Genomic DNA, 72,089 nt, shown 5'->3' with positions numbered 1-72,089 from the left:
AAAGACGGAAGGAAAATGGCTGAGATTGGGAGAGGGGGGGCACATTTTCTTAGAGGGGGCTCTGCACAATTTCTGGGTTATGGGGGGTCTCACTGTTGCTATGGAGATAAAGGGTCTCGCTATGTAATTGGTGTCTCCACAGAGAATCCGTACAAGCCCTGAGGACCCCCGCCACCAACAAACCTGTCCAGGGGATTGGAAGGAAACCTGCAGGTATCGGCAATGGAGAATAGGAGTCTGCAGAGACAATCCAACAGGTAGGCCATGTGATAATGATCAGTCAGTACAGGAGACATTGCAGCTGTGCTCAGTCATCTATTTCCATCCTGTATATTGTACAGTCACACCAGTCCCTGCCCCCAAGGAGCTTGCAATCTAAGCTCCCTAACTCACATTCATACACATACTAGGGCCAATGTACCTCCCAGGATGTCTTTGTAGTGTGGGAGAAAACCAGAGTCCCCGGAGGAAACCCACACAGGCACAGGAAGAAAATGCAAACTCCAGGTAGGTGACGCTGTGGTTGGGAATTGAAGCGATGACCCCGGTGCTGCCCAGCAGAAGAGCTAACCACTTAATTCCTCTAACTTCTGGTGGGACTGCAGCTTCTTGTTGTATGTTTCTGTACAATGTAACAGCTCCTATGCTGCACTGCATGTGGATTAATCTGGACTCGTAGGAACATCTTAGTCTGCCAAAGACAAGCAGTTACTCATTGGGCCATTTTATATTTAAATGTCATTTTATTAAAAAGCTAAAAGAGAGAAATGAGAGTGAAAAGAGAATAGTTTGTATAGAGAGGGAAGATGGTGGGAGGAACGGCGGTGCTGGGGGAACTACTTGGAGGATATTAATGGATAGAAATCTGCTGATGGAACTGGTGCTGGTCTGGGCACTGGAATGTGCAAGCATATAGATTGTGGGAGGAGCTTCTAAAGGGTATTTATTAATAAAAGCGCGTTGTACGGTGACCTTGTCATTTCCTTTTTAGGTGATTGGTGGAAATCCATTGAGGGGTGAATATATATTTATTGGATGAAGAAACGACGATTTGGTGATTTTTGGTGATAGAATAACGTATGATTGGCCCAGAGGTCCTCAGGGTTCTGGGGGGAGGGGCATTAGTACCATCACTGGCAGAGGAACACTTTTTGTGTTGAATTTTAAGGATAAAAGCACGGGGGATGGGACGAAGTTTGATAAATACGATAACACAGAATTTTGTGGATGAACATTTTCAAGGACTTTTTTTTTGGGGGGGGGTTCACATTTTTCACAAATCTGGATATTGATTTCATGATGTAATGCATGGTGTTGTATCCCGTGTTTTATTTTCATATGTCTTTCACAAATGTGGATATTTAGGATTTATTGTATGGTGTGAATGATATAGAAATGACACAACTAGATATTGTTTGTAATATAGATCAGCAGTTAGTAGTGAGGAGGATCAGCGCTGACTTTATTTTGCTTTTTTATGCATATATTTATGCCGTCTATTTTACAACTCAGGTTTATAAACAAGTAAACAAACTGGTTGCTATGGCAACTGTGTTTACCTTTCTAGCTGATATCTCATGTACAGGGCCTTTATGTTTCCTTCTAAATCTAAACATCCTTGTTGTTATAGCAACTGGTTTGTTTACTTGTTTACAAACCTGAAAAGGTTTGTCAGCTAAAAGGTAAACAACCTTTTTGCCATAGCAACCGGTTTGTTTACAAATCTGAACTGTAAAACAGACAGCAGGAGGATGTGTTTTTTTTACAGCTCAGGTTTGTAAACAAGTAAACAAAATGGTTGCTATGACAACAAGGTTGTTTACCTTTTTAGTTGACATCTTATGTATAGGGCCCTATGTTACAACAAGGGATGGGAGGGGTGCGAGGGCCGCTGTCACAACAGGGGTTGGGAGGGGTGTGGGGGCCACTGTCACAACAAGGGATAGGAGGGGTGCGGGGGCCACTGTCACAACAGGGGGTGAGAGGGGTGCGGGGGCCACTGTCACAACAGGGGAGGGGTGCGGGGGCTGCTGTCACAACAGGGGATGAGAGGGGTGCAGGGGCCACTGTCACAACAGGGGATGGGAGGGGTGCGGGGGCCACTGTCACAACAGGGGATGGGAGGGGTGCGGGGGATGGAATCTGTAACATCTTACACCCTGAATATGGATGGAACACTATGAAAAGGTGAAGTTCTCCTTTAAGAAGTTTGCAGAGGAAGGATCCTTCTTTGCAGGAGAGATGTAGATTGTCACTTCTGTATAACCAGTCCAAAGAGTCCCCCTTTAATCCCAAGCTGATGGCTGCAGTAGCAGATTTTGTTTAGTCGGCGACCGACTTCAAAGTGAAAGTGATGGGTTGGCTCCATATCTGCCAATCATTCCACAGAGCCGACAGCGCGGTGCCCCTTCCCACCTCCTCCTGTGGTTCCCAGGTTCTCTTGCTCTTAATGGAACCCGGGAACACAATAGCCGTTTAGGGGAGGGAGAGTGCTGTGAGACCGAGGCAAATCCACGCCTTCACCTCACAAGTAAACAATGAACCCGGGAGTGATGTCACTACCGGGTTCAGATGCACCATTTCCTGCTCAGTACAACCAGGAGACACATCTAACCAGCCGATCTGTGATTGGTTAGATGGGGTGAAGGGCAGGGAAGACATTGAGGTCTAATGTCTCCATAAAGAGTTCCCTGTCACCTGTGGTTTATTAACCCCTTGTGATAGCAATCATTCAAAAATTAAAATTATATTGATTTTAAAAAAATGAAATTGCTGTAACCCCCGCACTCCTGTGCAAACACAAGCCCAGGGTTCTCACGCATGTAAACCGCGGTTGCACCACACACATGTGGAATATCGCCGCATCAGAGTGAGAAGAATAATTCGAGCACAAATGCTCCTCGTTATCTCCAGCTGTCACATGACCCGGCTCTCTCCCATATCCAGCTGTCACATGACCCAGGTCTCTCCCATATGCAGCTGTCACATGACCCGGCTCTCTCCCATATCCAGCTGTCACATGACCCAGCTCTCTCCCATATCCAGCTGTCACATGACCTGGCTCTCTCCCATATACAGCTGTCACATGTCCCGGCTCTCTTCCATATACAGCTATCACATGACCCAGCTCCAACAGACTGTCAGAGACTACAGACATGATACAAGAGACATGATACAGGAGACGGTCAGAGACTGCAGACATGCTCCAAGAGACTTCAGAGACTGCAGACATACTCCAAGAGACTGTCAGAAACGGCAGACATGCTCCAAGAGACTATCAGAGTTTGCAGACATGTTCCAAGAGACTGTCGGAGACTGCAGACATGCTCCAAGAGATGGTCAGTGACTGCAGACATGCTCCAAGAGACTGTCAGAGACTGCAGTCATGATACAAGAGGTGATCAGAGACTGCAGACATGATATAGAAAATGGTCAGAGATGGCAGACATGATACAGAAAATGGTCAGAGACTGCAGACATGCTCCAAGAGACTTCAGAGACTGCAGACATGCTCCAAGAGACTGTCAGAAACGGCAGACATGCTCCAAGAGACTATCAGAGTTTGCAGACATGTTCCAAGAGACTGTCGGAGACTGCAGACATGCTGCAAGAGATGGTCAGTGACTGCAGACATGCTCCAAGAGACTGTCAGAGACTGCAGATATGCTCCAAGAGATGGTCAGAGCCTGCAGACATGCTACAGGAGACTGTCGGAGACTGCAGACATGCCCCAAGAGATTGTCAGTGACTGCAGACATGCTCCAAAAGACTGTCAGAGACTGCAGACATGATACAAGAGGTGATCAGAGACTGCAGACATGATGCAGAAAATGCTCAGAGACTGCAGAGATGATATATGAGATGGTCAGAGACTGCAGACATGATACAGAAAATGCTCAGAGACTGCAGACATGATACAGAAAATGGTCAGAGACTATGAACATGCTACAGGGGTTGTTGGAGACTGGGGGCATGCTTCAGTAGTCAATCGACTGGAGACATAGTACATGACACATTACAGATAAGTGTCTGCAGGGGACCAATGAGCCACACAAAGTGGCAATGGGCTACATGTGGCCCCGGGCACTAAGCACTACATTGTACATTTGGAGGGAAGTGCACATTCTTTTTCCAAAATCCCAGGAGCTAGCTCTCATCTCCAGCTCTGGCAACACTGCCAGGATGCTTGCTATGAGAAATGAAATACAATCTATTGCCGAGATCGGGAACAGCAAGGGCCAGTCTTCACTAGGGTGACCACATTTCCAAACTGCCATTCAGGGACACCCCCCTGCCCCTTCCCAAAAAAAGATGGGGGGTTGGGGGAATGTAGTCTCGGGGTTGATGGGGAATTCGGCGGCAGGGGTGATTTGAATGGCTGGTGTTGTACTGCATTGTATTATATAATAAAATTGTTCAACTCACCATAATGCAGAATCAGTGGGGACCCTGAGCTTGTCACTTGCCACCTCATGCAGTGTGGCACTTGCCTCCGTTGCCTGCCACTAGATGCAGCTTGTTACTTGCCACTGTCGTCTGCCCCCAGATGCAGCTTGTCACTTGCCACCGTTGCTTGCCGACAGATGCAACGTGTCACTTGCCACCAGATGCAGCGTGTCACTTGCCACCAGATGCAGTGTGCCACTTGCCACCCATTGCCTGCCACCAGATGCAGCGTTTCAATTGCCATCGTTGCCTGATGCCAGATGCAGTCTGCCACTTTCTACCCATAGCCTGCCACCAGATGCAGTGTGCCACTTGTCACCTATAGTCTGCTACTAGGGATGAGCTAAACACCCCCTGGTTCGGTTCGCACCAGAACCTGCGAACGGACCTAAAGTTCGCGCAAACTTTAGAACCCAGTTAAAGTCTATGGGACTCGAATGTTTGAAAAGTGCTAATTTTAAAGGCTAATATGCAAGCTATTGTCCTAAAAAGGGTTTGGGGACCCGTGTCCTGCCCCAGGGGACATGTATCAATGCAAAAAAAAGTTTTAAAAAGGGACGTTTTTTCAGGAGCAGTGATTTAATGATGCTTAAAGTGAAATATTCCTTTAAATATCGTACCTGGGGGGTGTCTATAGTATGCCTGTAAAGTGGTGTGTGTTTCCCGTGCTTAGAACAGTCCCTGCAAAAAATGACATGTAAAGTAATAAAAGTCATTTAAAACTGCTTGCGGCTTTAATGTAATGTCGGGTCCCGGCAATATGGATGAAAATCAGTGAGACAAACGGCAAGGGTAACCCCCCCCCCCCCCAGTCCATTACCAGGCCCTTTGTATGGATATTAAGGGGAACCCCGTACCCAAATTAAAAAAAAGGAAAGGCGTGGTGCCCCCAGGCCCTATATACTCTGAACAGAAGTATACAGGCGGTGCAAACAAGACAAGGACTGTAGGTTTGTTGTTAAATAGAATCTGTTTGTAATTTGAACTGGTACATTTTTAGAGTGTCTATTTTCAAGCTTTTTGGAAAACATAGGGAAGGATTATCACCCCTGTAACATTTGTTTTGCTGTTTGTGCTCCTCTTCAGAAGATTTCACCTCACTTTCTGTCCCAATGACAAATGTTTTTTGAAAATTTGGGGTTTTTAGTGAAACAATGATTGGTGATAAAGCATCAGTGGAGAGGAGACACGTTTTTCCCATATTAACTCTTACAGGAGAGAATTTCCCTTCCTAGGGGTAGATTTCATCTCACTTCCTGTTGTGTCCTTCCGTTTGCACGCAGGAGTCGTTTATAATTTGGATGTTTGAAAGTAGGGGCCTGCCCTATATACTCTGCAGAAATTGGGTCCTTAGGTGTTGGTGTTGCCACAACACTGTAAACCCTCACAGTTACTCTTGGTGGGCGCAGGAACGGGCCCTGCTGTGAAATATTAGATCAAGAATTGTAATTACGTACCATTGTTGAACAGTGGTAGAAAAATTGGAAAATGTGGACAAAGAAAGATTACTCCTGCGCTTGTGAGGGTGTCTTAGGTTTGGAATGGTAGTATTGTAAGCTGTAGAGGAACTGAAAGAGATGGTGTTGCGTGTCCCGCTGCCCAAACTGACCCTGGGGTGGTCAGAGTAAGACTATATGGAGAAGGGTGGATGGAGGGTGCGTGATCAATTGCTCACATCAAAATGTGTATAATTTATTCATATGTATTGAAATAAAAACAAATAGATAATACCAATACTACGTATCATGCAAACAGCTAACAAAATATGCAAGACATAAAAATTAAAAATAGGTTAAAAGTAACACAAGCCCATGTTAAGGTGAGTGTTTAAAATCGGCTGACGCGTTTCGAGGATAGCCTCTTCATCAGAGCCTTGAGAACCAGGGCACAGTCTGTATAGCCCGGTAGGCCAACATGTGTATATAAAGAGGAGTGGCTAGTTGGGAGATGTAGCCTGTGGTGGATAGTTAGTTTTTCTGAGTTCCATACCAGTCCACGTTCAGACGTTCTAGGTGGAACAGAGATCAAAAAAATACATATGTGTATATAGTATAATATATAAAAATATAATAGAATTATAATTATAAATATAGTATGGAGCACATGGCAAGTATATGCAACACAAGAGACATATGATGAATTCAGATAAATATGATAGATGGAAATCACATATATGTACATAAAATTGATGAAAGATAGTCCGCGAAACAAGCGGACTATCAACAATTCCATCAGATTTAGTACACAATACAATACCAAAGCTTTTGACATACAGAGAGTCATCCAGAAGAACTGGAACATTCTCAAGCAAGACCCCATCCTCAATTCAGTCCTACCATCTAAACCTGAAGTTGTATTCCGGAAAGCAAAAGACCTTAGAAGTCTAATAGCACCAAGCAGAGTACACAAACCCCCGAACCAAACTAAGACCCCTACTGGCCGTTGGACATCCTTTTTTGATCAGAAAGGTAACTTCAAATGTGGAATTAAAAACTGTGTAGCTTGTCCTTTCATGGCACACCGAAAAAAAGAAGTTATGGGATCTGACGACCGAAACCACAAAATCGGTCAGTTCATTAATTGTGGTACCTCCCACTTGATCTACGGTCTAATTTGCCCATGCGGTTTACCGCATGTCGGACAGACAACACGTCCTTTGAGGACAAGATTTAGCGAGCACAAATGCAGCATCAATAGTAATACACACCATCAGCCCATGAATAATAAGAAAAACCATAACTACTCAGTACCCAGGCATTTCAGAGAACACCACAATGGAAACCCAATAGGTCTTAAAGTGTTTGACATTGAAGCCATCAAAAAAGACGATGATATGGGGAGGAGATTCAAGAAACTCTGTAGACAAGAATCCTTCTGGATTTTCTCTCTCGGGTCAATGGTTCCTGATGGAATGAATGAGGACTTGGAAATCCACGGAATAATCTAGATACGAAACCAGTACCAGCATGCATCATCATCATTCCCCGCTCTGAGCACTCCCCACTTGCCCCTGTCCCATTTGCTTATTTATTCTAATCTCATTATTTCTATTTTTATCATCATTCATATTTATTTTTATTTTTATCTATTTAACATCCCTTATTATTTTTATCATTTTTAATTTTATTTTTATTTTTATTTTCATTTTTTTTTATTTATTTATTTTTTTATCTATTTAACATCCCTTATTATTTTTATTATCATTTTTTAATTTTATTTTTATTTTCATTTTTTTTTTTTTATCCTTATTTCCATTATTATTTTTCATTTTCATCTGTGTATACATATGTTGTGTGTGTGTGTATACACACATATATGCATATATCATTAACAATAATTTTTGGGGTTTTTGTTTTTTGGCACATTTTCCCTGCTTTTTGTATGTCACCCAGATGGGCAGGGACGTTTTTTGTTTCACTGTGCTCCACTCTCACTCGAGCCCCTCTGCTGCCACACACCCCCTGTGTGCTCGCAGACTAGAGCCGCCTGTGTGTTTTTTCCGTCCCACACGGCACACAACAGACCGGCTCATTCACTGCTAGGACTCCGCCGGTGCATCCCTTGTCTTCGGGAGCTGACAGGAGTCCGGTCATGTGTTCGCCTTTGGAGCGCACAACTACGCCCACTCCTCAGACGGCGTGCGTTCCAGTGCCAGCCACACCCCCCTCCTTTCCAGCTCACCACATGCACATGCAGCCCGCGCTCAGCCCCACCCCCAACCGGCTTATAACTCACAAGCAGTCCTCCTCATCCTGACATTCACCTATGTCTGAGGCGGAGAGACAGCTTCAGACACACACGGCTCCAGCATTGTACAAAGAGATATCTTCCCTCTTCCATCCTCCGAGAGCACAGGACTGCTTTCTCCCCTTAGAACATACACAGGCTGCAACCTCTCCTCCATCCAGCCCGTGAGACAGGTCAGGTATCCAGTCTCTTCACTAACTTTGCATCATGCTATGAAGTTTCATTTGTCTGCCTATCAGTGTTCTGAGGGATCCCTCCCAGGTCACCTCTCTGGTTTCCCCCTGATTTTTTCAATACTGTGCCTTCCCCCCCTTTCAGGTCCACTCCACCCCACAGTCTCACATCAACAATTTAAATGAGAACACACATACTGTTGCTTCAAGGTTCACCATCGATTAATCATTTATGGTTTTTCTAGACACTGTATCTTCTATCAATTTTTTTTAGACACTGTATCTTTCATCAATTTTATGTACATATATGTGATTTCCATCTATCATATTTATCTGAATTCATCATATGTCTCTTGTGTTGCATATACTTGCCATGTGCTCCATACTATATTTATAATTATAATTCTATTTATATTTTTTTATATTATACTATATACACATATATATTTTTTTGATCTCTGTTCCACCTAGAACGTCTGAACGTGGACTGGTATGGAACTCAGAAAAACTAACTATCCACCACAGGCTACATCTCCCAACTAGCCATTCCTCTTTATATACACATGTTGGCCTACCGGCTTATACAGACTGTGCCCTGGTTCTCAAGGCTCTGATGAAGAGGCTATCCTCGAAACGCGTCAGCCGATTTTAAACACTCACCTTAACATGGGCTTGTGTTACCTTTAACCTATTTTTAATTTTTATGTCTTGCATATTTTGTTACCTGTTTGCATGATACGTAGTATTGGTATTATCTATTTGTTTTTATTTCATTACATATGAATAAATTATACACATTTTGATGTGAGCAATTGATCACGCTCCCTCCATCCACCCTTCTCCACGTAGAAAAATTGGGCCTTTGGTGGTGGTAGTGGTGGTGCTGGTGCCACACCACTGTAAGTCCTCACAGTTACTCTTGGTGGGCACTGGAACGGGCCCTGCTGTGAAATATTATATCAAGAATTGTAATCACATGCACCTGTTGAACAGGGGCAGAAAAATTCGGCCTTTGGTGGTGATGGTGGTGGTGGTGTTGCCACAACACTGTAAGCCCTCACAGTTACTCTTGGTGGGCGCAGGAATGGGCCCTGCTGTGAAATATTAGATCAAGAATTGTAATTACATGTCCCTGTTGAACAGGGGCAGAAAAATTGGGCCTTAGGCACTGGTGCCACAACACTGCAACCCCTCACAGATGCTATAGTTGGAGTGCAGGAATGAGCCCTACTGCAAAGTATTGCATCAAAAATTGTAATTATATGCCCCTGTTAAATAGGGGCTGAAAAATTGGGCCTTGGGCACTGGTGCTGGTGCCACAACACTGTAACCCCTCACAGATACTCTAGTTGGAGTGCAGATATGAGCCCTGCTGCAAAGTATTGCATGAAAAATTTTAATTACACGCCCCTGTTAAACAGGGGCAGAAAAATTGGGCCTTAGCCACTGGTGGCGGTGCCCAGAACCAAAAATGTTCTTACAAGCTATCAGCATGAAAACTGAGGAGGAAGAAGATTGTCACTCAGCATAACAGAATAGTCACTCAGCATCAGCATAGGCAGTCTTGAAGGGATCCCACATTAAAAAAAAAAATGATTTGGTTACATCAGCATCAGGTGCTTGGTAGCTGGTGATCCAAGACTGATTCATTTTTATGAAGGTCAGCCGATCGACCAATTCGGTGGACAGGCGCACCCTGTGATCGGTTACAAAGCCTCCAGCAGCACTGAATGTGCGTTCCGAAAGAACGCTGGATGCAGGACAGGCCAGTAGCTCAATTGCATACTGTGCAAGCTCTGGCCAGTGATCCATCCTCAAGACCCAGTAACCCAGAGGATTTTCGGTGGGAAAGGTGTCCAAGTCTGATCTTTCCCCTAGGTAATCATGCTCCATGTGAATCAGACGCTGGCGATGGTTGCTGGAACCGATCATACCTTGGGGCTGCAGACTAAAAAATTGTCTGAACGCATCGGTCAGACAGCCACCTTCTCCACCGCTCCTTCTGTGACTGACCAAAGCCTCAGCAATGTTGTCCAGGAGGACCAGGAAATTGTAACCTCCCAGGCTCTGGAAACGCGTTGCACAAACCTTTCTGCAAGGCCTCCCGAAGATGTTTCATCCTCTGCTCCCTCTGCGACGGCAAGATAAGGTCCACAACCTTACCCTTGTAACGTGGATCAAGAAGGGTTGCCAGCCAGTAATGATCCCTCCCCTTGATACTACGAATACGAGGATCCTTCCGCAGGCTTTGCAGGATCAGGGAGGCCATGCAGCGTAGCTTTGCTGAGGCATTCAGTCCAGAGTCCTCTGGGTCATTAAGGACGACATGATCCGCAGCCACCTCCTCCCAGCCATGTACCAGTCCATGGGTTTCTTCAGACTGTAAATTATCCTTTGAAGACTGCTGCTGACGCTGAGTGCCAGGCTCCACCTCCATGCTGACACAATCCTCCTCCTCCTCACCCCCTTCCTGTGTGATCGGCGGGCACGCTGGAACACTGTCTCGATAAAGGGGGCCTTGAGAGGTAAGGAAGTCCTCCTCTTCCTTCCTCTGTTCTGCCTCAAGTGCCCTGTCCATTATTCCACGCAGCGTGTGCTCCAACAGGTGGACAAGAGGGACATTCTCACTGATGCATGCACTGTCACTGCTCACCATCCTCGTGGCCTCCTCAAATGGTGACAGGACAGTGCATGCATCCCTGATCATAGCCCACTGGCGTGGGGATAAAAAACCAAGCTCCCTTGACCCTGTCCTGTACCATAGTCACATAGGTACTCACTGATGGCCCTCTGCTGCGTGTGCAGCCGCTGCAGCATGGCCACTGTTGAGTTCCACCTGGTGGGCATGTCACAAATTAGGTGGTTCTTGGGCAGGTTAAATTCCTTTTGGAGGTCTTTGGAGGTCAGCCAGCCAAGCACTGGCATTATATGACCTGCAGAAATGCACACAGACTTTCCTGGCCTGCCTCAGGACATCCTGTAAGCCCGGGTACCTGCCCAAGAACTGCTGCACCACCAAGTTAAGGATGTGAGCCAAACAGGGCACATGGGTCAGTTGTCCCTGTCAGAGAGAAGGTTGGTGCCATTGTCGCAAGCCACCATTCCTGGCTTAAGCTGGTGTGGCATCAACCACCTCTGAACCTGTCCCTGCAGAGCTGACAGAATCTCTGCCCCAGTGTGGCTCCTGTCCCCCAAGCACACCAGCTCATGCACCGCATGGCATCTTTTTGCCTGCGTGCTTGCGTAGCCCCTTGAACGCCTACGGAGCACCGCTGGTTCCGAGGACAAATCAGCACAGGAAGAGGCCATGGAGGAAGAAGAAGAGGAGGGGGTGGAGGAGAGAGGTGTGGCAGAATCACTACTAGTAGAATTTTTGGAGGCGTGGTGGTGGAACAACCTCCAACACTACTGCACCCTGTCTTGCATCCTTCCCAGCTGCCAGAAGAGTCACCCAGTGCACGGTGAAAGATAGGTAATGTCCCTGTCCATGCCTGCTGGATCATGAGTCAGCAGTAATATGCACCTTACCACTGACTGCCCTGTCCAGCAAGGCCAAGACATTGCCTTCCACATGCCGTTAGAGAGCCGGAATCGCCTTCCGTGAGAAAAAGTGGCGTTTGGGAACTGCCACTGAGGAACCGCACATTCCACAAACTCACGGAAGGGGGCAGAGTCTACCAACTAAAAAGGCAGTGGTTGAAGTGCTAGCAATTTAACCAAGCTAGCATTCAGCCGCTGGGCATGTGGATGGCTGGGAGCGAACTTCTTGCAGCAGCTGGGGCAGGGAAATTTGCCTGGTACAATATGACATTGGTGTGCCGATAGCAGATTGCCCGCAAGTACTTGGCTGTGACACACCTAATTCTACACCTTCATTCCTCTCAGTGCAGGTTTCAGAGAGGATTGAAGTTATAGTTGGGTTGGAGATCCCAGCAGATGAGGAGCAAGGAGAGGTCCGCTTTGTTCTCTGGTGTGGATCTTTTAGGTACGCTTGCCAACGAACTGCATTTCAGGTCGACATATGTCTAGTCAAGCATGTGGTGCCCAAGCGGGAGATGTTTTGGCCACACAAGATACGCTTGAGACATATGTTGCAAATAGTAGCAGCAGTGTGATCTGATGCACTTGTCTCAAAAAAGGCCCACACCAAAGAACTTTTGGAATAATACGCAGAGACAGCAGAGCCCTGCACATACGGAGCTCTGCAGTGTGATGCAGTCAGTGTGCTGCCCTTAAGCTGGCCCCTGGAGGGCATCTGCCTCGTTGAAGATGTGCCTCCTCCTCCTCCTCTCTCCTATTAGGCACCCACGTGGAGTCAGTGACTTCCTCATCATCCCCTCCCTCCTTATCACTGGAGCAAAGCTGACAGTATGCTGCAGCTGGGGGAACATGACTGCCAGATTGCTGTCCTTCTTGGGCACCCCCTCTCTCTGGGCTCACGTTACTGCCTTCCTCTAGCTGGGTACCATCATCGGAGCCCTAAAAATGCCTGGCATCCTCCTGGAGCATGTACCCAGCACTGTTGTCAAACAGTTCGGGGGACTCCTCAAGAGGACATGGTGGGGCTAGGGAAGGAGTGACTGATGCCACTGAGCCGAGGGAAGAGGTCACCAGACAAAAAGTACCCTGAGCCTGGGTAAGAGAGGATGAGGAGGATGAGGACGGCTTGGTCATCCACTCACAAGTGCACAATGTGCAGAGGACACAGTACACTAACTGTAAATACTGCAGCTGCCTGCCTGTGGTATTAATAGGATCAGAACACCAGCAATTGTCTTCAGGTAGCTTTAGGTGCACACTGTGCAGAGGACACAGTACACTAACTGTAAATACTGCAGCTGCCTGTCTGTGGTATTAATAGGACCAGAACACCAGCAATTGTCTTCAGGTAGCTTTAGGTGCACACTGTGCAGAGGACACAGCACACTAACTGTAAAAACTGCAGCTGCCTGCCTGTGGTATTATTAGGATCAGAACACCAGCAATTGTCTTCAGGTAGCTTTAGGTGCACACTGTGCAGAGGACACAGCACACTAACTGTAAATACTGCAGCTGCCTGCCTGTGGTACTAATAGGATCAGAAGAACACCAGCAATTTTCTTCAGGTAGCTTTAGGTGCACACTGTGCAGAGGACACAGTGCCGCAGTGAATTATGGGCCGTGATGCACCACTCGAATGGCCCATAATGTTTGCAAGTCGACGAACAATTGAACAGGCGATGTTCGACTCGAACTCAAAGCTCATCCCTACCTGCCACCAGTCTGACACACCAGAGCCCCAGAAAAGTGAACGCCCCTCCCGCCCGAGGGGTGTCACATCTTCAGCTCTAAAGGGGTTCATGCTGGGACCTATAGTCCTTCACTTTTGGGGGGGCACATTCCCTAAAAGTGAAGGACTACAAGTCCCAGCATGAAACCCTGATATCTAAGGATGTGATGCCCTCCCAAATTGAAGGACTACAGGTCCCAGCATGGACCCTTGAGAATTAAGGGTGTGGCCACATAGATTTCACATGCTAATCCTGGGACCTGTAGTTCTTCACTGATTGGGGGGGGGGGCATCACATCTTCAGTTCTGAGGGGTTCATGCTGGGACCTGTAGTCCTTCACTTTTGGGGGGGGTCACATCCCAGCCTGAACTCTGCCCTGATATCTAAGGATGAGTCCTCCTTCCATCCCTCCTAGGGTGTAATCTCATCTGTCAGTGTCCTCTCTTCTGCAGAGCCCTTACCTGCCTACCATCCTCTTATCAGTGCTAGCTTCAGGCTGACACACACTCCTGACAGTTCAGCACAGAACTGCTGGGGGAGAACTGACTGAGGATTTTAACCCCGATCTGTCCATGGTAAGTGCTTTGGATTCACTTTCCTTTCTACAAAACTTATCTCTCCTTTGTGCACTTTTGCATGCTGCTGGCTGAACAATGCAGGGAGGAGGTGGGTGGAGCTATTCAGTAGACGCAGAGGAGGAAGTTAAATCTTCCCCGCTGTGAATGCTGGGTCTCTACCTCTCTCCTCCTCGTGCTGTCACTGGTTGCTAGGTGCGAGGCGGGCGGCAGCTAGCAACCATTTGGGCACTGAGCCAGCGGCTCATGTAAAAGGGGTCTCATCAGGCAGGGGTCCACCACAGGCTGTCAGTGAGTGACAGCAGCGATGTGAGGGATATTTTAGAGGGCATCAGATCGATCCAGGGCCAGGGGGCAATTCCGGGACATTGTATTGTCCCAAAATGAGGGTGCCCGGACCCGGGACAGAGGTACCAATTGCAGAAATGCCCTGCCGAAACAGGGACAGCTGGGAGGTATGACAATACTACTTACAGTGGGACAAAAATGTATTTTGTAGGATGATGCAGTACCTCCACTCAGCCAGAGACAAAAGAGAGACAAAATGTGGAAACAAATCCAGACAATTACATTGTCTGATTTTTGAAAGAATTTATTTGAAAATTATGGTGGAAAAGAAGTATTTGGTAACCTACAAACAAGCAAGATTTCTGGCTCTCACAGACCTGTATCTTCTTCTTTAAGAGGCTCCTCTGTCCTCCACTCATTACCTGTATTAATGGCACCTGTTTGAACTTGTTATCAGTATAAAAGACACCTGTCCACAACCTCAAACAGTCACACTCCAAACTCCACTATGGTGAAGACCAAAGAGCTGTCGAAGGACACCAGAAACAAAATTGTAGACCTGCACCAGGCTGGGAAGACTGAATCTGCAATAGGCAAGCAGCTTGGTGTGAAGAAATCAACTGTGGGAGCAATAATTTGAAAATGGAAGACATACAAGACCACTGATAATCTCCCTTGATCTGGGGCTTCACGCAAGATCTCACCCCGTGAGGTCAAAATGATCACAAGAACGGTGAGCAAAAATCCCAGAACCACACCGGGGACCTAGTGAATGACCTGCAGAGAGCTGGGACCAACGTAACAAAGGCTACCATCAGTAACACACTACGCCGCCAGGGACTCAGATCCCGCAGTGCCAGACATGTCCCCCTGCTTAAGCCAGTACATGTCCGGGCCCATCTGAGGTTTACTAGAGAGCATTTGGATGATCCAGAAGAGGATTGAGAGAATGTCATATGGTCAGATGAAACCAAAGTAGAACTGTTTGGTAGAAACACAACTCGTCGTGTTTGGAGGAGAGAGAGTGCTGAGTTGCAACCAAAGAACACCATACCCACTGTGAAGCATGGGGGTGGCAACATCATGCTTTGGGGCTGTTTCTCTGCAAAGGTAACAGGACGACTGATCCGTGTACATGAAAGAATGAATGGGACCATGTATCGTGAGATTTTGAGTGCAAACCTCCTCCCATCAGCAAGGGCATTAAAGGTGAAACGTGGCTGGGTCTTTCAGCATGACAATGATCCCAAACACACCGCCCGGGCAATGAAGGAGTGGCTTCGTAAGAAGCATTTTAAGGTCTGTGTTGCCCAGCGACAGCCCCAAAACATCACTGCTCTAGAGGAGATCTGCATGGAGGAATGGGCCAACATACCAGCAACAGTGTGTGACAACCTTGTGAAGACTTACAGAAAAGGTTTGACCTCTGTCATTGCCAACAAAGGATATATAACAAAGTATTTAGATGAACTTTTGATATTGACAAAATACTTATTTTCCACCATAATTTGCAAATAAATTCTTTCCAAATCAGACAATGTGATTGTCTGGATTTGTTTCCACATTTTGACTCTCATAGTTGAGGTATACCTATGATGACAATTACAGGCCTCTCTTATCTTTTTAAGTGGGCGAACTTGCACAATTGGTGGCTGACTAAATACTTTTTTGCCCCACTGTATATGGTGTCATATGGGACATCAAGTCAGTTTAATTTTCAATAATGCAAAAGATCTTGTTTCACAGATGTTTGCGAAGGGAATCAAGACCTTCACTACCCTCACGGGCTAACTATGGAAAACTGCAATCTGACCACAGAAAAACTCTTTGACATTCAGTGCAGCCTTTTCAAAATCAAAAAGGTTGGACAAATGAAGGAAAGGGAACATATAGTGTAATACTGCAAAATTTATTAAAAGGTTTAAAATCATTACACTTACATCAGAATCTTTAAAAACATGCAAACTTGCCGCCTTGGCATCCAACCAGCCTTCACAGATTATCCTTAGCTTGACGTGTTTCGCCCCTCCCACTGGGCGTCATCAGAAGCTCCCTTTCCTTCATTTGTCCAAACTTTACTATCCTGACCATCCTTGACTGAGTAAAGTATGTAGGACTTACATCATGTAGTGGAGAAGAGAAGATCCCATTCTCTGAGGCACGACCAACCAACCTATTCGTTGGATGGGAGGCACCATCTTGATATATAACACAGGTGCATTTGCTATCTTTATCTGGTGAGTGGGGACCCAGGAGGGGAGCACAGGAAGTCACCAAGATTATATCAACGTGTCACCAACCCCGTACCCCACACTTGATGAACTTTATTGATTGCACTTTACTTTGCACATCTGTTGAACTTTATTGATTGCACTTTATTTGCACTATATTGACACTAAGCACTTTATTATACATGTTGTTATATGACACATATTTGATGTGTGTATATGTATATTAGTGGTTCATAGAGGCAGCGCTGAGTATAAATTCTTACTGTTAAAATGGTAAGTAACCTTTCCTTCTCGATCCAGCTATGTGGTTGTTGGGCCTTGTGGAGGGCATAGTGCCCACTAAACATGAAAGACTCTTTCTGTTCTACTCCACCTTCTACACAAGAAGGGAAATTCTCCTGCGGTGGAAATTTCCTGCCCTCCCTACATTGAGTGAGTGACTGGAAAACTGCTATTAACAATACACTCCCCTATGCTAGTATTATTTGTAATATTAGTATTAATATTAATTATTGTCCCCATACATTTGATAAAATCTGGAGTGGTTGATGCACAGGGTATTACCGTTTATCTACTGTGTATGCTGTGAGCTTAGAGGACCTCCTTTGGTTGTTTCTTGGTCATTACCCTTACCCTTAACTTATTTCCCTTAATGTTCTTCCTTCTTCTGGCAGGTTACTGTGAATTTCCTTTTTTCATATGTGTGTAGCACCTTGATGTTTAGGCAGGGTTGCTAATAAATGTATTTGCCAAGTGATAGTTGCCTTGGCTAGTTAGGAGGTCAATTGATTTCACCCTAGGCCTATCCCGGGGACATCTGGCTGCTAGGCTATCTGAGAGCCTATCCAGAAGTAGCTGTCAGGAAAGGTCTCCTCCGCTGGTAATATTGATCATTTGGCGTGTAGTACTGAGGTCCACCAGCAGGTGTCTCCTGGCAGTTTGGAGCTGTCAGAAGAGCTTTTTCCTGCTGATATTCTGTCACCTTTGGGCCGCAGTACTGGCATCCACCAGCGGAGGAATCCTGGCAGTGTGGAGCAGGTATTCCCCTCTGCAGACAGGTGTCACCTGACCTTAATTAGCAGCTGCAGTATAAATACCCGGCAAGTGCACACTCATGTTGCCCTGGTATTGTCCTTGAGCCCTAACCTGCAGCCTACATCCTGTTACCCTGATCCTGAAACCTGATTCCTGAACCTGAAGCCTGATTCCTGGAACCTGTTGATCCTGTTACCTGAACCCTGGACCCTGAGCCTTGTACCGGACCCGTCCCTCCTGTGATCCATCCATCCTCTCTTGTCCTGTTGTTTCCATTCCCAGCTACTGATCTCCTGTTTATGACCCTGGCCTGGCTTGACTACGATTCTGGTACTCCCTTTTGCTACATATGCTGGTTGTGTATTATCACTGTTTGGTTGTTTGGCTTGTTCACTCTGTATTGGTGGTGTGTTCACAAGTATATGCATTTACCTTAATAAACTTACTTTCACCTATTTATGTCTGGTTCAATCTGTTGCAGTCCACACAGTTCTGGTCTTATCTGGTATATGACAGTAGTGCAGGGTTGGGACTGCGGGCTTGCAGTCCAACCAGAAGTAATGGTTCTGCTGGACGGGGAACCAGTCGTGGTCGGAGATAGAGGGGAAGCTGTTGCTACAAAGGGACCATTCACCTTGCTACTGGAGACCACTGTAAGTAAGCTGAGGCCAGTACCAGAGCAGACTTCTCGCCAACCGGGGACGGTGAAGAAATGGGAAACCATCAGCAAGTGTCAAGTCAGGGGCCCAGCGGGACAGCAGAGGTGACGCTTGTGGAGTGCCAAGCCAGGAACCTAACATATCCAAAGGGGTGAAGCATGACGAGTATTTGTGAGTGCCAAGCCAGGGACTCAGCAGTGAAGCGGGGGTGACACTTAAGGAAGATACTGAGTGCTACAGTGAAAGAGCTCGGGGGATCCAGTGGCTATTGGATCTGAAGTCTAGTGAGAGAGACTGAGAGCTTGTTGAGTGAAGACCCACAGTGAGTGAGTATGGGGTACAGAGAACTGTTCGTGTTGCAGACCAGATAGTTGAATACCTGTACTGTTAGTAACCGCTACAAGATCGTTGCCAAAGGGGACAGTGATCCTGCCTATACATAGGCCTTCACCTGTATAGCTGTCTACCTATAGAAGTCTCAGAGTCTACCAATTAACATTGCATCTACCTAAGGGTGTCCTGGCCCTAATCCTCTCTCCCATAGTTCTGTTTAAGAGAGAATAGATCTCTTTGCATTCAAAAAGTGTCTGGCGCCCACCTCTTCATCTTGCATTACACCTACCATGCCTTGTAACCCACTCTACACTGAAGGATGTCAGCTGTCATTAACTCTTGAGGTCACCATTGGGCTTCAGGAGCCCCGGGACTTTGCTACATGTGTGTGTTCTGAAGTGTGCATGGTATGGCACTATATTTGTTCTCCACAATTCTACTGCTGTATATATATATAATCAGGTCCATAAATATTGGGACATCGACACAATTCTAATCTTTTTGGCTCTATACACCACCACAATAGATTTGAAATGAAACAAACAAGATGTGCTTTAACTGTAGACTTTCAGCTTTAATTTGAGGTTATTTACATCTAAATCTGGTGAACGGTGTAGGAATTACAACAGTTTGTATATGTGCCTCACACTTTTCAAGGGATCAAAAGTAATGGAACAGATTAACAATCATCCATCAAACTTTCACTTTTTAATACTTGGTTGCATATCCTTTGCAGTCAATTACAGCCTGAAGTCTGGAACGCATAGACATCACCAGACGCTAGGTTTCATTCCTGGTGATGCTCTGCCAGGCCTCTACTGCAACTGCCTTCAGTTCCTGCTTCTTGGGGCATTTTCCCTTCAGTTTTGTCTTCAGCAAGTGAAATGCATGCTCGATCGGATTCAGGTCAGGTGATTGACTTGGCCATTGCATAACATTCCACTTCTTTCCCTTAAAAAACTCTTTGGTTGCTTTCGCAGTATGCTTTGGGTCATTGTCCATCTGCACTGTAAAGCGCCGTCCAATGAGTTCTGAAGCAGTTTGCTGAATATGAGCAGAAAATATTGCCCTAAACACTTCAGAATTCATCCTGCCGCTTATGTCAGCAGTCACATCATCAATAAATACAAGAGAATCAGTTCCATTGGCAGCCATACATGCCCACGCCATGACACTACCACCACCATGCTTCACTGATGAGGTGGTATGCTTTGGATCATGAGCAGTTCCTTTCCTTCTCCATACTCTTTTCGTTGATCTTGGTCTCATCTGTCCATAGAATGTTGTTCCTGTGAAGGCTTTTTTAGATGTTGTTTGGTAAACTCTAATCTGGCCTTCCTGTTTTTGAGGCTTACCAATGGTTTACATCTTGTGGTGAACCCTCTGTATTCACTCTGGTGAAGTCTTCTCTTGATTGTTGACTTTGACACACATACACCTACCTCCTGGAGAGTGTTCTTGATCTGGCCAACTGTTGTGAAGGGTGTTTTCTTCACCAGGGAAAGAATTCTTCAGTTATCCACCACAGTTGTTTTCTGTGGTCTTCTGGATCTTTTGGTGTTGCTGAGCTCACCGGTGCGTTCTTTCTTTTTAAGGATATTCCAAACAGTTGATTTGGCCACACCTAATATTTTCGCTATCTCTCTGATGGGTTTGTTTTGTTTTTTTTTCAGCCTAATGATGGCTTGCTTCACTGATAGTGACAGCTCTTTGGATCTCATATTGAGAGTTGACAGCAACAGATTCCAAATGCAAATAGCACACTTGAAATTAACTCTGGACCTTTTATCTACTCCTTGTAAATGGGATAATGAGGGAAAAACACACACCTGGCCATGGAACAGCTGAGCAGCCAATTGTCCCATTACTTTTGGTCCCTTAAAAAGTTTTAGGCACATATACAAACTGTTGTAATTCCTACACCGTTCACCCGATTTGGATGTAAATACCCTCAGATTAAAGCTGAAAGTCTGCAGTTAAAGAACATCTTGTTCGTTTCATTTCAAATCCATTGTGGTGGTGTATAGAGCCAAAAAGATTAGAATTGTGTTGATGTGTGTATACCATGTATGTCATTACAACTTTGTGATGCTCTGAGACCGACTATTATTGTCAAATCAGTGGGGGGGGTGTTTGTCTGTGTTTTTTATATGTGTCTGTACACTCTGCAGAATTGAATAAAAACGTTTACTGGTAAACAAAAAAAAAAAGTACACTGAATTGTGGATTTACTTATTGCACAAGAAAGAATTTTGATGGACATTTTGTTTACAAGTTTATATGCAAAAAATCACCAACACAGTTATATGTATTTTCAAGTTTTATTTATTTACTAAGTATTATATAGATTTAAACACAGTGATTTTGAATATTTTGATTGATTTATTGAATATTGCACCAAACACTTTATTGGTCCCCGGGTTTAAGAACTTTTGAAGTTGATATATTTTTTCCACCAGATTTCTGAAAATTACCTAGGAGCGCTGTCACTTCTTTTTGATTTGTAATGCAGGGAAAAAATGCCCTGCTACCTGTAAATCCACCCCCCTCCCTAAACACTTACCTTCTTTCACTGCTCCAGCAGGGTCCCAGCTGCAGCACAGTTACTTTCTCTTCCTGGTCTCACAGGAGACACTGAGCATAGTGGGAGCCATGGGCTCCTGCTGCTGTCAAACTTCTGTAAGTACGGAGGGGTGTGTGGCTTACCGGCACTGTGTGCATCTATGGATGCACAAAGCCCAGCTCGGGAGATGGGCCTGCAAAGGTGCGTCCATAGCACTGGGCTTTCTAAGGAGGTGCCTGGACGAAAGAGGAGCAGACATCACAGATGGGGTCTGCTAAAGATGAGGAAAGGTGGCCACCCTGTGCAATATCCTTGAAAGGTAAGTATAACATCTTTCTTATTATAAAAAAGTATCCTTTACTATCAATTAGAGGTCCGCCGATATATCGGCCGGCCGATATATCGGCCGATATTTGGCTTTTTTTACTTAATCGGCATCGGACGATTGTGCTGATAAAAAAAGCCGATTATAACTTCAGCGGGACTTGCAAATTACTTCTGTAATAGAAGTCAATGCAAGTTGTCTGAAGTTTTCTTCTCTCCTCCCTGGGCAGCCTGCCAAGTCTGATAAGAAGAAACATTGTATCTCTTCAGGTTCTTTTATCAATAGACTGAACTCTGTGTGGAGGAGTTCTCAGTTTAACCATATTTTAAAGACTAAATCTTTTCTGACATTTGTTGCTTACAAGTAAAAATCCTGTATTTTCTGCTAGAAAATCACTTAGAACCCCCAAACATTATATATATTTTTTTTAGCAGAGACCCTAGGGAATAAAATAGCGGTTGTTGCAATATTTTATGTCACACGGTATTTGCGCAGCGGTCTTTCAAACGCAATTTTTTTTAAAAAAATACACTAATGAAATAAAAAAAAAAAAATAAGCAGTAAAGTTAGCCCATTTTTTTTCGTCCAAAAGTTTTGATTACCTGTTTTTGTGTATTTAATATTTAAGATATAGTTTTTTCTTTTTTAATCTAAATTATACATACAAGTGAACTGATTGGAGGTTTGTTTTGTTTAATAAATGTTTAAATGTAAAAAAATTTCTGTATCACTTATTACTTAAGGCAGCTTTCACACTGGAGCAGGCATGCGTTGACGGTAAAACGCTGTTAGTTTTAGCGGCGCTTTACCGTTATTTTAGCGGCGCTATTCGGCTGCTAGTGGGGCGCTTATAACCCAGCTATCAGCCAAGGAAGGGGTTAAATGCGCCCCTGAAGCGCTGCTGCCGAAACGCTTTGCAGGCGCTTCGGCAGCGGTGCGCATTCATTTCAATGGGCAGGAGTGGTGGAGGAGCGGTATACACCGCTCCAAAGATGCTGCTTGCAGGACTTTTTTTTAACATCCTGCCAGCGCATCGCCTCAGTGTGAAAGCACTCGAGCTTTCACACAGACTGCAGGGGAGCCGTTTTACAGGCACTTTACAGGCGCTATTTTTAGCCCAAAAGCGCCTGAAAAACGCCCCAGTGTGAAAGGGGTCTAACTGTTAGATTTTATGAGATGAAGGGAAAAAAAAAAAAGAAAAAGAAAAAAATCGGCCTAATATATCGGCCCAAAAAAATCGGCATCATATATCGGCCATCGGCCACCGCGATTTCTAAATATCGGCATCGGCCAGAGAAAAAACCCATATCGGTCGACCTCTACTATCAATCACCACATGTCTGTTTACATGTGATCAGCTAAAGGACTGCTGTGATTGGCCCTTTATCTTAATCTGTGATCAGCTTTGTCCCAAAGCACACAGGGATCACAGAGTGAGCCCGATGCGCGCCCACAGCATGTTCTGGGAGGACATTAATGGATTCCCTCACAGAACGAGAGAGCTGCTCTGTAGCCATCTTTCGGTAATGGTACGGTATTGACAAATTTCTGAATTGGCATAGTTGCCAACAGTCCCGATTTTCCCGGGGACAATCCCGATTTTGGGACCCTCGTCCCGATTGGAGAGTGTCCCGAATTCGGGATTTCCCATAAGGAAAATCGGGAATGTTGTTTTTTTTTGTTTTTTTGGAGCAGCGGGCTCCAGCAAAATGGCGGCCGGCGCCACCGCTCTCTCTTCCTCTAGTGTTCAGTGGAGAGGGGAAGGGGGCTCGTTCCATGCAGCCAATGAAGCGCCTTCTTTAGCTGCACGGCCCCTCCCCTCTCCACTGAAGCGAGCAGAAGACACGGCGTCGTCGCCGTGTCTTGCTGAAAGCTCCCAGCCCCGTACTGCGCAAGCGCTGCGCCCTGCGCAGTACAGGGGGTCCTCCATTGCCGAGTGGAACGTTGTCGGCAGAACACCGGCCGCTCCTGCACTGAGCGGGGGCCAGGGCTGCATTGAGGGGGGGGCTGCACTAACAGGGGGGGCTGCACTAACTGAGAGGGGGCTGCACTGAGGGGGGGGCTGCACTAACTGAGGGGTGGCTGCACTAACTGAGGGGGGGGCTGCACTAACTGAGGGGGGGGCTGCACTGCACTGAGGGGGGCTGCACTGCCTGAGGGGGGCTGCACTAACTGAGGGGGGGCTGCACTAACTGAGGGGGGCTGCACTAACTGAGGGGGGCTGCACTAACTGAGGGGGGGCTGCACTGCACTGAGGGGGGGGCTGCACTGCACTAAGAGGGGGCTGCACTAACTGAGGGGGGCTGCACTGCACTGAGGGGGGGCTGCACTGCACTGAGGGGGGGCTGCACTGCACTGAGAAGGAGCCTGCACTGAGGGGGGGCTGCACTAACTGAGGGGGGCTGCACTGAGAGGGGGGCTGCACTGAGGGGGGGGGGCTGCACTGAGGGGGGGCTGCACTAACTGAGGGGGGGCTGCACTAACTGAGGGGGGCTGCACTGAGCGGGGGGCTGCACTAACTGAGGGGGGGTGCACTGAGGGGGGGGGTCTGCACTAATAAAGGGGGGGTCTGCACTAATAGAGGGGGGGTCTGCACTAATAGAGGGGGGCCTGCACTGAGGGGGGGTTGCACTAATCGAGGGGGGGCTGCACTGAGGGGGGGCTGCAATAATAGAGGGGGGGTCTGCACTGATGGAGGGGATCTGCACTGATGGAGGGGGTCTGCACTGAGGGGGGTCTATACAGACTCTGACGGGGGGTACCTGATGCAAGGACAGACTCTGGCGGGGGGCACCTGATGCAAGGACGGACTCTGGTGGGGGCACCTGATGCAAGGACAGACTCTGGTGGGGGCACCTGATGCAAGGACAGACTCTGCTGGTGGCAGGCGACGTGGCTAGTGACACGCTCAGGGATCCCACTGATTCGGCATTATGGTGAGTTGAATGATTTAATTTTATATTACAATGTAATAATAGAAATAATGCGCTTCAACAATCATCCTGACACCATAACAACCATGGTGCCAGGCTGATTGAAGCGTTAACACCAGGCGTTTGGAGTATCTTTATCTGCTGATTGTTAAACTTTCTAGAATACACATTTCTATTGTGTAGGATCTGGGCCTGCTGTCCCGTCATTCCCCTCTCCCCCTTTCCCTCTCCATCCCTCATTCATCTCAGACTCTAACCACACCCTCTTGAGCCACGCCCATTTAAGCCACGTCCACTTTTCACACAAGCCACGTCCACTTTTCACACAAGCCACGTCCACTTTTCACACAAGCCACGCCCACTTTCACGCAAGACATGCCCATTTTCATATAAGCCACGCCCATTTTCGCATAAGCCACGCCCATTTTTCGCCGCACACTTATAATTTTTTCTGAGCCGCGCCTACAAACGAATGCCCCGCCCCCTAATTATTGTACGACTCCGCCTACAGCCAAAAAAGTGTCCCACATATTTTTTTTTCAATGTTGGCAACTATGAATTGGTAACGAGGACTTATTAGCAAAAGTGTGCAGGCATAGGACACACCCCTGCCCTGCCTCCTTAAAGGAGAATTATATAAAAAAAAAAAAAGATTGGTTAAACCCACAAGTGTTTCCTTTATATTGGCTTTTAAAATGTACAAATGCAGCCATTTAGAATTTGGATGAAAGAGTTAGTACTGTGAAATCCTTTTTGAAAGATAAATAGTAGATTTTATATACAACTTTATAGATCAGACCAAAATTACAAATGAGGAGGAATGAGGGACAAAGGGACTTTGTTCCAAATGAAGGAGAGTCCCTCAGAACCAGGGACAGTTGGGAGCTATGTACTGAGGTGGTTACAGCAGTAGTAAACCGCAGCAGAGTTAAAAAAAAAAAAAAAAACATCTGTAAGGCAAATGCAAAATATGCTAGTATGTATCCCATACTAGCATACCTCCTAACCGTCCCGGATTCTGTGGGACCGTCCCGTGATTTAAAGTAAATCCCGGGGTCCTGCGAATCTAGGCTGGAGTCCCAGAAACCAGAGCCAGGTGCTGGAACACCTTCCAGTACTGGGCTCCATTCAGTGGTGGTATCCTCAAAGTGAGGATTCCTGTGAGCAGAGAATGCCAGCAATCTCTGCTTCTCCCCTGCCCACCCCCCCCTTAATCTTCAATTCTGTCATTAGTTGCAAGGACCGCTGGCGTCCTAGCACCCGATGACACACTTTACAGGCCACCTCCCAGCTCCGCCCAATGCCTCCACCTTCCTGCCTCTCAGCGGCTCCTGCCTTTGAAGAGGAGCTGCCAAAGTGCTTGAAGTAGCTTCAAAAAGTGGCAGGTGAAGTAGCTTCAAAAAATGTCAGGACACAGACGGCACAGTGAGAGAAGCACAGCCCAGCCAGCGATCTTGTCTGTAGCATTACTTTCTCAAGCCATCCACCACCCTTCCTATTCCATCTCCCACCAACCAACCAACCAACCAACCAAGCCCCCCCTCCTGTTCCAACTTGAGCATCAGCCGGCTGGTCTGCTGATCCCTCTCCCACCAGTTGTTCCATACAGATTTACTTCCCCTGCATTCTGTGCATTACAGACTCCTGGACCGTGCTCTCTGTATGTCATGTATTCCTAAACCCAGTACTGACAACAGCCCTCGTTACATACTCCTGATCCTTGAACACACCCTGGACCCCTGCAGTCTGTGTTATGTATCCTAAACCCAACACTGCCTGCAGCACTCTCCAACCTCTGTGCTCTGCCTTACACTCCTGTATGTACACAATACACCAACAGTTGCTGGTCGCTATGCAATCCCTGATTATTTCAATGAAGTTCTTCTTAAGGCTGGGTTCACATATGAGCACTCAGTGGCTCACAGCAGGAGTCCGGTGCGTCCTAGTTTCACAGTTTCAGGTCCGATTCCAGACCAAATTTTTGGCTGAATTCAAACCTGCAATGGACCAAAAGACACACAGCGTTCCTGAGCCGCTGCACACAGTATGCTGGATATTCAGAGCGCATGCGCCAGTGATGTCACCAGCTGCATCCAGGATGAATATTTCCTAAACGGTGCTCGTTTAGGAGATATAAATTTAATAAGGCTTACCTGTAGGTAAAAATCACAAAGTGGGCTTTATTACCGCTTTAAAGCAGACCTTCAGTCATTTTTTCATCTTTCCATGTATTCAATCTTCTGCCTTTATTGTTTTAACTTTGGATAGTAAACATTTTTTTTTTCTGCCAGTAAATACCTTACACAGCCCACTTCCTGTTTCTTGTCTGGTAAAAAGCCTAGGCTTATGACATCATGCACAGCTTTCTCTCTCTCTCACTCTCTAGCCACTTCAGCCCCGGACCATTTGGCTGGCCAAAGACCAGAGGACTTTTTACAATTTGGCACTGCGCTGCTTTAACTAGTAATTGCGCGGTCATGCAATGTTGTACCCAAAGGAAATTTGCGGCCTTTTTTTCCCACAAATAGAGCTTTCTTTTGATGGTATTTGATTGCCTCTGCGATTTTTATTTTTTGGGATATAAACAGAAAAAGACCCCAAATTTTGAAAAAAAATGATATTTTCTACTTTTTGTTATAAGAAAAATCCAATAAACTCAATTTTAGTCATACATTTAGGCCAAAATATATTCAGCCACATGTCTTTGGTAAAAAAAAATGTCAATAAGCGTATATTTATTGGTTTGCACAAACGTTATAGCGTCTACAAACTAGGGTTTTTAGCTTTTAGTTTATGACTGCCTCATTTCTTGAGATGCTAAAATGGCAGGGCAGTACAAACCCCCCCCAAATGACCCCATTTTGGAAAGTAGACACCCTAAGGAAATTGCTAAGAGGCATGTTGAGCCCATTGAGTATTTAATTTTTTTGTCCGAAGTGATTGAATAATGACCAAAAAAAAAAAATTACAAAAAGTTGTCACTAAATGATATATTGCTCACACATGCCATGGTTATATGAGGAATTGCACCCCAAAATACATTTTGCTGCGTCTCCTGAGTACGGGGATACCACATGTGTGGGGCTTTTTGGGAGCCTAGTATTTTGCAGCTCTCATTTGTTTTTGAAAATGAAGAAAGAAAAGAAAAATGTTTTCTTTTTTTTTTCTTTTTTCAATTTTCAAAACTTTGTGACAAAAAGTGAGATCTGCAAAATACTCACCATGCCTCTGTCCTTCAAAACTGTGATAGGTAGTGAGGCGTGAGCCTAGCCGCGCACGGGGCCCCGAAAACCAATCACCGCCTTCAGGATTTCTAAGGGCGTAAATTTTTGATTTCACGCTTCACTACCTATCACAGTTTTGAAGGTCGTAAAATGCCAAGATGGCACAACCCCCCCCCCCCCCAGATTACCCCATTTTGGAAAGTAGACACCCCAAGCTATTTGCTGAGAGGCATGGTGCGTATTTTGCAGATCTCGATTTTTGTCACAAAGTTTTGAAAATTGAAAAAAGAAAAAAAAAGAAAACATTTTTCTTTTCTTTCTTCATTTTCAAAAACAAATGAGAGCTGCAAAATACTAGGCTCCCAAAAAGTCTCACACATGTGGTATCCCCGTACTCAGGAGAAGCAACAGAATGTATTTTGGGGTGTAATTTCACATATGCCCATGGCATGTCTGAACAATATATCATTTAGTGACAACTTTGTGAGAAAAAAAAATTGTCTTTTTCCTGCAACTTGTGTCAAAATATAAAATATTCCATGGACTCAACATCCCTCTCAGCAAATAGCTTGGGGTGTCTACTTTCCAAAACGGGGTCATTTGGGGGGGTTTTTGAACTGTCCTGGCATTTTATTCACAACATTTAGAAGCTTATGTCACACATCACCAACTCTTCTAACCACTTGAAGACAAAGCCCTTTCTGACACTTTTTGTTTACATAAAAAAAATATTTTGTTTTTTGCAAGAAAATTACTTTGAACCCCCAAACATTATATATTTTTTTAAAGCAAAGGACCTACAGATTAAAATGGTGGGTGTTTCATTTTTTTTTTCACACAGTATTTGCGCAGCGATTTTTCAAACACATTTTTTTTTTCAAAAACACACTTTTTTTTAATTCTAACGCACTAAAACACACTATATTGCCCAAATGTTTGATGAAATAAAAAAGATGATCTTAGGCTGAGCACATGGATACCAAACACGGCATGCTTTAACCACTTCAGCCCCGGAAGGATTTACCCCCTTTCTGACCAGAGCACTTTTTACAATTTGGCACTGCGTCGCTTTAACTGCTAATTGTGCGGTCATGCAATGCTGTACCCTAACGAAATTTGCGTCCTTTTCTTCTCACAAATAGAGCTTTCTTTTGATGGTATTTGATCACCTCTACGGTTTTTATTTTTTGCGCTATAAACAGAAAAAGACCAAAAATTTTGAAAAAAATGATGTTTTCTACTTTTTGTTATGAAAAAAATCCAATAAACTCAATTTTAGCCATACATTTAGGCCAAAATGTAGTCGGCCACATGTCTTTGGTAAAAAAAATGTCAATAAGCGTATATTTATTGGTTTGCGCAAAATTTATAGCGTCTACAAACTAGGGTACATTTTCTGGAATTTACACAGCTTTTAGTTTATGACTGCCTATGTCATTTCTTGAGGTGCTAAAATGACAGGGCAGTACAAACCCCCCCAAATGACCCCATTTTGGAAAGTAGACACCCCGAGGAAATTGCTGAGAGGCATGTTGAGCCCATAAAATATTACATTTTTTTGTCCCAAGTGATTAAATAATGATTAAAAAAAAAAAAAAGTTACTAAAAGATGCCATGGTTATATGTGAAATTGCACCCCAAAATACATTTAGCTGCTTCTCCTGAGTATGGGGATACCACATGTGTGGGACTTTTTGGGAGCCTAGCTGCGTACGGGGCCTCGAAAACCAATCACCGCCTTCAGGATTTCATAGGGCGTAAATTTTTTATTTTACTCCTCACTACCTATCACAGTTTTGAAGGCCATAAAATGCCAAGATGGCACAAAACCCTCCAAAACCCCATTTTGGAAAGTAGACACCCCAAGCTATTTGCTGAGAGGCATGTTGAGTCCATGGAATATTTTATATTTTGACACAAGTTGCGGGAAAATTACAAACCTTTTTTTTTTTTTTTTTGCACAAAGTTGTCACTAAATGATATATTCATAGTTGCCAACAGTCCCGATTTTCCCAGGACAATCCCGATTGTTTTCATGGGATTTTGGGTTTGTCCCGAGAAAATCCGGAATGTTTTTGTCAAAAAACGTCAACGGCTCCACAAAAATGGCCGCCGTCGCCTCCACGAGTGTTGTTTCCCCTTGTGTTCAGTGCAGGGGAGAGGGGCAGCCAATCGGCTTCTCTCTTCAGTGTACAAATAGAAAATTCTATTGTACACTGAAGCCTATTGGCTACAGGGATTGGCGACCCCTCCCCCCTCTCCACTGAACACAAGGAAATGTTCAGTCGCCGCTGCTGCCAACCCTCCGCTCTGCCCCGTGTGTGTCAGTGTCCGAGAGCGCCACTGATGGAAGGAGCAGGGCTCGCTGGCTGGGGACAGTGCAACCATGGTCCTGGCTCCCCCCTTGCGATGAGTAGGGGCACAGTCACCGACACACTGATGGAAGGACTGGGGCTCCACTGGCTGGGGACAGTGCACTGAGGGTCTTGGCTCCCCCCTGTGTCTCAGGTGTCCCCAGCGGAGTGCCACTTACGTCAGGTGTCCCCAGCGGAGTGCCTCTTACGTCAGATGTCCCCAGGGGAGTGCCTCTTACGTCAGGTGTCCCCAGCGGATCAATAATCAACTTCCATTTTGTTTTTTATCCTGTACTCTATATTACAGACAGCTGCATGTACTGTTCATTATTCTTCTTATCTTTCCTTACTTTCCATTTCTTGTAAAGCACGTGATTTCCCAGAAATTATGCGTTTGTTTGGTTTCACTTTTGTCATAAAATGTTTCTGTATTTGATTGGATAATTTGTATGATGCAGTCAAGGGGTGGTAGTTTCTGAAAGCCCCCTTTAAATATTCACACCAAAGAATAAAGATTAGATTTGCTCGGTGAGACTTTGTCAGTTTTTTATCATTGAGAAAAAAAAGGGGGGGAAAATAAAGGGGAGGAGGGGCAATTGGGACTTTATATGAAACACACACTAGGGCAGGCTGAGTCATCAAGTGTAGAAAAATTATTGGATTTATTGATACCTCATGAAGGCAAAGCGCAATAAATGACATTCACATAAAATCAATGGATGTGGTACAGAGTCAATAAAATATGATAATAAAACATATAATAATAACATGGTAATATGTTAGACACTGTAGCACAAGGTAAATGGCAATATCGTCAACATTACACCCAACATGTGTATACATAATCAATATAGTATTAACATCAAGTTGATGACTACAACACTAAAATGCCCATGGTAGATGCATCATTGCTGTGACATGTCATCTGTTGTAAATGCTCAATTGTAAATGCTCGACGCGTTTCGTGGAAGTTTGTCCACTCATCAGGAGCAGCTAACTGGAAGTATCTGGAGTATAATATAAAGTAGTAATTAATGGTAATTACTTACAACAGGAAGAGGGGGAGCAAAAATGCTGGTCCTAACACTCTTACCTGTGGGTGTATGGTATAATGAAGGTAGAACGTATATGATGATGTTAATGGTGGTAGGAGGTCATCAGGGGTGAATATAGCATCCCCACGGGAGCTAAGAAGGTAACCAAGCGGCGGCAAGGCTGGGCAATACAGGACACACATGGAGGAATAATTTGCAAGAAGATCCCCCTAGGTTTCCAAATTAGTGGTGTAGAATGGAACATAGACCCGAAGGTAACTGTAATATAATAGTAAAATTAAGTGTATAGTAGTAAACAGAAATGGGTAGTGTATCAGATAAACATAAGGAGGATATGATGTATGATGTGGGTGAAGTAACGGTGTTGGATGGGCCTAAGGAGACCAGACAAATGATGGCAGGGGAGCAGTGTGACAAGAGAAGAAAAGGAAGAAGGGAGGGTGCCCGCCAAGAACACAAAGTAAACAGGGGTGATAAAGGAGTGCCTGATAGTGAAAGTGAAGGAAAATAAAATGGGGATATAGATAGCATGGTGCATGAAGGAAGAGGTCCATGGTTACCTGAGATGGCAAATTGCCCGCCAGCCAGCCAGTAAGGTACCGCCAATGTCACGCTGGGTCGTGCTGTGAGGGAGGAGGGGGAAAAGCCTCATACAGGCGACTAGCGCCTATATAGGTAACCTCCGCCTCCGTCAATTTGCACGCTAGGTGGAACCAGCGTCACGTCAGCACATGGCGTCAAAGGGACGTCAGACGTGCCGGCGTGCGGGGCGTAGCGTCGACGCACAGCGGAGACAAGCCCCCAGTCCCTTGACCAATGGATCAAGGGGATCGGGGGATAGTACCGGTGCGCATCGCAGCTCCCGGGGATGGATAAAATCCACCCCCCGGGTACAAGCCTAACAAATTATACTAGGATAAAACGTGGATATTCCAAAATAGCAAGTAACATATAATGGCACTAGATGCAGGACAGCAGCAATAATATAGTAGGAAAAAATATCTAGTGTGTGTTTCCATCCCTAAATCATTTGAAACACGAGAATTGTGTTGGGAGTTTTTTATCATTGTCTCAATGGGCTAATCTCACAGGCCTGTGGGGATTGTAAGGTACACCTTATGCATAGTTATCGAGGGTCTAAAAATATCCCTAGACAATCTAGATTTGCCAACACCATTTAAGCCATGCCCATTATTTCACGTAAACCACGCCCATTTTTTTGCGCACCGCGTTTTTCTTTTTCCTATGCCACACGCATGCCCCGCCCCCCAATTATAGTGTGACTCCACCTACAGCCAAAAAAGTGTCCCGGAAATTTTTTTTACAGTGTTGGCAACTATGTATATTGCTCAAACATGCCATGAGCATATGTGGAATTACACCCCAAAATACATTCTGCTGATTCTCCTGAGTACGGGGATACCACATGTGTGGGACTTTTTGGGAGCCTAGCCGTGTACGGGGCCCCAAAAACCAAGCACCGCTTTCAGGATTTCTAAGGGCGTAAATTTTTTATTTCACTCTTCACTGCCTGTCACAGTTTCGGAGGCCATGGAATGCCCAGGTGGCACAAAACCCCCACAAATGACCCCATTTTGGAAAGTAGACACCCCAAGCTATTTGCAGAGAGTTCATGGTGAGTATTTTGCAGCTCTCATTTGTTTTTGAAAATGAAGAATGACAAGAAATTTTTTTTTTCTTTTTTCAATTTTCAAAACTTTGTGACAAAAAGTGAGGTCTGCAAAATACTCCCCATACCTCTCAGCAAATAGCTTGGGTGTCTACTTTCCACAATGGGGTCATTTGGAGGGGTTTGTGCCACCTGGGCATTCCATGGCCTCCGAAACTGTGATATGCAGTGAAGAGTGAAATCAAAAATTTACACCCTTAGAAAGCCTGAAGGCGGTGCTTGGATTTCGGGGTCCCGTAGGCTCCCAAAAAGTCTCACACATGTGGTATCCCCGTACTCAGGAGAAGCAACAGAATGTATTTTGGGGTGTAATTTCACATATTCCCATGGCATGTTTGAGCAATATATCATTTAGTGACAACTTTGTGCAAAAAAAAAAAAAAAAAAAAAGGCTTTTTCCCGCAACTTGTGTCACAATATAAAATATTCCATGGACTCGACATGCCTCTCAGGAATTAGCTTGAGGTGTCTACTTACCAAAATGGGGTCACCCACTCTTCTAACCACTTGAAGACAAAGCCCTTTCTGACACTTTTTGTTTACATGAAAAAAATTTTTTTTTTTTTGCAAGAAAATGCCTTTGAACCCCCAAATGTTATATATTTTTTTAAAGCAAAGGCCCTACAGATTAAAATGGTGGGTGTTTCATTTTTTTTTTCACACTGTATTTGCGCAGCGATTTTTCAAACGCTTTTTTTTGGGAAAAAACACACTTTTTTAATTTTAATGCAATAAAACACACTATATTTCCCAAATGTTTGATGAAATAAAAAAGATGATCTTATGCCGCGTACACACGAGCGGACTTTACGGCAGACTTTGCCCGGCGGACGGGATTTTGTCGGACAATTCGATCGTGTGTGGGCTCCGGCGGACTTTGTTTGCTCAAAAGTTGGACGGACTGAGATTTGAAACATGTTTTAAATCTATCCGACGGACTCGAGTCCGGTCGAAAAGTTCGCTCGTCTGTATGCTAGTTCGCCGGACAAAAAGCCACGCTAGGGCAGCTATTGGCTACTGGCTATGAACTTCCTTGTTTTAGTCCAGTCGTACGTCATCACGTACGAATTCGACGGACTTTGGTGGATTGTGTGTAGGCAAGTCCGTTCATTCAGAAAGTCCGCCGTAAAGTACGTTGACAAGTCCGCCGGGCAAAGTCTGCCGTAAAGTCCGCTTGTGTGTACACGGCATTAGGCCGAGTACATGGATACCAAACACGACATGCTTTAAAATTGTGCACAAACGTGCAGTGGGGACAAACTACATATATTTTTAAAAGCCTTGAAAAGCCTTTACAGGTTACCACTTTAGATTTACAGAGGTGGTCTACTGCTAAAATTACTTCCCTCGATCTGACCTTTGCGGTGATAACTCACATGCATGGTGCAATTGCTGTTTACATTTGATGCCAGACCGACGCTTGCGTTCACCTTTGCACAAGAGCAGGTGCTGCAGAAGTGGTGGGCTCCCAATTAGGATTGGCAAATTCTGTAGGAAGGACACTATGGGCCTGTGTTTGTCTTCTTCTTGGTGGCAGCGGGAGATTATTAGTGCTTGCCACCTCACCAGCTTAATCTGCACTTATGGGACTCGCCATGTCACCAAGTGTTACTGCAGTGCTGGATGTATGACCAGGGCGTACTAGGCCGCTGGTGCTTGCCAGGTCACCAGAAGAAGTAGCGGCGCTAGTACTTCTGTGCTCCATACGAGAGCCCTGCGGTTCTTGCACCTCAACAGCAGAAGAAGATCGGGGTCTGGTATGCCTGACCTTGGCAGAGACCACAACTCCGTCGTCAGAGCTATCTGCCATGGAGCCACTGCTGTCTACAGGATTGTATTCTGAGCCTGAATCTGACAGATGAGTGACTTCCTCTTCACTATCTGTCAAGCTCAGAAACATGTAGGCCTCTTCACTAGTGCATAGTTGCCAACATTGAAAAAAAAATATGTGGGACACTTTTTTGGCTGTAGGCAGAGCCGTACAATAATTAGGGGGCGGGGCATTCATTTGTAGGCGTGGCCTAGAAAAAACCATAAGTGCAGCGAAAAATGGGCGTGGCTTACGGGAAAAGTGGGTGTGGCTTATGTGGGAAAGTGGGCGTGGCTTACGCGAAAGTGGGCGTGGCTTGAATGGGCGTGGCTCAAGAGGGTGTGGTTAGAGTCTGAGATGAATGAGGGATGGAGAGGGAAAGGGGGAGAAGGAAAGGGGGAGAGGGAAATGACGGGACAGCAGCCCCAGATCCTACACAATAGAAATATGTGTATTCTAGAAAGTTTAACAATCAGCAGATAAAGATACTCCAAACGCCGGGTGTTAACGCTTCAATCATCCCGGCACCATGGTTGTTATGGTGTCAGGATGATTGAAGCGCATTATTTCTATTATTACATTGTAATATAAAAATTAAATCATTCAACTCACCATAATGCCGAATCAGTGGGATCCCTGAGCATGTCACTAGCCACGTCGCCTGCCACCAGCAGAGTCTGTCCTTGCATCAGGTGCCCCCGCCAGAGTCTGTCCTTGCATCAGGTGCCCCCGGCAGAGTCTGTCCTTGCATCAGGTGCCCCCGGCAGAGTCTGTCCTTGCATCAGGTGCCCCCGCCAGAGTCTGTCCTTGCATCAGGTGCCCCCGCCAGAGTCTGTCCTTGCATCAGGTGCCACCAGCAGAGTCCATCCTTGCATCAGGTGCCCCCGCCAGAGTCCGTCCTTGCATCAGGTGCCCCCGCCAGAGTCCGTCCTTGCATCAGGTGCCCCCGCCAAAGTCTGTCCTTGCATCAGGTGCCCCCGCCAGAGTCTGTATAGACCCCCTCAGTGCAGACCCCCTCCATCAGTGCAGATCCCCTCCATCAGTGCAGACCCCCCCTCAGTGCAGCCCCCCTCTATTATTGCAGCCCCCCCTCTATTATTGCAGCCCCCCTCAGTGCAGCCCCCCCTCTATTAGTGCAGCCCCCCTCAGTGCAGCCCCCCTCTATTAGTGCAGCTCCCCCCTATTAGTGCAGCCCCCCCTCAATCAGTGCAGACCCCCTCTATTCATGCAGACCCCCCCTCAGTGCAGCCCCCCCTCTGTTAGTGCAGCCCCCCCCTCAGTGCAGCCCCCCCCTCAGTTAGTGCAGTCCCCCCCTCAGTGCAGCCCCCCCTCAGTGCAGCCCCCCCCAGTTAGTGCAGCCCCCCCCCTCAGTTAGTGCAGTCCCCCCCTCAGTGCAGCCCCCCTCAGTTAGTGCAGCCCCCCCCTCAGTGCAGCCCCCCCTCAGTTAGTGCAGCCCCCCCTCAGTTAGTGCAGCCCCCCCTCAATGCAGCCTGGCCCCCGCTCAGTGCAGGAGCGGCCGGTGTTCTGCCGAGAAAGTTCCACTCGACAATGGAGGACCCCCTGTACTGCGCAGGCGCAGCGCTTGCGCAGTACGGGGCTGGGAGCTTTCAGCAAGACACGGCCACGACGCCGTGTCTTCTGTTCGCTTCAGTGGAGAGGGGAGGGGCCATGCAGCTAAAGAAGGCACTTCATTGGCTGCACGGATCGAGCCCCCTTCCCCTCTACACTGAACACTAGAGGAAGAGAGAGCGGCGGCGCCGGCCGCCATTTTGCTTGAGCCCGCTGCTCCAAAAAAAAAAAAAAAAAAAACAACATTTCCGATTTTCCTTATGGAAAATCCCGATTCGGGACACTCTCCAATCGGGACGAGGGTCCCAAAATCGGGATTGTCCCGGGAAAATCGGGACTGTTGGCAACTATGCTAGTGTACCTTCGATTTGCCATTTTGGGCTCTAAATCTACTGGTACACTAGTGAAAATCACAGGTAAAAAAGCTCCTAGACTGTCAGCAAATGTAACAATTGTTACCAAAAAAACTGTTAGGCTCGGTTCACACTGGGGCGACTTGGGATCCGACTTGTACACCCTCAAGTCGCCCCAAGTCGCCCCAGAAATAGTTTCAATGGGAGTGAACGCTAGCGTCTTAATAGACGCTACTGAAGTCGCTCCGACTTCAGAGCGTACTCCCTGTACTACTTTGATCCGACTTGGTAGGCGACCTGTACCATAGAAATCAATGGAAGTCGCCTCCAAGTTGGATCTCTCTGTAAAGTCAAGCGACTTTGCAGGGAAAACCCCTCCCTCCCCCCCTCCCTCCCAGAGAGCTGATTGGCCACAGGCGAAGTCGCCTGTCATGGAGGCGACTTCAAGTCGCCTTGTAATTTGCTGAAGTCGCGCTGAAGTCGCGCTGAAGCCGCGTTGAAGTCGCGGTACAAAGTCGCGCTGAAGTCGTGTTGCCCCAGTGTGAACCGACCCGCGATCGCAGGGATCAGGCCTGACTCTGTGAACGCTGCAGTTATGTGTGTTTAGTGTTTTGTGACAGTGATCGATTGATACTGCACTTGGGTGGGCTGGGCTGGGCGGAGGGGCAAAACGCAGGTGCTAGCAGGTATCTGGACTGATCCCGCTAACTCTGCATTTTTGGGAACCCTAAACTGCTGGGGATGCTAGTATAGATCTGATCAGATCAGATATCGATCCGTTCAGATACTATACCACTAAGGAAGGTGTATGCTGCGTGCGTGGGTGTTAGCGGTACTGGCACTAACCTGACGCTGCCTGGGGCGACGCAGACCCTATCTGACACGAAAACCTAACTTATATAACCCTCTGGGCGATTAGGGGGTTAAACTTTTATTGGGTAATAAACGGCAGGTATAAAAAACAAACTAACTAACCAGTGTCACAAGTAACAGTTATACGGTGATCACTGGTGAAAGGGTTAACTAGGGGGCAATCAGGGGGTTAAAACCTTTATTAGGTAGTATATGGGGGTACCTGACACTATAAAAAGCTGACGGTGAACCTAAATATTTACCTGGCTAACTAGCATCACCTGTGACACTAATACGTCGATCAGAAAAAAGATCGCTTAGTGACACTGGCGACAAGGGGGGGATCAAGGGGTTAAACCTTTATTAGGGGGGATTAGGGAGGTACCCTAAAGGGGCCTACCACTAACTGCCCTAACACTTATAACAGTCACAAATGACACCAATGCAGTAATCAGTATAAAGAAATAAAAAAAAATGCTATTGGTGTCACTGTGACAGGGGGTGCAGGGGGTGATTTGTGTGCCTCCGTGTTCTACTGCAGTGTTTGTCAACTCAAGTCCTCAAGGCACCCCAACAGGTCATGTTTTCAGGATTTCCCTCAGATGAAACAGATGTAGTAATTACTAAGGCAGTAAAACTGATCAAATCACCTGTGCAAAATAATGGAGAGCCTGAAAACATGACCTGTTGGGGCGCCTTGAGGACTGGAGTTGAGAAACACTGTTCTACTGTATGTGTAGTGTTGGTGCACTTACTTGGATGCCTTCTCTCCTCGGCGCTGGAAGACAGACACGAGGAGAGATGACATCACTTCCTCTGCTTCTGTTTACATTACAGGAGCAGAGGAAGCTTTTAATTCGGCCGGAGCGATCGCTGGGGTGGCCATGAATCGGTGGCATCCCCCTCAGCACCGATCGCTCCTGTAACGAATCCGTTGGGAGGCAGGAACATACAGGTAAGTCCTTATGCCTGCCCGTGCCATTCTGCCGACGTACATCGGCGTGCAGCGGTCGGCAACTGGCTAGAGAGAGTTTGCCAGGAAGGGAGGGGGAGTCATAAGAGGGCCAATGAGAGCTGCAGCTCTGGATGTGTGTCTCTGTGTAAATCCAGGAAGTGAACAGGCAGCAATTTCAGCTGCCCACAGTTAAAATGGATAAAGCCAGACTCAGTGGAGGGAGATTTCTGCAGCATATTTGGCAAGTACAGAATCACAGTATATATAAAATAATATGCAAAGTGGTTGGAGGGAAGCTTCGGAATGGCAAAGATGTGTATATTACAAATTATGTGAGCAGACTGCAGTTCCTCTTTACCATCCCTGCTGAGCCATGCCCACTAAATAAGCCACACTTCCTGCACCACAATGCCCCTCCACCTCCAGTGTTTTTAGTGGAAAACTGATATAAAGCAATAATTTTAAGGAAAAGAAAAAAAAAAAAAACTATACACCTAAAAAAAAGTATAACTAACTACCATACAGCCAACCCTTTCCTTTATAATTGCGATAAACATTGGCGGCAAATGTTCCTAGTCAGCTGTAAGTTAGATAATAGGAACGTTTGGGCGAGGTGCAGGTTCCCCGGCCGGAACTGGTAATGTTGCACAAGGCGGAACTTCCTGTCGGATAGGTAGGCTGCTTGTGGTGGGTGTAGAGTGTGTGTAGATCACAGAGCGCTAGTTTCGAATCGGTATCTCAGTGAGGACGGCGGGTTGTGGCGATGTACAGACCGAATTATCGCTCTCCTAACTCCTGTGGAGGCGGCGGTGGTGTTGATGGAAGCCCGGGGCCCTTCCGCAGTCCGGGGCCTTTTCCAGGCTCCGGGAGCCCCATGCTTCCTCCGCCATTGCCGCCCTGGGGCTACGGGAGTCCGCACACGCCGAATTACGGGCAGAGGCCTTCTAGGCCGTACGGGAGCGGGGGAGGGCAGTCTCCGCGGTCTTCACCTTCTCAGGGGGGCTGGTATGGCGCTCAGTCACCAGGTAATACTTCACCCCGAAGAGGCAGCCCTCGATTTAACGTGTCACCGTACAACAAGTCTCCGGGAGGAGGAGGTAACCACCACTACCAGCAGCACAACGCCCGAGGATACTCTTCACCCAGACACACCGCCAACTACCAGGTAATAGAGATAGGCCTGCCAAGGGCTCCGCTATCAGCCATACTTCGTTTATTTCTTAGGTCCTGTAACTGTAAGATGAGCGCTATTAACCCTATCTGGCCTGTACTCCGCCATCTGACTCACCGCTTCAAAACGTAGGCCCCATTCACTTGTGTGACATGCTGCGCTTTTTTCCTTTTAGCGTGTTTGTCGTCATTTGAATGGGCTTCCCTACATGCAACAAATGTGCCAAAGTAGCGAGAGTATCCTATTTTGGCACCAGGCAATTTTTTCACATGACAAAATGCAGGGATGCTACCCGTGCTTGGCTTCCCTTTAGGAAAAAAGATACAAAAAAACTGGTGGTTTTTTTTGCAAACCACCAGGGTGTGAATGCAGCCTTACACCTCGTACAGACGATCAGCAAATCGGATGATAAAAATCGCTTTCGGATTGATCGCACGATAGTCTTATCATTAGTACACAGCTTTTGACAGCCGATCACGAGAGTCCGTCCAACAATATCCGAAGGGACAGACACGAAAACTTTGCTCGCACAATAGCCCAGCGAACGACAATAGTTTAATCAGTACATGCGAACGACAAGTCATACGATTTTCTGATAGACCCCTTTCACACTGGAGCGTTTTGCAGGCGCTATATCGTTAAAAATGGTGCCTGCAAACCGCCCCAAAACAGCTGCTCCATTCACTCCAGTGTGAAAGTCGGAGTGCTTTCACACTGGAGCGGTGCGCTGGCAGGGCGTCGGAAAAAGTCCTGCCAGCAGCTTCTTTGGAGTGGTGAACTCACTACTCCTCCAGCTCTGCGATACCGCCGGCAAAACGCCGCTCCGGCGGCGTTTTGAGGGCGGATTTAACCCCTTTTTGGTCGCTAGTGGCCGAATAGCGACGGTAAAACAGCACTAAAAATAGTGCCGCTTTACCGCTGACGCCCTAGGCGACTCGTTGTGAAAGGGGTCATAGTATGTATGAGGCATTAGGCTCCATGCACACTGGGCTTAAAAAATCTGTTCTCTTGGCAGTAAAAAAAACGCTCATATAGAGTATTTTTTTTGTACAAAGTTTAGTAGAGTTTTATGCTCTTTCTGTAGTAAGCTCCAATCAGAAACGCGAGCCAGAAAGATTTTTTTTTTTTTTTTCCTGCCTCTAAACGTTGAGCTCAAAATATGCTTGTAATCATCCCAATGTACATGGACACATAGGATAGAATTAAGGCTGGGTTCACACTATTGCGAATTGGATGAATTCGCAATAGCAGGAGATTTTGACCTGCTCTCTATGGAGCCGGTTCACATATATCCACTGCGGCTCAGGTGTGAATTTGCATAGGAGCCCTGTGTGTCTTTTTGGTCCGTTTTCAGGTTTGAATTCAGCCAAAAATTCGGGCTGAAATCTCGGACCTGAAACAATGGTGAATGGGGACGCACCATACACTGGCTGTGAGCCGCATGAGAACATAGTGTGAACACAGCCTGAGCTGCTTCTACAGGCAGAACACAAGACTCCTGTAGAAGCAATGTTTTTTTAAGCCAGTGTGCATGGGTCCCTAGAGGTGAAAGATAAATGTTGCGTCTAGATTTCTCTGTCTTTTCTCCTCTGTAATTCCCCAAATATTTTTTTCCTACTTCACGGAAACGTTTGGTTCTGCACTTAGGCTGCATTCACACCTGGGAATTTCTGCTTGCAATTTTAAAATGCTTTGCTAAAAGGACAAATCGCACAATGCGTTTTTCAGATGCCATTCACTTTAAAGGCACTTAAAAATGTATTGTGGTTCTGCCACTCCAAAGAGGCTCTGGATGCTTATTTGGGCGATAAGCTTCACGCGTTGCGGTTTGCTACAATTGCAGCGTGATTTATTGCTCCAGAACCATGCAAAGTTTTTAGGTGCCATTGAAATGAACGGTATCTGAAATTCACATTGTGCGATTTGTCACTTTACCAGTGTTTTGAAATTGTGGCGATTACGCCCGCGATTCAAAATGCCCAGGTGTGAATGCAGCTTTAGTGGTGTAAAGCTGGTAAAATTTCCTTTTTAAATTTTTTTTTACTAGGAGCCTGCAAAACATTGCTGATTGTGGGTGCTATGTAGGGCTCTTGCAGACAGTTTGTGTAATGCTCGTACCTTGTACTGGCAGGCGGTTACACAATAATAGGAAGACTCTATGAACTACCCAGAGCACTCAACAACACACTGGTAGTTCATTGAAAACTACAAGCCCACAGCCGCAAAGGTTGTCGGTACTTGTAGTTTTCACATTCACAGAACTCTGTGAATAAATGACGCAAATGCTTTTTTTTTTTTTTTTGTGACTGTGAGCAGGGGGAGAAGATCCCCCCCCGCTCACAATGGGGCGAGCAGGAGCTGCTGCATCTGTTACATGTTACACCCTAAATACTTATCCTTTAATGCATTCCTTAAGGAATGCATTAAGGTAAAAAATGTTTAGGTAAAATATCCCCCCCCCCCCCCCCCTATACTTGCCTTACTCGATCCAGCTTCGTGCCCATATGCAGTGACTCTTTCCTTTCACTTGCAGGCTTTGCTGAGGCAATGGCTCCCACTGCTCTCAGTCAAATCCTGTGACAAAGAAGCAGAGGTCAGGGCTGAGCCACTTTGTCTATGGACACAGGCAGTGTGACTTGGGATTGAGATCACTGGTATGCTACGATAGGAAGTGGCTTCCTATGGTGGCATGCTGAGAAGAGGAGGGGCCAAGAGTGACGGCGTGGGACCCGAGAAGCGGAAGTTGGAGGGGGGGGCTGCTCTGTGCAATGGAATTGTAAGTATAAACCTTTTTGTTATTTTTTTTATAAAACTAAGAGAAATACTTGTTTATCTTCCAGTGGTATTGTCTCTCACCTGCATCTTCTCCGTGTCCTCGTCTTTGGCTATCTTGGCTGGCCTGAGATGACATCACTCCGGCACATAGAGACCAGCTCGACCCTGTAAGTTGGGCTGTGCATGTGCAACTCAGTTTACAGCACTGGAAAAGATGACAAGCAGGCAGTTAGAGGCATTTTATAATGCCTGTCTGCTTGCTGTTTCTTACAGTGGAACTTCAGTTTCTTTCCTCTCCTAGATTAAACCAGCAGTTAAGTAATGCAAGGGGTAATTTTTAAATTTCCCATTGTTGGGCTATAAGGTCTGGGAAGTATTGATTTATCCAGGATCTTGCTACTAACAAGATCCTGCCTAAGCCTAGGATCACAGTAGCGTGTTCGGAAACTCATGTAAACCGAGATCAGTTTGATCAGATGCTTTACAAGCCTGTAGCAGCTTGTAAACATCAAACTGGAAGTGACAAGGAATCCTTCTCACTTTCCGTTTCTTACATAGCAGAGGGGAGGCAGGGCCCTCTCTTACTTTAAGTGGACAAAGCAGCGACAGTCCTGGGTTCCCTAACTGTATTATACCTGTGTTTATTATGGGTGACATATTGAACCTGGATGTTTAAACTTGCTGACCAGGTCTTTTCTGTAACTTTTTGTTTGGTATTTTTTGCTAGAAAATTACTTAGAACCCCCAAACATATTTAAAAAAAAATTATAGATATAGATCTATATCTATATCTATCTCTATATCTATATCCTTTATCACACAGTATAGGCGCAGCTTTCAGATAAAAGTGGTCTCAGCGGCGGATTCGCCGCAAGATCACTTTTATCTGGGGTGTTAAAAGGACATTGCAATAATAAAAAGTAAAATAAGAAAAAAAGATTGAAAGCGCCCCGCAGAAGTGAACGTATACGTAAGTCGTGCCCGCATATGAAAACAGTGTTCAAACCACACATGTGAGATATCGCCGCGATTGTTAGAGCGAGAGCAATAATTCCAGCCCTCCTTTGTAACTCAAAACTGGTAACCTGTAAAGGTTTGTCTCCATTTCACGAGCGGGCACAATTTTGGAGCATGACATGTTGGGTATCAATTTACTCGGACTAACATTATCTTTCACAATATAAAAAAAATGGGCTACCTTTACTGTTGTCTTATTTTTTAAGTGAAAAAAAAAAGTATATTTTCTCTCAATTTCGCTTGTAAGACCGCTGCACAAATACGGTGTGACAAAGTATTACGACCGCCATTTTATTCTCTAGGCAAGTGATGGCGAACCTTGGCACCCCAGATGTTTTGGAACTACATTTCCCATGATGCTCAGTTACACTGCAGAGTGCATGAGCATCATGGGAAATGTAGTTCCAAAACATCTGGGGTGCTGAGGTTCGCCATCACTGCTCTAGGGTATCTGAGAAAAAAAAAATGTTTGGGTGTTCTCAGTACCATATGTATAACACGCACCTTAACTTTAAGGGGGAAGCTTCAGAAAAAACTTTACACGGACACCTGTACAACACACAGCCCCCTTTCATTATAAAGACCCCCCGCATTCCCAGCGCTGGGACAGGGACAGTGCTGCCAGCATACTCTAAAGTTGAGAAAACTTCATACTGTCAGCCCATTCTCATACACCGCTCCTCCTGTGTCACTCTCATTGTAAATCAAAGCTTCTAAATGCCTCCATTAGAGCCCTTTCACACTGGGGCTGTTTGCAGGCGTTATTGCGCTAAAAATACCACCTGTATACCGACCCAAAACAGCCTCTACTGTTTGTTCAGTGTGAAAGCCCGAGGGCTTTCACACTGAAGCGGTGCGCTGGCAGGAGAAGAAAAAAACATGTGCAAGCCGCATCTTTGGAGCGGTGACGGAGCGGTGTAATCATCGCTCCTGCCCATTGAAATCAGTGGGGCAGCGCGGCAATACCGCGGCTATAGCCGCGCTATGCAAGTGGTTTTAACCCTTTCTCGGCTGCCAGTGGGGGTTAAAACCGCACCGCTAGCGGCCGAATACCGACGCAAAAACGACGGTAAAACAGTGCTAAAAATAGCGCTGTTTTACCGCTGACGCCCCCACCGCCCCAGTGTGGAAGGGGCCTTAACGCTGCTCTCTCTCATGGATCGGTCATGTACACTTGAGGAGGAGCGGGAGAAGAGCAGCCACAGTGGCGTTAAGGGATTCAGAGGCTTAGATTTACATTGAGAGTTACACTGGAGCAGCAGTATATGACAAAGGGCTGGCAGTAGTGTTTTCTGAACTTTAGAGTTTACTGGCAGCGCTGTCCCATGGCCAGGGGAGGCAGGGTGGCCGGCCTGACACCCTCCCAATAGGGGGCACCCAGGGTGGACCGCCCGATCCCCGCCCCTTGCTGCTAAAAAAAAAAACAGGTATCAGCGTATAACACACAGGCACGGTTTACCCTCTATTTTCAGGGTAAAAAAAAGTGCGTGTTTTATGCCAATAAATACGGTAATTTTCTAGCAAAAAAAAAAAATGATTTTAACTTGTAAACACTGAAAAATAGGTCCTTTTAAGTGGTTAATGACTTTAAAAAAAAAAAAATAGTTTCCCCAATTTTTGCAAAATGTGAAAGATGATGTTTCACCGAGTAAATTGAATGCTCGTGGAATGGCAACAAACTATGGTACTTAAAAATCTCCATAGGCGACACTTTGAACATTTTTACAGGTTACCTGTTTAGAGTCACTTGCGCTAGAATTATTGCTCTCACTCTGATTGTGGCGATACCTCACATGTGGTTTGAACACCGTTTACATATGTGGTCCCGACTTATGTATGCATTTGCTTCTGCTCCTGAGCATGAAGGGATGGGGCGCTTTAAACTTTTTATTTTTACACTTTCCCTTTTATTTTTTTTATTTGATCACTTTTATTCCTATTACAAGGAATGTGAACATCCCTTGTAAAAGAAATAAGCATAACAGGTCCTCTTTATTGAGAGATCTCTCATTTACCTTAACCACTTCAGCCCCGGAAGAATTTGCCCCCTTCCTGACCAGGCCATTTTTTGCGATACGGCACTGCGCCGCTTTAACTGACAATTGCGCGGTCATGCAATGCTGTACCCAAAGAGAATGTAATTTTTTCCCCCACAAATGGAGCTTTCTTTAGTGGTATTTGATCACATCTGTGGTTTTTATTTTTTGCGCTACAAACAAAAAAAAGCGACCAATTTTGAAAAAAACACAATATTTTGTACTTTTTGCCATAATAAATATCCCCAAAAAAAGGCTTCATCAGTTTAGGCCAATATGGATTCTTTTACATATTTTTAGTTAAAAAAAATCGCAATAAGCGTATAGTGTTTGGTTTGCGCAAAAGTTATAGCGTCTACAAAATAGGGGATGTATTTATGGCATTATAATTTTTAATTTTTTTACTAGTAATGGCGGCAATCTGCGACATTGCGGCAGACAGATTGGACACTTTTGACACCACTGACATTTTATACAGCGATCAGATCTATGAATAGCCACTGATTACTGTATAAATGTCACTGGAAGGGAAGGGGTTAACACTAGGGGCGATCAAGGGGTTAAATGTGTTCCCTCGGTGTGTGTTCTAACTGTGGGGGGATGGGACTGACTGGAGGAGGAGACAGTTAGCTGTTCCTAAATACTAGGAACACACGATCTGTCTCTACTCCACTAACAGAACCGGGATTTATGTGTCTACACACAGTTTCCCGTTCTGGCTCTGTCAGGAGCGATCGGGGGTGCCTGGCAGACATCGCGGGCACCAAGCATGGGCGCGCGCGTGCCCCCTATACCCCTTAAAGCGCCCGCCATACAGCTACGGCGATTCGTGCAGGGGAGCCATACTGCCGCTATCAAATGGCGGGCGGTCGGCAAGTGGTTAAAAAGCAAAAGAAAACAAAACCTTTTGTTTGACTTTAAAAAAAACAAAACAAAAAAAATCATTTGTTTATGCCCAAGAACCAGAAGTGATGTTAGAGGTCGCTTCGGTCCTCCAAGAGCATAGAGATGAGTGGGGGCCATCTTGCCCTCACTCGACTTCCTGCCCAGCAAACGGCCACATCGAATCGCTTCTGGGCTTACTGACTGCTCCGGTAAGCTTGGAAATGAGGGGGAGGGGAGGCACACCTCTCTTGCCACCTTAAAGTGATTTCTCCAAGCGTCTTCCAGGACAGCCCATGAGACCTTGGGCTCCTCCTACCAGGACAGGAAACACGTCACCCCCACCAGATAAAAGGGCGGTCCTCCAGGCCCATGTCAGTTATTTGTGTTTCCTCCAGACAGGGGGTAACATGTTCCTGGAACCTGGTCCCTAGGTCTCATGAGCAGGGGCCCTATAGGGCTATTTGGGGTGTTTCACTAACCTCTCCTCTGCCAGTAGCAGCACTCCGCTGGAGAGGGGTTGGCTGTGCTGCCGTCTCCTGTGTCTCAGTGCCTGGAGAGGGCCAGGACCGGCATGGTGTCAGCTCCCATAGCGCTGTTCTTAGGAAAGCAGCGGTTCCTCTCCTCACAGGCAGCGTGGCTAGTTGTGAGGAGAAGCAGGAAGCTGTGGCGCTTGAGTAGGGGGCAGGGCTTCTGCGCCCCAAGCTGGCCCACAGGAAGTACTGAGAGCAGGTCACTTCCGGGCCATATGACATCATCGCCGGGCGCCGGAGACGCCGGTTCCAGTCTCCTTAAACAGCGCGAACAGGAGACACTGGCCGCTGTTGTTTTCTGGTAAAAGCAGCCAGGCTGTGGAAAGCCAGAAAGGGGCAAGATGGATCAATCTGCAGTTCCTACACAGGCAGTCGATGCGCCCAACACCAGCAGTGAGTGTTCCCTCCCCCTCCCCTCTCTGTAGTAGTGGGTTAAGGGTACACATTTCCTCCCTCCTGCACATGGTGATTTGGAGTGGTGGGGTGGCTGTGAGTCTTATTAGGGGTCACTTATCTTTTTGTCTTACAGACCAAGACAAGACTCAAGCGCAGCCACCTAAAAAGAAATGTGCGGTGTGCGCAAACAAATTGAGCTCCTCGTGGAGCAAAGCCGTTTGTCGCAGCTGTATAGATGGCCTTGTAAAGGGTGACCCAGTTACCTCTTGTCAGAAAATGCTAACCTCTGTTAGGGACGAGCTTGCGTCCACCTTTAGTTCTTTTAGAACACTTATTGACAAGCTCCAGACCCCAGTAGAGGGTCCGTCCACACAGAGAGCTTCAGTCAGCACTCCGCAGCAGGCAGAGAGTGAAAACTCTGAGGCTAGATCTACCCGTTCTTCCCCTGAAGGTTCAGAGCCCAGGGATAGAGAATCCACTCGAGGCTCGAGATTTAAGTTATCTGTAGAGGATGTGGATGACTTGTTAAAGGCTATCTATACCACCCTTGAATTGAAAGAGGAGGAGGTTCAGTTATCCAAACATGATCTTATGTATAAGGGATTGCATAAGAAAAAACCTAGAGTTTTTCCAGTCCATAGTTCATTGATACGGTTAAACTGGAATAGGATAACCCGGAGAGAAAACCATTCTTCTCTAGTAACCTAAAACGAAGGTTCCCTTTTGATGAGGACACTGTGCAGCCATGGAACAAAAAAGAAGCTGGACGCACCTCTTTCAAAGGTTTAAAAAAATTCGGACCTAGCGTTCGATGATATGGGCATGCTTAAGGATCCGATGGACAAGAGGGGGGATATCCTTCTCCACAGAGCCTGGGACTCAGCAGTTGGGAACCTGAAACCAGCTCTATCCTCCACTTGTGTGGCCAGGAATCTGGAGGTTTGGTTGACTCAGATTCAGTCACACCTGTCAGCGGGTACCTCAAGAGAGCAGATTTTGAAGTCCTTTCCTCTCCTCTTTCAGGCTGTAGGTTTGTTGGCAGATTCTTCCGCAGAGTCGTAAGAATGTCGCCCAGGACTTCGGCTTTAGTGAACTCGGCCAGGAGAAGCATCTGGCTTAAAACCTGGTCAGGGGACCCAGCCTGCAAATTTATGCCTTTGTGGGCTTCCCTTAACAGGTGATCATTTATTTGGCCCAGGACTGCAGGAGGCTCTGGAACGCACGGCTGATAAGAAAAAGGCGTTTCCAGAGAAAAAGGGAAACCCGACAGACAAAATTTTTTCGGCAGGCAACAGAGTCCTAGAGAAAAGGACAGTAGGCAGAAAAAAAAATTGGACTGGGCACAAAGGCAGAGGCAAAGGGGGAGTGCTGTTTAACCCTCCTCAACAGCCCGCCAAGCCACGGTGACTTGTGATCCCCGGTGGGAGAAAGATTGATTGTTCCCACAGTGGGCAGCAGTCACTTCGAGCCCCTTCATCCTGGACCTAGTGACCAACGGGTACAGGCTGGAGTTTGTTCACCAACCATCAGAACGATTGTTGGTCACCTTTCCTCCACAAGATCGAGAGAAAGCGAGGGTTCTGGGTCTCCAGATTGGAGACTTATTAGATCAAAGTCCTGATTCCTGTTCCACAGTCAGAGCAGAGCAAGGGATTCTATCCCCATGTATTTGTGGTAAAAAAAAAAAAAAAAACGTTGGGAAAGTTTCGACTTATCCTGAATCTCATGACCTTAAACAGGTCCATCAGATACAAGCATTTCCGTATGGAGACGGTATTTACAATCAAAAACCTACTATACCCAAACTGCTTTATGGCCACGTTGGACTTAAGGGATGCCTATCTTCATATCCCTATCCATCCAGCCTTCCAAAAGTTTTTAAGATTAGCAGTGAAGACGAGTATGGGAACCCGACATTTTGAATTTCAGGCCCTCCCTTTCGGTCTTTCCTCAGCCCCACGCATCTTTACGAAGGTGTTGGGGGAAGCGCTGGCTCCACTAAGGTTAAAGGCGATAACTGTGATCCCTTACTTGGACGACCTCCTGATAGTGGCAAAATCATACCAGAGGCTGTTGGAGGATCTCCAGGCTGTACAGGACTTCTTACAGTCCCTAGGCTGGCTGATAAACAAAGAAAAATCATCCTTGATCCCGGCCCAGAAAGTAACTTATCTGGGTTACGATTTTTGCTCAGTGAAACAGAGTTTTTCTTCCTCAGGAGAAGATTACTAAAGTGTTCCAGACTATGTCAGCATTGCAGACCAACCAGTCGGTCTCTCTGAGACAGGTGTCGAGGGCAGTGGGTCTTATGACCTCATGTTTTCCTGTGGTACCATGGGTGAGACTCCGTCAGCGTCCATTACAAATGTTTCTATTAAGAAACTGGGACGGGGACGTAAGGTCCCTGGAGTCAAAGATCCGGCTTCCCGCCAGGATAAAAAGAAGCCTGTGGTGGTGGAGAACTGGCCAGCACCTAGCAGGAGGACTCCCATGGTCCTTTCCCATATCCCGAAGAATTACCACAGATGCAAGTTCCTGGGGATGGGGGGGGCCCACCTCAGCAATTCAGTAGCACAGGGAGAGTGGTCCTCGAGGGAGGCAAGGGCCTCATCCAATCAAAGAGAGCTGTTAGCAGTCCAGAGAGCCCTGCAGTCTTTTCAGATGGAGATCAAAGGTCACAACCTCCAAATTCTGTCAGACAATATCGCGACAGTCGCGTATATCAACAAGCAGGGAGGCACGAGAAGCTGGATGCTTCAGTCCATTGCCCATGAGATCCGTTCATGGGCAGAGGGGAATCTAGCTTCAATTTCGGCTGTACACCTGAAGGGGACAAACAATTGCCTGGCAGATTATCTCAACCGTCACAGGAAAGACCGAGACAACTGGTCCCTTCATCCCGAAGTCTTTGCAGACCTCACCAGGGGATGGGGTTATCTCGTAGCGGATTTGTTCGCAAACCGAAACAACCGCAAGACGGAGATATTCTTTTCCATGAACCCGGCAGACCAAGCCTTGGGGATCGATGCTCTGGCAAACTCGTGGCCTTCAGGCCTATGCTATGCCTTCCCGCCAATCAGACTGATTCCAGAAGTCCTCCGGAAGTTTCTGCTAGAGGAGACGGATCTCATTCTAATTGCCCCATTTTGGCCCAAGAGGCCATGGTTTTCCCTGCTACAGTCCCTGGTTTCAGAGCCTCCGCGGAGTCTTCCGAAAAGGGAAGACTTATTATTGCAGAGTCCAGTATCACACCCTCAGGTGGTTTCCTTAAACTTGACGGCCTGGTATCTGAAGAAAAGATACTAAGAGCCCAGGGGTTCTCGGACAAGGTAGTCAAGACTCTCATTAATTGCAGGAAGCCGATTACTAGAGCCATATATTCCAAAGTTTGGAAAAGGTTTAACTCATGGTTATCTGAAAATGAAAGATTAACCCATGATATTCCGTCTATTTTGGAATTTTTCCAAGAGGGTGTCAACAAAGGTCTTTCAGTTAGTACCTTAAAGGTACAGGCGGCAGCTATTAGTGTCTTCCTCCCAGTTTTCTCTCCTCGAAAATCCCACTATAGCCAGATTTTTCAAATCTATCTCTAGGGCCAGACCAGTAGTGGTGAGAAATTGTCCAACTTGGGACCTGTCCCTAGTACTTCAAACTCTGGTGGAATTTCCGTTTGAGCCTCTGGGAAGTATTTCAGTTAAGTTACTTACATTAAAGACTGTGTTCCTTATAGTTATTACCTCAGCCTGTAGGGTAAGTGAGTTGCAGGCCCTATCAGTAAGGGAGCCCTTCCTCACAATTTTTGAGGATCGAGGAGTTTTATGAACCGATCCAGGTTTTTTGCCCAAGGTAGCAAGTACATTCCACCGATCTCAGAACATTGTACTGCCAACCTTTTGTAGTTCGCCACAGGGCAACCTAGAAAGAAAATTTAGTTTTCTAGATGTAAGAAGGATTCTCTTAGTCTATCTTGAGGTCACCAAGACCTTTAGGAAAACTGATGCCTTATTTGTCCTCTTTTCTGGAGTTCACAAGGGGAATAGTGCATCTAAAGCCACACTGGCTAGATGGATAAAACAAGCCATCTCTGAAGCTTACAAATTTAGGGAGGTTCCTACACCTTTTGTTACTGTGCACTCACGTAGAGCCTTGTCTACGTCTTGGGCTGAGAGGGCTGGTGCCTCACCGGAACAAATTTGCAGGGCTGCCACATGGTCCAGTTACTCGACCTTCATTAAACATTATCGCCTGGATCTCCTATCAGCTCAGGAGCAGGCGTTTGGTCGTAAGGTCCTTCAGGCAGTTGTCCCTCCCTAGACTGGTAAGTTCTGGCTTATCGTCTCATGGGCTGTCCTGGAAGACGCTTGGAGAAAAGCTGAGTTAGACTTACCGGTAACTCCTTTTCTGAGAGTCTTCCAGGACAGCCGGATTCCCACCCGGTTCTGTCTGAAGTTATGTGTATTATGGATATATTTTGCAGGGTCCTAAGGTTCTTGGGAAGACTGACATGGGCCTGGAGGACCGCCCTTTTATCTGGTGGGCGTGACGTGTTTCCTGTCCTGGTAGGAGGAGCCCAAGGTCTCATGGGCTGTCCTGGAAGACTCTCAGAAAAGGAGTTACCGGTAAGTCTAACTCAGCTTTTTTTCGCGCGAATCCGCCCGCAGGACCTTTTTTTTTTTTTGTTTGTTTTTTTGTTTTTTCCAAATCGCCCACAGTAAAAAAAATTATACTGGAGTTATGGCAGCTAGCTGCTGCCATAACACTGGTATTTAACGTCAAAGTAATGACGTGTATATATACTGTGGGCAGTCGGCAAGTGGTAAAAAAAAAAGTTTTTTTTTTAAATTGTTGACTGTGTATTTTAGGTAGGATAAAAAAGCAAAATGTGCACTATTTTTTCTGGGATGTACTATGAGTACAAATAACAAATTACATGGACATATATGGTATCGCTGTAATTGTCAGGAACAGGAGAATTTATTTTGGGTTGTTCTTTGGTGGTACATTATGGTAGTAGCAAGAAATATAAAGCTACATTTAAAATAATATATATTTTTACAATTTTGGGGCAGTTTTCCTTTGATAAAAAAAATAGGTATCAGTTACTATTTACTACCAAAAGAAAGTCCAATTTGTCCTGAAAAAAAAAAAAAGGTATTAACCTGGATGCACAAAGTAGTTACGATGATATGTACGGTTTTACGAACACATATCAAAGTTGAGTTTAGGCATTAACATTTGTTTTACCCTCACTCACACAAGTGAGGTGGATGGAGGAATCTTCCCCACTGTGCTATTGTATTTTGACAGCAGGGACTTCTCTGCTGTAAGAATACACTGATCAGTGCTGCAGGGGCTGATAGAATGATGGACAGTTTTTTTTTTTTTTTTTTTTCAACATTCCCCTTCGAAGTCGATCATTAGATTAACTTCTCTCAATTGAGAACATCCATAGGTGGTTCCGGTCCCTGCTGAACTATCTATCTATCCATTTTTTTTATTCAATTCTTGCTCAGGCGAAATAAAAAAAGAATAAATCCACAGATGTACAGTACTTCTCTATCCGTAGCATGTTGCATACTGTGTCATTCAACCCACTTCTGTAAACCCAGGGCATCAAGGATCCATTCCCTGAGGAATTATCATCCAGTCACCCTGGGTACACAGGAAAATGCTACAGAGAGCAGCTCCAAATCAGCAGTTTATTTTTTGTTTTGTTTCGCATTTGTTGTAAGCATGCAAGGGTTTTTTAACTCTTTCATGACTAAGCCTGTGTTTGAAATTTGGTGTTTACAAGTTAAAATCCGTATTTTTTGTGAGAAAATTACTTAGAACCCCCAAACACTATGTATATTTTTTTAGCAGAGAATAAAATGGAGATTTTTGCAATATTTTATATCACACGGTATTTGAGCAGCGGTGTTTTAAACGCACATTTTTGGGAAAAGGGACACTTTCATGAATTAAAAAAAAACAAAACAGTAAAGTTACCCCAATTTTTTTGTATAATGTGAAAGATGATGTTACGCCGAGTAAATAGATACCAAACATGTCACGCTTTATAATTGCACGCACTCGTGGAATGGCGACAAACTACAGTACGTAGGAATTTCCATAGGCGACGCTTTAAATTTTTTTTTTTTTTTTTTTTTTTTTTTTACGGTTACCAGGTTAGAGTTACAGAGGAGGTCTAGTGCTAGAATTATTGCTCTCGCTCTGACGATCGCGGCAATACCTCACGTGTGATTTGAGCACCGTTTACATATGCGGGCGTGACTTCCGTATGCGTTTTCTTTGCTGCGCGAGCTCGTGGGGAAGGGGTCGCTTTAAAAAAATGCTTTTTTCTTATTTATTTTATTTAATTTTATATTTATAAATTGTGTTAAAAAAAAAAAAAAAAATTTGATGACTTTTATTGCTGTCACAAGGAATGTAAACATCCCTTGTGACAGTAATAGGTGGTGACAGGTACACTTTATGGAGGGATCGGGGGTCTTTTAGACCCCCGATCCCTCCTTTGCACTTCAAAGTATTCAGATCGCCAAAAACGGCGATTCTGAATACTGTGTATTTTTTTTTTTAAAAAAAACGGCGCCATTGGCAGCCGAGTAAACGGGAAGTGACGTCATGACGTCGCTTCCGTGTTTACAATTAGAAGGCTGGAACGAAGCCGTCCACAGCTTCGTTCCAGCCGCCGGAGGCAGCCACCTGGTCACCGGGCCTCCCGATCGAACGGGGGGCCCGGTAAGAGCGGCGGGAGGGGGGGCATCCCCTCCCGCTGCTCCGGTATAACAGCCGAGTGGCTTTTAGCTGCATCGGCTGTTATACCAGGAAAGCCAATCGCCGCTGTAAAAAACGTTAACGGGATAATGCCTGCAGCTGCGGGCATCATCCCAGGATAACCCCGGAAAGCCGAGTACGCACATCTGCGTATGCTCGGCGGGAAGGTGTTAAAAGAGGATGGGGCAGATAGAGTGGGAGGGCAGAGTGCCAGAATTCTGCATTCAGATTTTCCTATTGTGCCCAAGACATTAAATCTAGAAATGTACTTGAGTTGGGTGTCTAGTTGATTGGAAAAGGTTAACTGGACGTCCACTTCAGATTATTAGGTTTTTTTTTTTTTTTTTTTAATGGAACTGAACGCAAGATTGCAGATATTCTTTTTCCTGTTTCTACTTACCATAGCTTTTCTGCACTGTCTCTGTATGAAGGTGGCCATCTTAGTATAAAGCACAGGGCTTTTCTTCCTGATAATCATAGCTTCCAGCAAGGAAAACGGTGAGCAGCACAGTGGTGACATTACCCAATCTCACTCCTGATCTCCTGAGACCAGCTGTCAGTCAGCAGTACCTTAGAGCCTACATATTTTACTATTATACCTCATGAACAGACACAGTGAGAGGCTCAAAATATGACAGGGACAATGTTATAGGCATTTTGCTGCACCCGGGGTGCCGCATGTACGTAGCTATACTCTTGTAAATGCCAGTGTTCCTGTGCATTGACATTTACCCATACATGCATGTACAGCATATTTCCTGAATGCAAACCTCTGTTTTGGAAATCTGTTGTATGTGCATGCGTAGCTAAATATGTGCAGAAGCATCAGCGTTTACAAGAGTACGGCGGCGTACAATCGCTCCCCTTTATGACAAGCTGTTCACCCTACTTGTTGCTCTATGGGCTCAGAAAAATGTCTGGAATTTTAGGCTGGGCATAATTTAATCGTCACACCTTCCCTGTACATGAGGCGTTGGGCTGAAGGTATGGTAGTGCGCTGCTTAGGCATCCTTGTACACCAGAAAGTGCACGGCTATATTTCAGATGTTAAAGGCAACAAGTATATTTTCTGAGGGTACTGCTTAGGCACAGTTAAGTTAGGTTTTTTTTTTTTTTTTTTTTTTTTTTTTTCAATATTCTTTTTATTGAAAGTTTTGCACAAATATAAAACAACAACCAGTGCACCACTGCAAGTGCACTACAACATACAAAGTGTACATACAGCCAAAAAAAAAAAGCCACGTAGGGTCCAACCATAGTTAATGGTTTTAAATGATCTCTATGACCTGACAAAGTTTCATTCTTTGGCTAGATTGTATCTATGTTTTAAATGCTACATGACTATAATTTTTTGAAAATGGAGGACATATATATTGAATATTTGTTTACCTGATGATGATTTTCTTTCAAAGGGTTCTCCCAGGACATCTACACCTTACGGTACGGCGCATGGCAGAGGGAAGAGAGTGTCTGATGTGGAAAACTATTACACACCTTCAATGCTTGAGGATCCTTGGGCTAACCTAAAGCCATTATCCTTATCAGACATAGACCAAAAGAACAACAGTGAGCAGACAACAAATACTGGCAGAAGAGGGAGGTATTTTAGCTAAACCCTAAAATCCCAAACTCTGAGTGTAGACTAAAAACGAGGGATGGTAAAGGACACAAGTCAACACTTTTTTAATTTTGAGAGGAAAATTCTTTTATCAGATTTATTTTTTTATTGCATCCGATATTACCGCCATACAGTGTTTTGGAAGTCTAGCGTTGTAGGAAAAAGTCAGGAAGTCCACCAGCAATGAAGAACAAGTTGTTCTATAATCACCAGCATTCTGTGACTGTCTTACACGGGTTTCAGTTTCCAAGACTTCCCACTGCTCTGCATCCCTTAGGCTTATCCTAAAGCCTAATTTTTACTATTTGTTCCACTAAATTGGATTTATTTTTACGAAATACAATAGGTTTGTAATCTGTTCACGCTAAAAGTGTATATTATTTGTATGTAATTTTCAGAGGAGCGGTTAGTTTTATATTCTAAAATGTTACTGTCATGGCATTGCGTTTTTTTGGGGGTAATGTGCTTCACGTTTTAATCAACAAAAAGTTGCTTCATGGAAGCGGGTTAGTTTTGACATATACATTGTGTTTTTGATTTTTGCTGTAGAAGCCAAACTGCAGAATTTGAAATCCCTTCATAGTGTATACTTTTTGATCTTTTTATTTTTGAAGCGAGCTTGCCTGTTTTTTGAGCAAAGTATATGGCTAACTTGTATTGTTTGTATAATTTTGGTCTTGAGAGATTTTTAATTTATAAAAGAAAACACTCTGAAGTGTTGTCATTTATAATAGTTTTTATTTGCATCAATGCTAAAAGTTTAACCTTTTAGGGAACACGAGCATATAAAGTGTGTAAACGTAATGTGAGTGTGTATATCAGGAACATAATCATAAAGATGAGATTAGCCATGACCTGCTAAATGTAATATTTACTTATGGCTTTGGTTTAATTATTTTATCTATGTTATAATGTTTATAGAGTGATCATCTCTGTCCATTAAAGTTTTTTGTTTGGTAGTGTGGGAACTGAAGCCGTTTTAGCAGTTTGAAATTTCATTGTTGTAGCCCAAGAGTCAGGGCTCCAAGATCAAATACAATGTCCTTTCCTATGTAGTAAAAAATACTGTAACTGGTTTGTGTCTCCTTCAGTAAAGAATACTGTGGACTTGTTACAAGAGAATCAGTGGCCTGCCATTACTGACCTCTCTTCCTGGGCTGTCATGTGGATGTGGACCAGTCAAGATGAGCTTTGACTTTAATTTTCTGAATATGTGCTGGGCCATTTGGGTCTGTAATTCAAACGTGAGAAAGCCAGATACATCCAGGCAAGCTAACCCTTTCAGGAGATTGCCTGCAGTGGGGCTCATATTCTCATATCAAATGTTTTTTAAGGCTTGGTCTACCAAAACAGTTGCGGTTATAGGCAGGCAATCCTGTGGTCAATCACTCCCAGACCAATCTTCAGACTCTACAGTGCAGTCTTTCTCAACCACAGTTCCACATAACCAAAGGGTTTCCTCCAGTAGTTCTTTGAACGTTTCAGAGAAGTTTCGAGTTTCCTGAGAATTCAGTGTTAAAAGGGTAAACTCCATGTTAAGAGTTTAAAAAGACTTCTCCAAAGGCAAGACCTTCCTGGTCACATTTTTTTTAAACTCTCCCCATCCTCTATAAAATAGAACTAGTGTCAGTGCCATTTCCTATTTGTGAAAATGTGAAATGTGCAATAGGGAAAGGCCCCCCTTTTTTTTTTTTTTTTTTTTTTTTTTTATGCCTGTTACTGGCTGGCATGTTGACTCTCCCTGCTAGAGGCTCCAGCAGTGGATGATGCATCCAACTGCCTAAATTTAAAATGTTTGCATGGGCTGCCCACTTATTTTATAACCGTTTACATCCAGTAAAAGTAACCAAAACGCTACAAGAGTAGGCAGGTATTTTAAATGGCAAGTTAAAGAAAGTTTGACACACGATTCAATAGATACGTTTTTTGCTGGCAGAGCCCCCTTTTTGTTTTTTGTTTTTTTTGTATCATGTTAAAATGCATATTGATTAAAGGGTGAATACATATCTGTCCAAAGGGCTTCTTCATTGGCTGGTGATGGATGACGTTTCCTATGCACAGGAGCTAGTCATCCCAGCACTCAGAAACCAACCCAGCATCATAAACTGAGCTGCGCATGTGCAGTTCAATTTACAGCACAGAAGACAGCAAGTGGACAGGTAGGGGCATTTTATTGCCGAAGAGATAGGCTTTTATTGCCGAAGAGATATGCACTATCTGCTCGTTGTTACTTTTAGTGGAACTTCAGTGCACCACAAGTGCACTTGGAAGTGCAGTCGCTTTAAATCTGAGGGGTAGATCTGAAACGAGTGGAAGCTCTGTTGATTTTATCATCCACTCATGTGCAAGCTATAATGCTGTTTTTTATTTTCCTCGCATGCTCCCCTCGGATCTACAGCGACTGCACTTCCAAGTGCACATGTAGTGCAAAGTGGATTTGCCTTTAGTAAATAACCCCCAGTAAGTATTTTATGAAAGCAAAAGCAGAGAGCCTGGAGAATAAAATAGTTATACATAGAATTTTATGTTGCATGCTATTCCTGCAACTGTTTGTCAAACCCATATTTTCAGTGAAAAAAATTATACCCTAAAGTTAAAGTAGAACTATAGGGAAAACATTCTTTTTTTTTATTTTGAATGGAGCAAGGGAGGGTTACAACACCTGTCAGATATTTTTCTGCCATTTTTGTCCCGTTGCGGAGCTTTCCCTTCACTTCCTGTCTCATAGCCAAATGGGAAGTGAAAGGAAATCCCTGAAAATTAAGGAAATTTTTTGGGGACCCCCAGGTCCTAAGAACTAGTGTCCCTGTTGGAAGATTTCCCCTCTGCTACTTTAGGGAAAACCCAAAATTTGTGTTTTTCTTCTACTTTAACTTTCAATAATGTTAAACAGGACAAATAGAGAGGGTAAATCTCCTTAATGGGGCACAGACAGCAATAAAAACTGACAAGCATTCTAATCCCTTTCCACACTATCCAAAATTTAAAAAAAAAAAAAAGTTTGCCTTTTAGGTGCAGTTTAATTTTAGTGCAGACAAACACATTGTATTAATATAAAAGATGAGTTTGCATTGAGTAAATGGATACCAAATATGTCAAGCCTTAAAATGTGCACCCATGAAATAGCGCCAAACTATAGTGCCCACATTTTGTCCTTAGGCAATGCTTTTAAAAGCTATTCCAGGTCATCCATTAAGAGTTAACCATAAATTATTGCTCTACAATGTGCACGGCAATACTGAATATGTATAGTGCAATTGTCAGTTTCATACGTAAGCACACCTGACTTGTTTACATACGTACTTGTACCACTTAAGGACCACTCACAATGTACTGTGGGCGGGCGGCCCATGCAGGCAAAGTGATTGATAGATAGATATATATATATATTATCTATCTATCAATCACTTTGCCTGCATGGGCCGCCCGCCCACAGTACATTGTGAGTGGTCCTTAAGTGGTACAAGTACGTATGTAAACAAGTCAGGTGTGCTTACGTATGAAACTGACAATTGCACTATACATATTCAGTATTGCCGTGCACATTGTAGAGCAATAATTTATGGTTAACTCTTAATGGATGACCTGGAATAGCTTTTAAAAGCATTGCCTAAGGACAAAATGTGGGCACTATAGTTTGGCGCTATTTCATGGGTGCACATTTTAAGGCTTGACATATTTGGTATCCATTTACTCAATGCAAACTCATCTTTTATATTAATACAATGTGTTTGTCTGCACTAAAATTAATATATATATATACACACACTGGTACATCGCTGCCTGCTTCTGGGTTTAGGGCAAAAACAGGGATACAAACCAGAGATCTGTTAGTAAAAACAGCACACATTACACATGGTTAGGCACACATTTAACCCCATTGATTGCCCTAGATGTTAGGATCGGTTCACCTTTTTGGACAGAATTTTACTTTTTCATAAAAAAAATAGAAGTGTTTTCCAATGCCATTTCTGGCCCAGCCATCTCAATGTGCTTTTCTCTCCCTTACATCATCCACAGAAGGTTTAGAATCTTGTCTGTCAGTTTTTTGTATCTTTGAACGGATTTTCAGATTCCATCACTAATGGTAGCTTGTATTAGCATTCACTTGCTATTAGGTCATCTCCCAGAAGCCTTTACTTATTTATTGCATCACAGAAGAGAGCGTGATGGGGTGTGTTCACCACTCTGGACCACACCTCCCTCATTATAATACCACCTTCCACCTACTTCTGTGCAATCTCCTTTAGATCTCCCATCAGCTATGTAGTACAAGGGCCTATCTGATTTGATACAAATTGAATGGCTTGTTCAGGTGTGTCTTTCAATTCCATAGGTCTGGTTATTCTAAATAACATTGCACCGAGATTGTACAATCAGATTGCATAGTGTATGGCCATCTTTATACAAGTGCATAGGGAGTGGATGAGCACACTCAGTTGTCAAGGCTTGTTCTCATCTCCATGCAGAGAAGACTCACATTCCTGCATGCAATTGATTTGGGTGTTTTGGAGCATTTTCATGCATAGGGCAGCCCATTCACTTGAATGGGTTGCCCTACGCAAAACAATCGCCCCAGGCACATGGTATGTTACCGCAGTTTTCGGTTCATTTGCCACACTTGGGGAGTTTTTAACATGTAATGATAACACAAATATGATGCAAATTTGCAACATTGCTGAAACACTTGACAGTGCGCATTTTCTGTGCAGTTTGCCATGCATTCGGAAACGCACAGATGTGAATGATGCCTCATTATTCTTGTGTAAACATATCAATTTCACTTTCAGGCCCCATTCACTTCTTGAGTAGTGTAAGGCTCGTTTTTCCAGTGACACACTTTAACCACTTCAGCCCCGGAAGGATTTACCCCCTTCCTGACCAGAGCACTTTTTACAATTTGGCACTGCGTTGCTTTAACTGCTAATTCCGCGGTCATGCAATGCTGTACCCAAACGAAATTTGCGTCCTTTTCTTCCCACAAATAGAGCTTTCTTTTGATGGTATTTGATCACCTCTGCGGTTTTTATTTTTTGCGCTATAAATGGAAAAAGACCGAAAATTAAAAAAAAAAAAAAGATATTTTCTACTTTTTGTTATTAAAAAAAATCCAATAAACTCAATTTTAGTCATACATTTAGGCCAAAATGTATTCAGCCACATGTCTTTGGTAAAAAAAAAAAAGTTAATAAGCGTATATTTATTGGTTTGCGCAAAAGTTATAGCGTCTACAAACTAGGGTACATTTTCTGGAATTTACACAGCTTTTAGTTTGACTGTCCATGTCATTTCTTGAGGTGCTAAAATGGCAGGGTAGTACAACCCCCCCCCCCCCCCCCCCCCATGACCCCATTTTGGAAAGTAGACACCCCAAGGAAATTGCTGAGAGGCATGTTGAGCCCATTGAATATTCATTTTTTTTTGTCCCAAGTGATTGAATAATGACAACAACAAAAATGTCACACTATAAAATATTCCATGGACTCATCATGCCTCTCAGCAAATAGCTTGGGGTGTCTACTTTCCAAAATGGGGTCATTTGGGGGGCTTTTGAACTGTCCTGGCATTTTATGCACAACATTTATAGAAGCTTATGTCACACATCACCAACTCTTCTAACCACTTGAAGACAAAGACCTTTCTGACACTTGTTGTTTACATGAAAAAATTATTATTTTTTGCAAGAAAATTACTTTGAACCCCCAAACATATATTTTTTTTAAAGCAAATGCCCTACAGATTAAAATGGTGGGCGTTTCATTTTTTTTTTTCACACAATATTTGCGCAGTGATTTTTCAAACGCATTTTTTTGGGAAAGAACACCCTTTTTAAAATTTTAATGCACTAAAACACACTATATTGCCCAAATGTTTGATGAAATAAAAAAGATGATCTTAGGCCGAGTACATGGATACCAAACATGACATGCTTTAAAATTGCGCACAAACGTGCAGTGGCGACAAACTAAATACATTTTTAAAAGCCTTTACAGGTTACCACTTTAGATTTACAGAGGAGGTCTACTGCTAAAATTACTACCCTCGATCTGACCTTCACGGTGATACCTCACATGCATGGTGCAATTGCTGTTTACATTTGACGCCAGACCGACGCTTGCGTTCCCCTTTGCGTGAGAGCAGGTGGGGGACAGGGGTGCTTTTTTCTTATTTTTTTGCTTTTTATCTTATTTTTAAACTGCTCCTTTCATTTTTTTTTTTTTTTAATCATTTTTGTTATCTCAGGTAATGTAAATATCCCCTATGATAGCATAGGGGAGTGACAGGTTAGCCGCTAGCATTGCTTTTACATGAAAGCCGACCGCTGGCTAAAAAGAATGATACCAAGATGATACCTAAACCTGCAGGCATCATTCTGGTATAACCACTCAAAGTCCAGCAACATACCAGTACGTTGCTGGTCCTTGTTGGGCATATATTGTAATCTTCTTTTTTTTTTTTTTTTTTTTTTTTGTTTCATGCAGCCTGTGGGCTGAACGAAAAAAAGAGATTGATCGGTGGGTATGCCCACCATTAGAATACCTCCCTTCATCCACCCACTTCTAATGATGGGCATACATGCACCATTTATATATGCCGAAGCATGGGGGCATCTGCCCCAAAAGTTAGGAGCAAATCGCTCCTCCGCCCCTGCTGCCCCCCATGCTTTGGCATATATCACCTCCATTGGAGTCACGGCTTTATATATCGTGGGAGCAAACGCTGTTGCTGTCAAGATAAATAAATCCGCTCTGCAGCTGAATGGCGTACCTGAAGACAAAAAAATGGTTAACAAAACACCATAAACAGTAAAGTATAAAAATTGCATACCTGAAAAGCAAACATGATAAAACATAATAACAATAAAACATTGCAGAACAGTACATTACATACAGTAAAAAAGAGCAGAACAATAGAGAGAGAGAACAAGAAAAAAAAAAAAATATTTTTTTTTTTTTTTTTTTGTAACTGTAACCGGTTCCAGGTTCGGGTCTGTCAAAATGCGATGGCATCTTGGGAGACCCTGTGAAAGTGTGCCTAGTCTGTGCAATGATGTACCCTACGCTAACACTCAACTAGTGTATGGTAGCGTTCAAAACATTCAGCAATGCAAAGACCAGGATTGTCAGGACAGGAGGGACAATAATAGCGGGTGTCACGCCTATATCCGCGCTTGCTGCAGACACAACATCTTTTTTGGGGGGGTTCGTTGGGTAAGGGTACTCGGGAGGACATAAAGAAAATGCCTCTCATGCAGCCAACTGCATTTGGTTGTGGATGTGAATGGGGGAAGTACGGGTGCTGCAGAAGTGGTGGGTTCCCAGTTATGATTGGCGAATGCAGCAGGAAGGGCATTATGGGCACGACGGGCCTGTGTTTGTCTTCTTGGTGGCAGCGGGACACTACTTGTGCTTGCCACCTCACCAGCTTGAACTGCACTTATGGGACTCTCCACATCACCAAGTGTTACTGCAGTGCTGGTTTGACTATGACCGGGGTGTACTATGCCGCTGGTGCTTGCCAGTTCACCAAAACGCTACCAAAAAAACTGTTAGCGATTGCAGGGATCAGGCCTGACTCTGCGAACACTGCAGTTATGCGTTTAGTGTTTTGTAAGTGACAGTGATCGATCGATACTGCACTTGGGTGGGCTGGGCTGGGCCGGGCGGAGGGGCAAAACGCAGGTGCTAGCAGGTATCTGGGCTGATCCCACTAACACTGCGTTTTTGGGAACCCTAAACTGCTGGGGACGCCTGTATAGATCGGATCGGATCAGATCAGATATTGATCAGTTCAGATACTATACCACTAAGGGAGGTGTACGGTGCGTGCGTGGGTGTTAGCGCTACTGGCACTAACCTGACGCTGCCTGGGGCTGGTGCTTGCCAGTTCACCAAAACGCTACCAAAAAAACTGTTAGCGATTGCAGGGATCAGGCCTGACTCTGCGAACGCTGCAGTTATGCGTTTAGTGTTTTGTAAGTGACAGTGATCGATCGATACTGCACTTGGGTGGGCTGGGCTGGGCCGGGCGGAGGGGCAAAACGCAGGTGCTAGCAGGTATCTGGGCTGATCCCGCTAACACTGCGTTTTTGGGAATCCTAAACTGCTGGGGACGCTAGTATAGATCTGATCGGATCAGATATTGATGCGTTCAGATACTATACCACTAAGGGAGGTGTACGGTGCGTGGGTGTTAGCGCTACTGGCACTAACCTGACGCTGCCTGGGGCTGGTGCTTGCCATTTCACCAAAACGCTACCAAAAAAACTGTTAGCGATCGCAGGGATCAGGCCTGACTCTGCGAACGCTGCAGTTATGCGTTTAGTGTTTTGTAAGTGACATCGATCGATACTGCACTTGGGTGGGTTGGGACGAGCCGGGCGGAGGGGCAAAATGCAGGTGCTAGCAGGTATCTGGGCTGATCCCGCTAACACTGCGTTTTTGGGAACCCTAAACTGCTGGGGACGCTAGTATAGATCTGATCGGATCAGATATTGATCTGTACAGATACTATACCACTAAGGGAGGCGTATGCTGCGTGCGTGGGTGTTAGCGGTACTGGCGCTAATCTGACGCTGCCTGGGGCGACGCATATCACCGCCGGGCGATCAGGGGGCTAAATCTTTATTCGGTAATAAACGGCGGGTGCCCTGACACTATAAAAAATAAACAAACTAACCAGCGTCACCCGTAACGGTTATACAGTGATCAGTGGTGAAAGGGTTAACTAGGGGGCAATCAAGGGGTTAAAACATTTTTTCGGTAGTATATGGGGGTCCCTGTCGCTATAAAACGCTGACGGCGAACCTAAATATTTACCTCACTAACTAGCGTCACCAGCGACACTAATACAGCGATCAGAAAAATGATCGCTTAGCGACACTGGTGACAGGGGGTGATCAGGGGGTTAAAACTTTATTAGGGGGGGTTAGGGGGGTATCCTAGACCTAAAGGGGGCCTAACATTCACTGCCCTAACACTGTAACTGTCACAAACTGACACCAATACAGTAATCAGAAAAAAAAAAAAAAAAACAGCTTGGTGTCAGTTTGTGACGGGGGGGGGGGGGGGTGATTGGGGGGGGATCGGGGTGTTTTGTGTGCCTGGCATGTTCTACTGTGTGTGTGTTGGTGCACTCACATTGCAGTCTTCTCTCCTCGGCCCGGAACGGAAAATACCGAGCCAAGGAGAGATGACATCATTTCCTCTGCCTCTGTACAATACAGAGGCAGGGAAATGATCCCATTGGCTGGGAGCGATCGCGAGGGGGGGGCCATGAATGGATGGCCTCCCCCTCACCACCGATCGCCGTGGGAGATTTGCCGACCGCCGCAGGCACCGGGGGGGGGGGTCCGATCGGACCCCCCACCCGCGGGCAGGCAAGGACGTACCTGTAAGTCCTTTTGCCTGCCCGTGCCATTCTGCCGACGTATATAGTCGTGCGGCGGTCGGCAAGTGGTTAATAAATATTTATATATTTTTTTAGATATAATTGTATTGTATTCAACTTTTTTATTAATATCAATTTAAATTAATATGAATTTATTGTTTGCCATTATTGGCACCTTTTTAGTGCAAGAAAGGTCAAGAAAAATGCAGTCTGCAGTCTCTAACCATCTCTTGTATCATGTTTGCAATCTCTTACTTAAACACACTGCTGATAGTATTAGCAACATTTCCATTCGATGCACCTCTAGCAGACAATGATGCAGGAGATGGTCAGAGACTGCAGACAATGATGCAGGAGATGGTCAGAGACTGCAGACAATGATGCAGGAGATGGTCAGAGACTGCAGACATGATGCAGGAGATGGTCAGAGACTGCAGACATGATGCAGCAGATGGTCAGAGACTGCAGACATGATGCAGGAGATCAGTGCAGCCTTAACAGTGCCCGTCATATGCAGCCCGCCTGTGCCCAGCAGCCTCACCAGTGCCCAGCAGCCCCATGAGTGTCCATCATATGCAGCCTGCCTGTGCCCGCATCGGCAGTGATCTCCGTTTGTCATGGAACTGGATTTTAATTGCCCGGGCCGCAGTAACAATGTCACGCCTCCTGTATTCGCATTATGCTGATTCAATGTCCCACCATTGGATCAGTGTGCTGTCTATCACAGGAGGCGGGACATTGTTACTGCGGCCGGGCAATTCAGCTCCGTGAAACGTGGAGGTCTGTGTCGGCACCCAGGGCAGACCATGCCCCCTTTCGGTATCTGCTGGTTTTTTTTGGTTCGGCCGAATGAAAAAACAGTTGTCGTCTGATAATTTGCGGCGGCCGAAATTTCGGTGCACTACTAGTTTTTGGTGTGCCATTAATGACACTGAAAGCACAAATAGGTAATTTTAGGCGTATAAATGTGGCCATACACTTTACAATCTGTACAATCTCTCCTTTAGATTTACCAAAATTATATAATAGGATGACACGTCATCTATCCAATCGCTCTGTATTCAATCACAGGCTCTTGCACTACATCAGGTGTCCCGTGGTCTGCATGTTGTCCCAGGGAATTTAACATGCACCTTAAGACCACCTGAAGGGACGCTGGGGAAGCCAGGCAAATGCACACATGAAGGAATGCTGGGGGTGCTGTGAAAACTTAGTTGATGGGTGAAGGTGTGCTAATGAGGTCAGCTGGTAAACTCCTTCCTGTGTCATATTGTCTGTATACCAGGGAGTTTCTGAAGTGATCTGCGATATACAGCCATGGATGAGGTGGGCCTTTTTTTCAAAATTAAAGAAAACTTGTATTTTTGTGCAACAGTGGTACATTAATGGTATATTGGTACATAGCGGAGCTGGATTTTAGGGAAAAAAAGGTGCTTAGCCGTTAACCCTTCCCAGCCAGTGTTCGTACAGTGACTGCAAATAGTATTCCCACCAGTCCATGTAATTCTTGTCAATGGCAGTTGGTTTCCCTCCCAGCGTCAGTGTCAGATTGCCCTCTGCACTGTTGCAGTCCCATTATAAGTTGCCGATCGCTGCCATTAGTAGTATTTTTTTATATAATGTATGTATGTGTGTAGACGCTATAACTTTCACGCAAACCAATCAATATACGCTTATTGGGATTTTGTTTACCAAAAACATGTAGCAGAATACGGTACTTTTTTATTTTTATTTTTTTCACCTCCTTTCCTTTCAAATTTTCGGTCTTCTATTTTTTGCGAAAAAAAAAAAAAAACCCAGTAGTAATCAAATACCACCAAAATAAAGCTATATTTGTATAAAAAAAAATGATATCCATTTCATTTGGGTAGTGTTGCATGACTGCACAATTGCATGTTTATAGCGTAGTACTAAATAGCAAAAAATGCCCTGGTCATGAAAGGGGTAAAACTTTCCGGAGCTGAAGTGGTGGTTAAAGCAGAACTTTAAAAAAAATAAAAAAATTCTTCTTTTTTTCTTTTCACTTAACATATGTGATAACATAATGGAAAATACATGTCCTCTTTAGAAAGACATTGGGGGTCTATTAGAAACTAATCGAGCAACAATCCGAGACAGCAGAATTGCACTGTGGAAACTGGATGTGACAAAATGCTTGTTGCTTCTGGCTTTTGTTTCAGTGCAGGAGCAACCAAAAAATGGATGGTTTGCTGATCCCCATCATCAGCTTCACAGCTACCAAATCACTTCCACTAGAAAGTCGATAGTCTGCTTAAGAGGTGTAAGCAGACAGGAGGTCCTCTAAGCCCTTACCTCAGTTTTTCGTGTTTCCTCCAAACAGAGGAGAGACCTGTTACCTTTGGAATCAGTGTTAGGAGCCCTTGTCTCTGGGCTGTCATGCTGCTGTCTTTTTTTTTTTTTTTTTTGCACCTCCTGTATATGCTGCCCATCCCTTGGTACAGGAAGGTGGCGTCTGTGGACTGCTTTCAGTGCCCGGTCAGGGCCGGTACTGGTGATCTGTCTCCCTCTTGCCAGCCTGCCTCTATGCTCCGTAGTAGCAATGTTGTAGAGATTGGAGGAAAAGTGTTTATCCTCGTGGAGGGGTGGAGACACTACGCTCCAAGCTTGTTGACCGGAAGATGCAGGGGCATCATTTCCAGGTGGGGTTATGTCCTCTGAGGGCTCTGGAGGCCATGGTTCCAGGCCTCACATGGGTGCAGGCAGTGAAGATTAAAGAGTGGATGGTGCTTAGTGGCAGAAGTTACCCAGCATAGGCTGTGGTTGCACGGCTTTGAGAATATCTTAGATCCCTCTGCTCCCCCACCTCTGGCTTTAGCAGATGCAGGCTTCTCACAGGTAAACATGGGGTGTCTTAGCTACTAGCTTACCCTGTGTATTTAACTCTCCTTTTTTATGCTGTCACCTGGGGCTTCTTGGTGTTGGGCCTAAGCTTACAGTGGGGCAGGTGGCTTAGTCCCCTAGCATGTCATTTTAATGTTGCAAGCCAAAGCACTGGATAAGTTTGCAGGATCTGGTCCCAGGAAAAATGTGCGGTCTGTACGGCAACAGAATCCTGAAGAAAACTTTTATGCTGCTCTTGTATTAGCAGTCTCTTGAAAGAGTAATCTGGAATGGCCTGTAGCAAGCTAGTTTCATCCGTCAGAAGAGATGGCCTCCATTTTCCTTGCTTTTAGGACTCGTTTCAGACATGAATAAGCCCCTTCAGTTGGTCCTTGTCATCCTCCTCAGCTGCAGTGACAGCCATGTTTTGCATGGCGAGGTTATGGAAGATGGTACAGTGCCTTGCAAAAGTATTCACCCCCCCCTTGGCTTTTTACCTATTTTGTTACATTACAGTCTTTAGTTCAATGTTTTTTTTTTATCTGAATTATATGTAATGGATCAGAACACAATAGTCTAAGTTGGTGAAGTAAAATTAGAAATATATATACATAAAACTCTTTCAGAAATAAAAAACTGATAATTGGCATGTGCGTATGTATTCACCCCCTTTTTGTTATGAAGCCCATAAAAAGCTCTGGTGCAACCAATTACCTTCAGAAGTCACATAATTTAGTGAAATGATGTCCACCTGTGTGCAATCTAAGTGTCACATGATCTGTCATTACATATACACACCTTTTTGAAAGGCACACCTAAGCAAGAGGCACCACTAACCAAGCACTGCCATGAAGACCAAGGAACTCCAAATAAGTAAGGGACAATGTTGCTGAGAAGTACAAATCAGAGTGAGGTTATAGAAAAAAAATATCCAAATCTTTGATGATCCCTAGGAGCACCATCAAATCTATCATAACCAAATGGAAAGAACATGGCACAACAGCAAACCTGACGGGCGCACACCAAAACTCGGGCAAGGAGGGGATTAATCAGAGTAGGGCTGAAACAACTAATCGATTATGAAATTAATTGATTACTATTTTCATAAGCGATTAATCGGCCAGTAACATAATGGGGTTAAAAAAAAAACTAAAATGAGCCCTTTAGGAGTACAAAAAGAGCAAAATAAATCACTACTGTAAATAGAACTTTCAAAGTTCTACAGTAAAAAAACGAACCTCTTACAGTAGTGATTATCTGCTTTTTTGTACTATAAAGGGCTCATTTTATTTTTTTAACCCCATTATGTTACTAAACGTCTTAGACCTGGTTCACATCTATGTGTTTTTTGCAGAAGCGCACTACATTTCATTTACATGGTTTCCTATGGGACAAGTTCACATCTCTGCTTTTTTCAGCCGCTGCGTATTTGGAAAGGGTCAGGGACTTTTTTTTTTTTAACGCAAAACGGTGCTTTTTTTTGTTCACTATACTTCAATGGAGAAGCTGCAGAAAAGCATGTAATCCGTTTTTGCAGCAATTTGTGTTTAATTTGCCCAACAACAAATTGGACCAAAAAAAAAAAAAATGCAAAAATGCATATCGCAGCAAAATCACGTGCGCAAAAATCAAAACGCACAGCAAAAAGCACTGCAGAAACAGATCAAAAGCAAACTGCATAGGTGTGTACCGAGCCTTATGCCTGCCATACAGATCAATTTTCAGACGAAAAATCTTTGTACATTTGCCGAATGAAAGAATGTTTGAAAATTTCACTTGTTTTTAACATTCTGTTTTTAAAATGAATGTATTTTCTGAACAAAAACCACATACGCTGTCTGAAAATTCCCTTGACCAAGAAGTTTTCTATTTCCAAATTTTCCCGTCACTGTGGTTGAAAATGAACGTCGATTTGACCACACTAACGATTAGAAAATCGAACGTTCTTAAAACCCTGGAGGAGCTGCAGAGTTCCACAGCAGAGACTGGAGTATCTGTACATAGGACGACAATAAGCCATACGCTCCACAGAGTTGGGCTTTATGGCAGAGTGGCCAGAAGAAAGCCATTACTTTCAGCAAAAAACAAAATGGCACATTTTGAGTTTGCGAAAAGGCATATGGGAGACTCCCAAAATGTATGGAGGAAGGTGCTCTGGTCTGATGAGACTAAAATTGAACTTTTTGGCCATCAAAGAAAATGCTATGGCTGGCGCAAACCCAACACATCACATCACCCAAAGAACACCATCCCCACAGTGATAACATGGTGCTGGCAGCATCATGCTGAGGGGATGTTTTTCAGCAGTCGGGACTGGGAAACTGGTCAGGGTTGAGGGAAAGATGGATGGTGCTAAATACAGGGATATTCTTGAGCAAAACCCGTACCACTCTGTGTGATTTGAGGCTAGGACGGAGGTTCACCTTCCAGCAGGACAATGACCCACAAACACACTGCTAAAGCAACACTTGAGTGGTTTAAAGGGAAACATGTAAATGTGTTGGAATGGCCTAATCAAAGCCCAGACCTCAATCCAATAGAAAATCTGTGGTCAGACTTAAAGATTGCTGTTCACAAGCGCAAACCATCCAACTTGAAGGAGCTGGAACAGTTTTACAAGGAAGAATGGGCAAAAATCCCAAGCTCATAGAGACTTATCCAAAGCAACTTGGAACTGTGATGGCCACAAAAGGTGGCTCTACAAAGTATTGACTTTAGGGGGGTGAATAGTTATGCACATTGACTTTCTGTTATTTTGTCCTATTTGTTGTTTGCTTCACAATAGAAAAAAAAAATCTTCAAAGTTGTGGGCATGTTCTGTAAATTTAGTGATGCAAATTCTCAAACAATCCATGTTAATTCCAGGTTGTGAGGCAACAAAACACGAAAAATGCCAAGAGGGTGAATACTTTTGCAAGGCACTGTATCTGGAGCCTTTTCATCCTCACAGGCAGATTCAGCTACTGAGTGCAGGAATGAAGATGAGTCTTCTAGTGCCTAGATACAAGTTGTCCCTAGAAGATGTTGACGATTTGCTTATTGCTACAAACTATCTGAGAACTTGGAAAATAGAGGAAGAAAAAGTGCACCTTCCTAGACATGACCAAATATAGTAAGGTCCGCACAGGAAAAAAAAAATCTAGGGTTTTGGCAGAACACAAGACCTTTTCGGACGTCATTCTACAAGAATGTACTGAGCCTGAAAAGAATCCTTTCTTTTTTTTTTTTCTCAAATAGCTTGAAGAGAATTCCCTTTGATAAAGATCCAGCGCTTCTCTGGGACAAGTGTCCTAAACTGAATGTCCCGGTTTCCAAGACATCTGATTTAGATTTTGAGGACATGGGAGTCCTCAAAGATGATATGGACAAGGGATGGGATATTCTCCTTCAAAGCGTGTGAGTTTTCACAATTTCTAATCCCAAGCCTGCCTTAGCCACTACTTGTGTGGCAGGAAACTTGGCTTACACAGTTGCAGTCTCATTTAGTAGCAGGTACACTTAAGGCCCGTACACACGATCGGACTTTCCGACGGGAAATGTTGGATGTCAGGCTGTGTGCAGACAATCCGACCGTGTGTATGCTCCATCAGACAATTGCTGTTGGCTAGCAGGTTTTCAAATTTTCCACCAACAAATGTGTGTTGTCGGACTTTCTGATCTTGTGTACAAAAATCCAAAGTACAAACACGCATGCTTGGAAGCAGAAGCGGTCAGTCTTGTAAACTAGCGTTTGTAATGGAGAATTAACATTCGTGACGTGCCAAATTATGAAATCTCCAAATGCAGCCCACAATTCTCTTCTTTAATGGGATAATAATGTCGCTGCTTTGCTGGTGATACTGATGGAGTTATTGCAAAGTTTCAAAGGCTTTTTTTTTCTAGTGATGATATGAAGAAGAATTTTTTTTTTTTTTTTTTATTTGGACATGTTACCACTACACCATTATCCCCTAGTTTTTAAGATCAAAGCTACAGCTATGTTGTTGTTGTTTGTTAATTTTACATTGTATTTTTTAAAATGTAACTGCTTACTCCCAAACTGTCATTTGAAGTAAAACGCATAGCCAAGTATTCTCCACAATTTTTTTTTATTGTGCATTAAAGAAAAAAAATTAGACATGCTATCTGCCAATATAACTTAACCAAAAAGTGCATTCTATGCATCCAAAAATATAGAAAATATACCAAATCAAATCATTATTCAACCAAAAGA

At 44.9% G+C, this 72,089-nt stretch overlaps 1 protein-coding gene and 1 long non-coding RNA gene across 2 annotated transcripts in view; both read left to right on the top strand.

Annotated features, from left to right (window-relative positions):
• Nucleotides 1-19,244, top strand: part of LOC141144643 (uncharacterized) — a 34,902-nt gene extending 15,658 nt beyond the window's left edge. Inside the window, exons 2-3 of the long non-coding RNA XR_012244428.1 lie at nucleotides 143-257; nucleotides 18,247-19,244. This is a non-coding gene — a long non-coding RNA (uncharacterized lncRNA). The remainder of the gene's footprint in view (nucleotides 1-142; nucleotides 258-18,246) is intronic.
• A 19,875-nt stretch (nucleotides 19,245-39,119) lies between these two features.
• On the top strand, nucleotides 39,120-56,618 carry MPLKIP (M-phase specific PLK1 interacting protein). Its single transcript, XM_073630536.1, has 2 exons — nucleotides 39,120-39,605; nucleotides 55,440-56,618. Exons 1-2 carry the CDS (start codon nucleotides 39,204-39,206, stop codon nucleotides 55,638-55,640), a joined length of 603 nt encoding a protein of 200 aa, XP_073486637.1. The 5' UTR covers nucleotides 39,120-39,203; the 3' UTR covers nucleotides 55,641-56,618.
• Nucleotides 56,619-72,089: the final 15,471 nt, after the last annotated feature.

The sequence above is a fragment of the Aquarana catesbeiana genome, linkage group LG05, assembly GCF_042186555.1.
Source record: "Aquarana catesbeiana isolate 2022-GZ linkage group LG05, ASM4218655v1, whole genome shotgun sequence".
Lineage (NCBI taxonomy): Eukaryota > Metazoa > Chordata > Amphibia > Anura > Ranidae > Aquarana > Aquarana catesbeiana.
Note: the sequence above shows the minus strand (reverse complement) of the source record. Positions and strands in the feature narration are given on the sequence as shown.

What these genes read in the sequence shown, in the direction of transcription:
- MPLKIP (XM_073630536.1), top strand. Translation starts at nt 39,204, where the DNA reads ATGTACAGACCGAATTATCGCTCTCCTAACTCCTGTGGAGGCGGCGGT. An exon ending in GACACACCGCCAACTACCAG is followed by an intron (nt 39,606 to 55,439) that starts GTAATAGAGATA and finishes TTTCTTTCAAAG; the next exon opens with GGTTCTCCCAGGACATCTAC.